The following is a 72,089-nucleotide window of genomic DNA, read 5'->3' as shown; positions in this document are numbered from 1 at the left end:
TAAACTTCTTCCTCTAATATGCCATTTAGAAATGCAGATTTAACATCCATTTGATAAACTTTGAAACCTTTGTATGCAAAATAAGCAAGTAGAGTTCTTGCTCCTTCCAATCTTGCAACAGGGGCAAATGTCTCTCTATAGTCAATTCCTTCTTCTTGTGCATATCCCTTGCAAACTAATATTACTTTGTTCCTTGTCACATCACCATCTTCATCTAGCTTGTTTATAAATACCCACTTGGTGCCAATCACATTTTTGTCTTCTGGTCTAGGAACTAGACTCCATGTTTTGTTCTTCTCAATTTGTTCAATCTCTCCTTCCATGGCTTTACTCTAGTCAACATCTTCTAATGCATCTCTTACTGATTTGGGTGCCTTTATGCTTAGCAAACATGTATAACTTCTCAATCTATTTCTTGTCATTGGCCTAGAATCTTTATCCCCAATTATTTGAGTAGCAGGATGATGTCTTTTGACATATTTTGACAATCTTGGCTCTGCTCTTATTTCTTCATTTTGTCTTTCAACTTCAAAATCACTATGTGCATCTCTTTTAGGTATCTCAACATCTCTTTCATGTCCACCTACTTTAGAATCAGAATGTGCACCTACTTCATTCTGTAACTCGACATCTAAATATGGCCCAATTCCTGAATGCAACTCGACATTCATAGGATGTGACTCAGCAGTCACTAAAACTTTTTGTTAGTTTGTAGCTTGATTTGTAGCATCTTATTTAGTAGGCATACCTTCATAAAAGTATAAAAATGATTTTTATTCTTCTATTCTTTCATAGGTTCAGCCTCATATACTTCTGTATATTCATCAAAGTTCACATTTGCACTTTCCACAACTTTTTTAGTGTTAGAATTCAAACACTTATAAGCTTTACTTATGGAATATCCAAGGAATATACCTTCTTCACTTTTTGCATCAATTTTACCGTTCCTAAAATCTTTAAGAATGTAACATTTGCTTCCAAATACCTTAAAATATTTTACATTGGGTGAGTGTCCATACCAAAGTTCAAAAGGTGTAGAATGTGTACCTTTCTTGACTTGCACATGATTCAAAGTATAGATAGTTGTACTTACAACTTCTCTCCAATATTTCAAAGAAAAATTCTTCTCCATCATGAGAGTTCTAGCACAGTCCATTATAGACATGTTTCTTCTTTTAGCAATCCCATTTTGTGGAGGGGTTCTAGGGGTAGATGTCTATCTTTTGATTCCTCTATCATTATAGAACATCTCAAATTCATTTGATGTGAATTCTCCTCCTCTATTTGATCTCAAAAATTTTAGACTCTTACCTTTTTTCTTCTCAACTCTTGCTAAGTACCACTTAAATATTTGAAAAGTATCAGATTTCTATTTTAGAAACATGACTGTCATCATTCTAGAATAATCATCAACAAATAGCATAATGTAGTTATCTCCATTGTAGCTTTGCACATCAGTTGGTCCACACAAATCATTATGAACAATCTCTAGTATTTCTTTAGAGGTATAAGCTTTACTCTTAAAGCTTGGCTTTGACATTTTTCCTAACTGACATTGTTTGCACATTGTGTTGTTAGGTTTCTTCAATTTAGGCAAATCTCTAACTTTCTTCATGTTACTGATACTAACCAAGTTATCAAAATTAACATGACATAACCTCTTGTGCCATAGCCACACATCATCAAATCTTACAACAAGACAAGTTGCATCCTCTATATCGAGATAGAATAGATTACTTCTAGTTTGATTACCCTTTCCTATCAATTTTCCATCAATATCATATATCTTAGCAATCTTGTTTTCAAACTCAACCTTACATCCCAAATTATTTACTGTGACACACTCAACAAATTATAGTTTAGTCCTTCAACATAGTAAGCATTGTCACATAGAATCTTATTTGTGAATTTGATAGAACCTTTTCCTTTAATCAAACATGGTGCATCATTACCAAATTTTACACTATTTCCTTCATAACAATTTAAGGTAATGAACTTACTTTTGTCTCTAGTCATATTATGTGAGCATCCATTTTCAATGATCCATTCATCATTTTTGTTTACACAAGTCACAAGTACAGTTGCCTTATCTTCATTAGATTCATCCTTCATTGCAACATACACCACTTTGTCATCATGTTCATCAAATTCATCCTTTATTTCCTCTTCTGCAATGTAGCATGACTTCTTGCCTTTATCTTTATAATCTTTGCTGTCATCTTCTCTTATGTTTTTGTACTTGTCACCACCTTTGTAGGTCTTCTTCTATGTACATCTTGCAACAATATGACCAACCTCATTGCAATTGAAACAAATGATAGGTAACTTACCTTTGAACTTGCCTTTACCTCTAAGGAATCTTCTTGCTAGTAGTGCTTCCAGTTGTTCAACATCTTCCTCATCTGCATCACTATCACTGGACACATATTTTATCTTTCTCCTCTTCTCCTACTTGGGCTCTTCAGAGTCCTTTAATAAAAACCTAGCTTTGAAAGCAAATTCAATACTCTCAAGTTTGTAATTGTCAAAGTTAGATAGCTCAAAAGTAGTGAGCCTACCTACCAAACCTTCAAGGGTTAGATTATTTCCTAGAATACATCTTAGTTCTTGAATTGTAGAAACTCTAATAGCATAAATAGGCAATAGTGTTCTCAAGACTTTTCTTAACATAGTATCATCATCTATCTGACTAGTCACTCCTTTTATTGCACTAACAAATTCTTTTATCCTAGCAACATATTGAGCAATATTCTCATCTTCTTCCATTCTCATATCATCAAACCTACCTCTGAGACTCTCAGATTTGGCTCTTTGAACATTTGTGTCTCCTCCATAGATAGTGGTTAGGGCATCCCACATTTTCTTTGCAATGTTACAACCTTTGATATCATCAAATTCAACATAGCTTAGGGTAGAGGTAATCTGTAACATTGCTTGATTGTGTTCTTTCTTCTTCTTCATATCTTCAACAATTAGGGCTCCTGCTGGATCAACATGCTCCACTGAAATGGTAGTTTGTGCATGATCTCCAAGTCCTCCAAGGTGTAGCTTCATCAAAATTTTCCATGTAGGAAAGTTATCTCTATTAAGCTTAGGTACATCTCTTTTCAACATCTTGATCTTTGTGCTTCTAGTACCTTCAAACTAGTCCTCATAAGCAAATGGCTCTGATACCAATTGTTGGAATTCTTTAGAATAACTAAGAGGGCGAGGGGGGGGGGGGGGGGGGGGGGTGAATTATTTATCCAAAGTCTAGATGTATAAATAAAACTTTTCACAGCTTAGTGAACCCATAAAACATTTATACTCATGCATGCGTCCATAATATTATGCAATCACTTTAAACTTGTAGGTTACTCTCAAATCAACTTGCAGAAATGTAAAGCATGAAACATAACAGAATCATCAACACACATGACACAATGATTTATGTGGAAACCCAATTCGGGAAAAACCACCAGTAATATGCTACTTTTTTTACTCTTATGAAGTGATGCCTTGTGAAAGGCTAACCCTGTTAAAGGTTACAATACAGATTGTTAAATGTGACCTTGTTAAAGGATTTCAATCACCATGTTAGAAGTGAGCCTTATTAGAGGACTTTAGACCATTCACTTGGAATGTCACCCAATTAAAGGATTTACAAATGACTATTAAGTCAACCTTAATCCAAAGGATTTACCATAGACTAATACAATTGTTAGAGAGTAACAGTAAGGCTTGATCTGATACAACTTACAACTTCATTTGTAGATTACAGATCTCTAATCAGCCCTCAATTATGCTTGGCTTTCACTTCTTGTAGCTTGGATAGCTTTTTCACCCTTCAAGCATATATCTCCTTAAGCCTTCTTGCTTAACATGCCATTGTAGACTCTTCTCTTAGGTCACTTGATTAAGAAAAACCCTTTGACTCCTTGTCTTCCTTAGGTTCTCACACATGATAACCTTGCTTCATAAACAACCATTCCTATAAATAGAAAATTAAGATCTTTTGTCACTCATTCTCCATTGTCCACTTTAGGGTTATGATCTATTAGGTAGGATACAATGTATCTACCCCATATTCCATATCTCTTCTAGAAACTTCCTCTAGAATCCACTTTCAATTTGCCTAAAAATAGTTCACCTTGAATTCTATGCCACCAGCTCATCATCCTTATCTTCCACCTGGTTCACACAATCCAAGAAAACAAACTTGTCAGCTCAAATTCATCGAATCGATGATCTTTAAAATAATGTAGCATCTTGGTATTATCAACCTTCTGATGGTTGGCACACACTTTGTTACCTGGCATCCTCTATAAAATCACTTGGCTTCAACTAAATTTTACTCATGCTTGGCATCAACTAAACTTTACTCGACATCAACTATCTTGCTCAACATTCACTAGAATTTTACTTTTACTCGGCTCCAATTTATTTTTTGCTCGGCTTGCACTGACTTTGCTCAATGCCTACTATCCACTTGGTCAAGCTTGGTAGACAAACTTTGTATAACTTGTCCTTCTAATCTTTCTTAGTATAGCCAACATTTGTAACCTTAAGTAGATTATCAATGCATCATGTTATCACTATCTTAACTTATTCTTGTACTTCATTACATGATCATAGCTCAACCTTTCCTCTAAGTGTTACTGTTACATCTTTTGATCAAATCCTCTTCATTGATCAACTAAGTGATAGTACTTGAATCCTATAAGCAGTTATCTTACCAACAAATAGTAGGTTTGACATCAGTGACAAAACAATGATTGAAACACATAGTCTTCTTCAACAATCTCTCTTAGCAATGATCTCAACCTCCTTCTTTTATTAGCTTCTTCAATCCATTCTCAACTAGTCCGATTTGGTAGGCCAATATATAAGCCTTTAAGGTGTCATAACAACAATAATGAATTTAACAATGCTCCCAAGAAAAGTGAGTATGATGGATATGGTGATCTTACCAAAATTTCTCTAGCTTTTTTAATAAAAGATCACGTGTACAAATGTTTGATGCATGATATGAGATGGAAGTTTAATAATGACCATAATTATGAAAAAATGGGGTTACGGTAGTCATTACTCCCTAATAAGACAATATGGATTTTGGCTTTGTATTTAAAAGGGTTTTCCCTACCATTTTTGCCAACACTTATTCTCTATCATCTACTCTGTATTTTTTTGCCATGGCAGCCCAACAAAGTTTGATAAAATGTACAAGAAGAACCTTGTGGTGATGTTTGTGTGTAGTGAGGGTGTTATCTTGTCCTTCGATGAGAGCATGGCAAAAGGTTACAATGAGATAGTGTCTTGTCAATTTGTCTCTTCTTGGAATGAATGAAGGGTTATTGTGAATAGGATAACCTTTGAGGTTAATGAAGAGGTGATTGAAAAGGCTATGGGGTTTTATACCAAGGGCTATAAATGGTAAAAAAAACTAGTAGAACTTTAGACCAAGAAAGTTTAAACCATTGTTTTAGAGCCCCCAAGGAGTAGTTTGTGAAGAAGCATTGTGGTTATAGTTGTAAAGATCTTCCTAATATTTGGCCCACATCTTCCATATCATCATGAAACATTTCACCCTAGAAGGGAAGTTCACTTTTTTGAGTCCATTAAAGAGGCTAAATCCATAAGAAAAGAGTTTGTTATCCTACAATAGGGTCTTATTAATAAATTGTATAAGTTTCACTTGGCCCTTTGTCCCCTAATTAATGTGGTTGTCCAAGTTGTGTCGCATAATGAGGCCTCCCCATCAGGTTTGACATAGGACATTGCTCTCTCCTAGGTTGGTACTAATAGGAAAATGTGTGTCAAAAATAACGTCAAAAAAGAGGTCATTTCTCCTAATTTTGATTCCAATAATTCCAAAATGAAAAGAGCAGAGATCCTCCACAAAAACTCAACAATTAAATAAAAGGCAATAAAGTGGTTTTAACATTGACTTAGATGATTGTATTGAAACCCTTGAAGCCCATAGATTGAATAAACTAGCAAAAGAACATTTTATTGATGAGTCTTCCCAGTATTCTTCCAATTTGAAGAAATAACTTCCCTCCATTGTGATCAAGGACATGACTTCTATGTGCTCCATTACCCTTCCCATTTTCCCTCCCCATGGTCCCAGTAATAATCCTCCTCAAACCTTGACTCTGAGCCCCACTCGTAATGCCTCCTCCCCAACAAGTAGTTGCTAAGGAGTTAAAGCATTACACCAACACCCCCAAATTTGCTAGTATGGTGGGAAAAATCAAACACCAACTTTTAGACCTAAAGGAGGCTATGAAAGGCTAAAGAAGGATGTTGCATGACTCACCAACAAAATGCATAACACTAACAAGTTTTTCATTAAAGTGAAGCATGCTTGTTCAGTTACCCTTTGTCTAATGATGGAAAGGATTACGTGTATCAAGCCAAAAGATAATGAAGATTATATAGATCTCTTCCAATTCCTCGAGGAGGAATGGACCTCGAGCCTCCTCTCTAAGAGGTTGGGAGGGAATGCTAATGTTTAGTTGGTTCTGGCAATCTTTCTCTTTTGTCATCTTGTGTGTGGTAGCCCTAGGGGCTTTATTAGTTTTTTAAAAACTATTGTTGTTATTGGCCTTGCATGGCTCATCTGTTATCTAAACACTTTGTTTAACTATGCTACTACTATTAGTTTTAATTTTGTTTTAAGATACTTTGCTTTGTTCTATGTTTTTGATAGAGGCAAAAAGTGGATGATCTATGGTGTTGTTAATCCTCTAGTCCTAACTATACAACATACCAGGACCCTCTTACTACTTTTTTATTCAAAAACATACCAAAGACAACATAAATGTTTTACTAAATTTTTTTTATATAAATAAAATTATTATTTTTAAGATTAAAAGAACTATAAAGTTATCTAACCAATAATTAAATTAAATAGCTTGAATGGAGCTACTCATGATAATAATCTTAAAATTTGGAATATTGGAAGATAATAATATTAATAATCTTAAACTTGTGGAACATTTCAAAATCAAAAGGTCTGTTTCATAAGGATTTAGCCATATCTTCCCCCAAAAAGAGAGGAAAATTGGGTTGAAGCAATTTTGGACTACTTTGCAAAAGGACTCATATAAAAATACAAGTGAGGTGAAGAAATGGTCAAATGATTATTAGTATTATTACACTAATAATAATAGTAAAGAAGACCAGACTTCTAACAATATCAGATACAAGACATGTGAGCACGCTAATCCAGGTTTTGGTTTAGGAATGGTTAGGGGGTTGGGAACTGATTTATTAAATGATTTATTTAATAAAAGGGGATGTGGGATTAAATTGAATAAGTATAGTGAAATCATTTAATTTAATAGAGGAATAGGGATTTAATTGATAATTTGACTTTGAGTTGTCATTTGATTTCATCAGTTGGACTATAGTTAATTAAATTAATTAGTTAACTATGGAATGACGATTAATTAATTAAATATTGAACATTTAATTAATAATGTCCTAGAAGATGACTAAATAAGATTACTTAGTAATGTAATCAGATTTAGGTGTCTACAATAAGAACATCAAGGTTATGGACCAATTAACAATATCTATATTAGATGACAACTAATTGAGTGAGTCTTGGTAAAAACATAGTAGAATGATGATTTGTAAAACATGGAGATTGATGAAAAAAATTGTGTAGGCAATAGAGTATCAAAATTCCCCACCAAAATTATTAGCCATTGATAAAATTATGAATTAGAACCAAATGTGAATGTCAACTAATTCCATCTTCTCCATAATGTACACAAAGTTATATATTCTACTAGTATTGGGAGAAATATATTTAAAACCAAAGAGCTCAAAATTGAGGCTTGTGTGTTGCATATAAAAGAAGCGGTTTATTTACATCAATCATGGAAATAACCACGTTGATACAAAATTAAAATTAGCATAGCTTGACAAATAATAAAACTTAATTAAACTAATGAAAGGTTTTGATCCTTCATGCAAGGAAAGATACATCTTTAGATTTCCAATGAATATAACCATTGGTTTTAAGATATAAAGTGACTTTGACATCAAACAAGAACATGGGTGAAATATATATGTTTATGAAGTACCTAGGAAGGGAATATTTACATGGAAGAGAATATTCATAAGAGAATGTAGGATAATTTGGTACTCCTCGTAACAGAGAAATAAGAAAGGAGTGAGATCATAGATAGTAGTAATGTGTGTTCTATTGATAAAACAAGAAAACATATCTATAGACATCTAAAGCATATCACCTGTATGTATATTGATTGAATCAAAACTAGGAAGATAATATCATGCATAATGTCGACCTAACTCAATTGTGAATATCATATTGTGAATACTGGCACATAGATGTTTTTCATGGCATAGCCAACTCTTTTGGGCAGTTGATATCTATTGATCCAATTACAGTAGCCAAGAAAAGACCCACATATGCTAGAATATGTGTTGGAGTGGTTGAGGGTTAGGATATGCCTCAAGTGATTGAGTTTCAATCAATATTGGGAAGGTTAGTGCAGTAGATAGATTATGAAAATGTACCTATCACCTACTTCCATTGCAAAAAGGCAAGACACAAAGCCAAATGGTGCCCTATTTTCATAGAAAAGGAAAAAGCCCTCAAGGATCAAAGAAAAGAATGGAAAAGACAAGAAACCCAATATCAACAAAAACCTCTAATTCATGTTTAGGTTTCCAAGAAGGTGTGGAAAGAGAAAGCCCCCAATGGAAAGACCCCTGAGGGGGAAGTTCTAGGAGAGAGAGACAAAATGGTGATCCTGCAGGATCACCATAGCTCGAAAGGAATACTAGATAATAAGGAGTTGGAGCAACAAAAGGCCCAGATGGCAACATGCAATAGTGGAATGGAAGTTTTTGAGACTAACCCAAAAACCATAACACTGATTGGGGAGGGGTGGGTGGCGGGGGAGGATGATGTTGTTTGCAGGGAGAATATAGAGGAAGACAAGATCATAGTCGAGGAAATCAATGAGGAGACCATAGTGGAGGAAATCAATGAAGCATCCTTCATCCCTAACACCTAGGATTTTGGGGGCACTATGGAGGCGCGGGGACCTTCTCTAACACATGAATCAAACTTTAGTAGAATCAATGGGGTTTCGCCAATGAAAGTAAACTGATTTCTTGAGATGGTTTCTGCCTCTACTCCTGGCCATTTTTCTAGGATGGAGGCTCTATTTGATAGTTGTAAAGATGCCAATGTAGGACCATAAATAACAATTAAGAATAAGAAAAAGAAAACCAATAGGGACCCATCGTTGGTCTCTCTTGTAGCCATGAGGAGTGGAGTAAAATCTAACATAAGAAATAAATCCAACACTCCAGGCAGGAAGAACAAGCACCAAATTAGAAAGGAAGAAACAAGAAGAAATATTGCGGATGGGACCCAGAGAACCATCCAGGAAATGTGCTCCCAAAATAAACTATGAAAGTCATTTCCTAGAACATTTGTGGACTCAATGGAATCCACAAATAGGAAATCCTTAGGAATATGCTAAGGGATCATAGGCCATATTTGTTCTTGATTAAGGAAACTAAAATGAAGAAGGAGAAAGTTGAAAGGATTATTTTCAATAAAGGTATGGAGAATGCGGCTACAAATTATGAGGGGGCTTCTAGAGGTCCGTTAGCGATATGGAAGGATACTTTTAAAGTAGAAATAATTTTTGATGAAGGTAATATTTTGCTCATGCATTTCAAAAATCCCAAGGAAAGGGTCAGCTAGACTATTATGAATATTTATGCCCCTAATTCTAAGAATGGTAGAAGTCTTTATTGGAATAAAATATTTGACTTAATGGCCATGGTGGAAGATCCTAAGGGAATTATTATGGGAGACTTCAATACTCCTCTTTTGGCCATGGAGAATTTAGGTGGGCTCCCACTAGACCTGTAAAGCAAGCAACATTTGGCTAATATGATCAGAGACCTGGCCCTTCTAGATGTAGAGCTTGGGGGTGGGAAATACACTTGGTCTAATAGGAGAGTCAGTATGGACTGCATTTAGGTTAGGCCAGATAAGGCCCTAATCACTTTGGATTGGATGAACCAGTTTCATTGCAAGCTTTCCTCTATGGCAAGACTTGGTTTGGATCACTCTCCTTTTTCTCTTACCTTAGAAACTATCAATAGGAAAAGGGCTTTCCCTTTCAGATTTGAGAAGACATGGTTTGCTCACCCTAGTCTTTTTGACAAAATTAAGGAGTGGTGGAGTATAGAGGTGGAAGGCCCCACTATATTGATGCAGGAGCATCTTGCATTGGAAAATTATTGGAAAAAAAAAAAATTGAAAAAGAAAAAAAGGCAAAAAAAAAAAAAAAAAGTTGAAAAAAAAAAATTGTGGAGGAGAGAGAAAGTGACGAAAATAGAAGGAAAAATAATTTAAAAATAAAATAAAGGAAAAAGGAGAAAAGAGGAATTTCTATTTTCAAGGTGCATGGGTGGCGTAAATAGAAAATAATAAAAATAGTTGTCATTCCATTAATCGAGGTGTGTAGGTGGAAATTCTAGAAGGTTTTGGATAAATCATGTATTTAATATTTGTTGGGTGCTTAGTTGTATTTGGGTGGGAATTTAATATTTATTTAAAGGTAGTTGTATTTACCTTTTATCCCACATTGGTTGTGTTTGTAATGTCTTGAGTTAGAAGTGCCTATTTAAGGAAGGCTTATTATCATTTGTAATCAAGTTCGAAAAATAGAAGCTTTTCAAGTGTAAGCTCTTGTAGTGAATTTTCAAGTATTAATGGATGCTTTGTGAAGCATTTTTGTCATCTCTATATCCATCTTGTTGTGATTTTGATTGTGAGTTGGTAGGGGTGGTGCGTACCTTCATTAGTGGTATCAGAGTCATACCTTCATCATATGTGTAAGGTGGCTAAAAAACTTAGGAACACTAAAATGGAGATCAAAAAGTGGAACAAAATGGACTTTGGTAATATTTTTCAATTAAAAGATAGGATTTTGGAGAATCTTATAGAGGTGTAGGAAGAGATACAGAATATGGGATATGATGAAAGTAGGCTAAACTCTAAAAAGGATATTTTGGCTAACCTTCACAACATCATGGGAAAAGAGGAAATGTTTTGGAGGTAGTGGTCTAGATCAGTGTGGCTCAAGGAAGGGGATAAAAATTCTAGATTCTTTCATCTATCTACTATGAAACACAAGGCTTCCAATAGAATTAGTAGTATTAAAAAGGGGACCAATACTATAGGGGAGGATAAAGAGATAGTGGAGGAAGAAATTAGATATTTCTCTACCATCCTATCCAAAGATTTAAACTTGGGTGAAGAGGACCAGAATGTAATTCTCAATACCATTCCTAGCATGTTAAATGTTACACAAAATAAGGCCCTAGTTGCTATCCTAAATGTTGAAGAAGTTAAGGAAGTTGTTCTCGCTTTTCCAGCTAAGAAAGCCCCAAGCCCTAGTGGTTTTGCTACTTTTTCTTCTAGATGTATTGGGAAGTTATTAAAGATGACCTTGTTAAAGCAGTCTAGGAATTCTTTGGAGCCAAGAACTTGCTTAAATAGATCAATGCTACTTTTTTGGTTTTGATTCCTAAAGTTACAAGTGCAGACTCTTTTGATAATTTCATAGCTATTAGTCTCTAAAACTCTTTTTACAATATTTTTGCAAAAGTTTTAACTAATAGAATTATCAAATTACTACGAGAGATTATTGCACCTCAACAATTGGGATTTGTCCCTGGTAGACAAATCGTTGATTCCACCATTGTTGTGCATGAGGTGGTCCACTCCTTAGAGGGAGGAAAAAAGGAAGCTTTTTTGCTCAAACTTGATCTTTCAAAGGCTTATGACATGGTGGATTGGGGGATCATGGATAAAATTCTAGAAGCTTTTGGTTTCAAAGAAAAAACTAGAAAGATAACATCTCAATTGATTTCCACCCCCTCCTTTATGGTTATGGTTAATGGGACCCCCTCTAATTTCTTTAAATCTTCTAGGGGTCTTAGGCAAGGTGACCCTCTTTATCATTTTGGCAGAAGCCCTAGGAAGACTTATTCATGACAAAAGAAGAAGAGGGGAAATTGTTGGATTAAAACCTTCCTCTGATCCCCTGATCTTCTCCCATCAACAATTCATGGATGACACCATTTTAGAGCAAGAGGCTTCAGTGAAAGAAGCTAGAAATGTGAAGAGCATCCTCAATACTTATTCCAATGCCACTGGTCAACTCATTAACTAGAGCAAGAGTTTGGTCTTCTTTATAAACACCCCAACGGATAGATAGAGGAAAATTGCAAGCATTTTGGGTTGTAATATTTGTTCTCTTCCTTCCACCTATTTGGGGCTTCCTTTGGGGAACAAACCTCTTGACCTCTTTTGGAATAATCTCATCGATAGATTCAATAAAAAGCTAGCGAGATGGAAAGGCGTCACCATGAGTCAGGCAGACAAAGTGCTTCTAATCAAATCTACATTACAAAACTTGCCAACTAATGCTTTAAGCCTCTTCTCTATTCCTTCAAAGGTGGTTGATACTTTGGAATCCATTTAGAGGAATTTCATGCGGGCTGGTACTAATGAAAATAAGAAGTATCTGTTGGTGGCTTGGGAGACCATCTATAGACCCAAAAAGCAAGGGATCCTGGGAATTAGGAATTTTAAATAGTTCAACAGAGCCCTCCAAGCTAAACAGATATGGATGATTTTCAACAACACAGGGGAATGGAGGGATATTTTGAAGGACAAGTATGCCGCCAATATCAATTTTAGACAGTTCATTAGTAGGGACCTTGACCCAAGGCGATCTAACATTTGGAATGACATTATGAGGACAAAGAGTACAACATTTGAGAAAGCAAAATGGAAACTAGGTAATGGTGAAAATATTAATTTTTGGCATGATGATTGGCTAAGACAAGGACCATTATGGAACATAGAGCCATTTAATAGATGGGCAAACTCTTGTATGGAAAGCTTTGGGTGCAAAGTAAGTGACTACAAGGAAAATAATGAGTGGATTAATCTAACTGAGATATCCCAGGAACTAAAGCTACTGATGGACATGGTTAGGCATATACGTTTGTCCCACAACAAGGATGCCATTATATGGGGGGAGACAAAGGATGGAAACTACACCATAGCCTCTAGCTATGAGACCATGCAAAACAAAGGAATTACCCTTGTTTGGACTAATGCTTGGTATCTAGGTCTTATCCCCAAAATTAACATTTTTTCTGGATTATGCTCCAAAACTATATTTTGACGGTGGACAACCTCACCAAGAGGGGAAATATGATGCCCAACAGATACATTATGTGTAAAAATCGTAGCGAGAGTGTGGATCATATCTTTATCCATTGCCACTTCACTAGAGATATCTGGTCTTTTTTCCCGTCTTTTTTCAATATGACTTGGTGTTTTCCTAACAACACTACTAATCTCTTTGAGAAATGGCACCATGGTTTGTATGGGGATGGGAACAAGGGCTTGTGGAAATGGACTTTTCCTCATGTTTGTTGGGGAGTATGGAAAGAGCGGATTAACAAAATTTTTAGGGAGAAAGAAACAAATGCTAAAATTGTCTTCCACAAAAGCCTCAAAGCTTTATTAGAAAACTACTCTATCAATAAAGGTCTTAACCCTCTTCTTAGCACAAAGGATATGGATACTAATAAGAGGAAAGGCTGCAGAAGGACTCTCCCGTTGAGGGTTGGCACAAATAAAATTTTGATGGGGTGGCCAAAGGCAACCCAAGAAAGGCTAGGGTGGAAGGTATCATCAGAAACACACATGGAAAAGGGATTGTTATTGTGTCAGCACCTCTAGGTATGCAAACTAACCATTATGCAGAGGCGACTATGACTCATCAAACTATCAAACTAGCTTGGGACATGGGAGTCAAAAATATTTGGCTAGAAGGAGACCCAAAGAATATTATAGATTGTCTTAATGAGAAGAATGAGCCTACGTGGACTATCATGAATATCATTGAAGACTGCATTCAACACCTTAAGAATTTTGATAATACTTATGTGGCTCATGAGTATAGAGAAGCCAATCAAGTGGCTGAGAGGTTGGCCAACTAGGTAGTTAAGAATAATGAAGTGGCAAAGTGGATGAATGGGCATACCTTTTTACAGGAAATCCTTGAGATGATAGAAAGGGAAAGGATCCTGGGTAGATTGGGAATCATAAAAGGTACATTATGAAAGTTTATGAGTTATGAGAAATGTCTAGAAATATGATAGGTAAGTACGACATCAATTTTACGATTCACATCAATAATATCCATCATCTCACTTTGAGGATCGATTTTGGGCATAAAGTACATAAGGTGAAAAGGAGTTGTGCAAAAACTATTAATGTTTATGATAATTTGGCTTTGAAGTTTATCAATACTAGAAGAAAATTTTGCAGAGAGGAAGATATCATGGTGGGGGAAAGACATAGGAGGGAACCTAAGGATGAAGCTCAAAAGTGGCATAGATGCTCTAAGGTGTGGAGCATTTTGAAAAAGGCAAAGTTACCACTTTCATTGAACAACTTCATGGATGGAAACCCTTTGTTACGTGATGCAAGGTTAAGAGCTAGAATGAGGGGATTATAAAGATTGATGGCATGGATTTCACAATGACGGAGGATGTTATCTCTGTGGTGACTTGCATACCCATCATGGGGAAGAAATTCTATAGAGATAGAAATATTTCTGGGCAGGTTGTGGTTGAATTCACCAAAGATTTGGAGGAAAAGAAGGACTTAGTGAAGAAAGGTACCTACTACCTACCGAGCTCTATTAAGCCACTATGGAGGTTTGTGCTGAGGGTTATAATCAAGTACATTTCCCTTGACACAAGATTGAACCGCCTCTACACCCACCATTTTGTGCTTCTTAACCATTTCAGGTATGGGGCAAAGATATCTATTCCTTTTTTCCTTTACTCGTCTATTAATGAGAATATTAATAACTATAAGGAGAAGCACTTAAGTAATCCAACCTTCCATGATGGGCTCCTACTGTTAATCTATAATTTTTTTTAAAGCTAGGTCTATGGGGAAACAAATTAAGAATAGGAAGGTGGGGAAGAAGGGTAGAGATGATTCAAGTGAGTCAAAGGAGGACTATACACCTTTTGAAACTAAGGATAGCCAAGAGATGCACTTGGACACAGAGGAGGATGCTACCCCATAGTACAAAACTAGAAAAAAGAACATCAAAATAGAAAGAAAGGAGAAAAAAGTAAATACCAAACCTAAATAGGGCTTTGAGATTTTGTCTGATAGGGACTATAATGAAAGGGCAGAGGGCGTGGACACAGAGGGCAACAACATTTTTGGAGAAGAGGAGACCAATCTCAGAGAGGGGGAGGACAATAAGAGGATGGGTGGTAAGAGAAACATTACCATAAAAATGCCTGCCAACAAAGAGGATGATTAAGAGGACAAGACTTTCAGGGGAGTGAAAAGAGGGAGAGATTTTGAATCCAATGAGGAAAATTAGGAGACAGGGAAGGATAGTGATGAGCATGATAAGAAACAGGGGTGTGGGGAAGAGCACAAGCATGATTATGAGGAATTTGGACCCAACCATTACAAATGCATGATTTCGGGTAAAAACATGAATGTGGTGAATGGTCAAGGAGAACAAAGAGGGAAAAATTCAAATGAAGGAGCTGATTGACTCGACCTTTGTGATTTTAAGTGATATCACAAAGGAAAACCCTCAAATGGATGTGCTTAACAATGCAAAAAATAGTGTATGGATAGCTATCAAACCACTAAATGGACTTTCCATGAAATTCAGGAGCTCAAATATAGAGTAAGCAGATTGGAAAGGGATAATTATAGTTTCCAGAACAAGAAAATAGAGGAGGATAAGGAAATGGATAACAGAGTGGATGAAGTGAAGAGTAGGTTTCAAACCATCAAGGGCTTTATGTAAAATATTGTTGAGCAAAGATACAACATCCTTTAAGAGGCTAATGAGAACATAAAAGTGCTCATCAAAAAAATTGAAGAACACAGGGTCAGCAAGGAGGATGACCATTCTCCTAACAACGCCAAAGATAGGTCTCTTGAGGATGGCTCGAGGAAGAGAACCAGATCCAAAAAAAAGAAGAAGGACATCTAGGAACCTGATAAAGATATGTCTAACATGAAAGAGGCAACTGGAAGAATGTCTAAGCTGGAAATTTGAGCTGCGAAATACGTATAGAAATTGCTTAAGCAACGTTCTTGACTTTTGGGCCTCTCCTGGTTTTTTTGTTCTGCTCCCTTGTCTTTGTCTGGTTTATATTTTGTTTCCCTATGGGGGGTTGTTTCATAATTTTGCTTTTTAATTTTTATTGATTCTAATGTACACTATTCAATTCAAGTGCAAGATTTAGATATATTAAGTGTGAGAAGTTATAGTTATTTCCCTAATATTCCAAGGACATTACAATGTATATATCTATATCTATATCCATATCACAAAGAAGAAGGATATGAAGATAAAGTAGGGAGAGATGGGGATATAAAGAGTGAGGGGTGCAAAGGGGGGGGGGGGGGGGAGAGAGAGAGAGAGAGAGAGAGAGAGAGAGAGAGAGAGAGAGAGAGAGAGAGAGAGAGAGAGAGAGAGAGAGAGAGAGAGAGAGAGAGAGATGAATATAGAGTGAGAGGACAAACAAAAAATAGATAGAGAGATAGATCGAGAGGTAAAGATATAAATATATCAAGGGAGATAGAGAGGAAAATATAAAGAGTAAGAGATAGAGATATAAATGGTGAGATAGATTAATAAAGAGATGAGGAGATATAAAGAGGATGACATGGACAAAAAAAAAATACAAATAATTAATTAACCTTTCATACTAAGGTGTGATTGTTAATTAATAGTTCAACTAATAATATTACAACTTAAATATCACAACATACCAAAGATATCGAGCAGGGGCTTCAGCCTTGCCAATAGGTGCATAATGTGCAAGAAGAAGGAGGAGAGCATTAACCACCTCTTCATCTACTATGAGTTTGCACCTAGACACAAGCTTTGCCCTTAGCATCACTTTCTAGATCACCGCAATGACACATTGGAATGACAACCATTGTCGAACAACACTCCCGAATTTGTGCCAATGGAATGAGAAAGAAAAACAACTTTAGGGAGCCGTGCATAGCAAACTGGTTGCTGCTTCATTCCACTCTTATAGATCTGATGTCATTGATTTCATTTGGAATTTGGGACTGCATTCATCCTTTGTTCACATAAGAAATGGCTTCGTTCGATGGCCACAAGGAGCTTTTGATAACAAAAGCTCCCTCATCACTCGTGATAAGCAGCCAACCACCCTCTACTCAAAATCCTCTCAAAATTGACACCCTTTCATATATGTTGGTGTATATGAAAAAGAAAGGAACATCCAAATTTTTGAAGACACTGAAACTAGCCAACATGCCACTCTTCACACTGGGCTTCTCTATGTGCAATTGGAAATGCCCTGACTCTTCCTCAACTCTTATGGAGCAATGATTTTCCCAAGGTCAGAACCTAAATCCTGGGTTTGACAAACTTGATAACTTTAAAAATTAGCTAGAGCCATGGCTAAGTGGACACCACCCTTCTCTGGTTGGGTAAAGCTAAATTTCGGTGGTGTTGTCACAGTTAATGTGCAGGATGGTGGGAGAATTTTGAGAAATCACTATGGCCAACTAAAAGTTTCTTATTTTGGGTCCCTTAGGGATCACATGGTCAACCAAGTGGAAGGTATGGCTCTGCTTTGGGGTCTTAAAGTTGTTGCTCTATGGGTATAATTGGAGATTGAAGGTGATTCCAAAATTGTAGTTGAACTTGTCCAAAGCAAGGCTAAGGTTGGTTGGAGAGTATGCCCTATTGTCCTCAATGTCAATACCCTTCTCTAGCAATTTTAGGAAAAAAAATGCCCATATCTACCGTGAAGGTAATGTTGTGGTTGACTCTATTGAAGTGGTTAGTTTGCATATGGAAGGCTTAAGATGTCGATGTCCTACTGCAAAACTGCCAGATAATACTTAGAGCCTATTAAGGTAAGATGAACATGTCTTCACCATTTTTAGCTATGAGTGACACCTCTATTTTGTGCGCCATGTGACTTAGCGTTAACTTTTTTTTGTTAATCATGGGTTGTACATCCAACACACCCCATTGGTGGAAATCCTTGAGGGTTGTACTTGGAGGTATGTGTTGACTAGTTTGATTTGGTGAGCCAATGTATAAGCCTTTAAGGTGTCATAAAAATAATAACAAATTTAACAATGCTCCCAAGAAAAGTAAGTATGATGGATTTGGTGATCTTACCAAAATCATCTCCAATTTTATATATAAAAGATCACATGTGTATAGATGTCTAATGCATGATATGAGATGGACATTTAATAATAACCATAATTACAAAACAATGGGGTTACAATAGTCATTACTCCCTAATAAGACAATATAGATTTTGACTTTGTATTCAAAAGGGTTTTTCCTACCATTTCTGCCAACACTTATTCTCCATCACCTCCTCTGTATTTTTTTGCCATGGGTGGTGCCAAGCTTAGAATTGAGCCCAACAAGTTTGATGAAGTGTACAAGAAGAACCTTGCAGTGATGTTTGTGTGCAGTGAGGGTGTTATCCTGCCCTTCACTGAGAGCATGGTGGAAGGTTAGGATGAGATAATATCTTGTCAATTTGTCTCTACCTATAATAAATGAAGGGTTACTATGAATTGGATAACCTCTGAGGTTAATGAAGAGGTGATTAGAAATGCTATGGGGTTTTATACTAAGGGCTACAAATGGTTAAAAACTATCAGAACTTCAAACTAGGAAAGTCTAAACCACTATTTTAGAGCTCCCAAGGACTAGCTTGTGGAGAAGCATTGTGGTTACATTTGTAGAGACCTTCTTGATATTTGGTCCCACATCTGCCATATCATCATAAAATATTTCACCCTAGAAGGGAAGTTTGTTAGATTATGGTCATTGATCAAGAAAGTACTGTACATACTTCATAATTAGTGGGGTTCGGGGCATCACCCCGAAATTTTTTTTGGTACTATTTGCCATTCGTAGAAATTTTTTTGGTACTATTTGCCATTCATAGAAATTTTTTTGGTACTATTCGCCATTCGTAGATTCGCCACTAAAGTTATGGCCAACATATGGCCGATATGTTGTAACCCTAAAATGACATAAAATACTTGTATAAAAGGGTTTAGGGTTAGGTATTTTTCATTATGTTGTGATGCAAAATTGCTTCTTGTGGCGGTATTGAGCTGTAAGGGATTACGGATTGTAATCAGGTTGTAATCACTGGATTGTAATAAGATTGGATTTGTTGTTTGGTGGATGTAGCCTAGGGATTGGGTGAACCACGTTAAATCTTGGTGCCTTGTGTTCATTTCTGTGTGATCTATTATTTTCTGTTATTGGTTATATTTGCATGTAGTTTTATTTTTGTTCGTGGTTTATCCTAACAAAGTTCACTTTCTGGAGTCCATTAGAGAGGTTAAATCCATAAGAAAAGAGTTTTTTAATCCTACACCAGGGTCTTATTAATAAACTGTATAAGTTTCACTTGGCCCTTTGTCCCTCGATTAATGTGTCTGTCCAAGTTGTGTCGCATAATGAGGCCTCCCCATCTGGTTCGACATAGGACATTTCTCTCCCCTAGGTTGGTACTAGTAGGAAAAGGTGTGTCAAAAATCACTTTAAAAAAGAAGCCATTTCTCCTACTTTTGATTCCAAGAATTCCAAAGTAAAAAGAGCGAAGATCCCCCACAAAAACCCGACCGTTGAAAAGAGAGGCAACAAAGCAGTTTTAACATTAACTCAGATGATTATATTGAAGCCCTTAAAGCCCATAGGTCAAACAGACTAGCAAAAGAAAAATGCAAAAAAGCCCTCAAAGCTAGTGAGTCCACCAAGTCGAAAGCATCTAATGGACATTCTATTGATGAGTCTTCCCAACACTCTTCCAATTTGAAGAAATAACTCCTCCCCCTTGTGATCAAGGACATGACTTCTGGGTGCTCCATTACTCCTCCCCTTTCCCCTCCCCATGGTCCCAGTAATTATCCTTCCCAAACCTTGACTTTGAGCCCCACCCCTAATGCCTCCTCCCCAACAAGTAGTTGCTGAGGAGCTAAAGCATGACACCAACACCCTCAAATTTGGTGGTATGGTGGGCAAAATCAAACACTAACTTCCAGACCTAGAGGAGGCTATGAAAGGGTTGAAGAAGGGTGTTGCATGACTCACCAACAAAATGCATAACACTAACAAGTTTGTCATTAAAGTGAAGCACGATTGTTTAGTCACCCTTTGTCTGATGGTGGAAAGGATTGTGTGTGTCAAGCTAAAAGCTGATGAAGATTATACGGATCTCTTCCAATTCCTCGAGGAGGAATGGACCTCGACCCTCCTTTCTAAGAGACTGGGAGAGAATGCTAATGTTTAGTTGGTTATGGGAATCTCTCCCTTTTACCATCTTGTGCATGGTAGCCCTAGGGGCTTTATTAGTTTTTTAAAAACTATTGTTGTTATTGGCCTTGCATGACTCATCTTTTATCTAAACACTTAGTTTAACTGTGCTACTCCTGTTAGGTTTAATTTTGTTTTAAGATACTATGCTTTGTTCTATGTTTTTGATTGAGGCAAAAAGTGGATGCTATGTGATGTTGTTAATGTGCTAGATGTTGATAATCCTCTAGTCCCAATTGTATCACATACCGACACCCTCTTACTACTTTTTTATTCAAAAACATACCAAAGACAACATAAATGTTTTACTAAAATTTGTATATAAACAAAATTATTATTTTTAATTAAAAGAACTATAAAGTTATCTAACCAATAATTAAATTAAATAGCTTGAAAGGAGCTACTCATGATAATAATCTTAAAATTTGGAATATTGGAAGAGAGAAATATTAACAAGAGACACAATGTGTCAAAGTTTTTGCCAATAATTGGAAAAGAAGTATAATAGAGATTTGTAGATAGAAAGGAAGGATAGAAAGAGAGAGCTAAAAGAGAGAATGATATGTTGTTATAAGGACAAGTAAAGGTAGAATGATAGAGAGAGTTGAAGGGAATTTTAAAAATATTAATAATTATGATATTTTAAGAAATATATAAATAACAATAGAAATTATATTATATGAATGAACTACTCATTTCTACCAATTTAATTATAAGTTGAAATATTTAATTAAAATAAATAAATTGTTGATTACTTAATTCAAACTATCAAAATATCTAATAAGTTTGAGAGGTAGTATTAATTTAACAATTTGTAAAATGATATTAAAAAAATTAGATCAAGATTGTAAAATAGTAGCTAGTAAAACATAGTATAAACTTATAAAATAACATTTTACAATTGATAAAAATAAACATTAATGTAAAACTAATAAATATATTTAAAATAAGAAATAAAAAATATTTAACTCTATATTTGAACTTGGTAAGAAAAATAAATTGTGATAATTAATATTGATTAGACATTTAATTTTCTTCAAAGTGGTGTGAGGTGGAAGATAAAAATATTACTTTTTTGAAAATCTAATAAACATGTTACAAATGTGGAAAAAATAAAGTTGTAATTAATGCATGATAGAGTTGTTAGAAAAATATTTGTATTTTTGTTGGAATTTTCTCCCTACCTAAAATAGAATGGTCTAATAGAATAAATAGAAAATGTGATTTGTAAAATATTTGAAATTTATTTTAATCTTTTAAATCTATGAATTGATTGGTCAATTTAATTGAAAAATTGAATTGCATGATATGCCAAAGGGAGGAACTAATAATCTTAGGGCCCGTTTGGTTGCTGGAATATAAATTAAGCATTGGCATTCGAAATGCCGGCTTTGGGATTCTAGAACTTGGAATCCAGATTATGATTAGGGAATCCAATTTGGAACTGTTTGGTTGACCAAGAATTCATTGTGAAAGTACACATTTCCTCCGTTTGATTGCACATTGTGGAATTGGAATACTAGCCAAAATAACATGCAAAATATTATCATCCAGCTGTAGCATTATCATCATGCAAAAAAAATCAATACTTATTAGGTTTGTTGAAGTCCAAACATTTTTAACAAGTATAAAAAGATTAAGTCATGTTGAAAGTAAACATTATCATAACGGATGAGGACGAGATTGTACTACTGGATACTAAAACTTTTATGACTCTTGCTCTATAAAAAAAATACCATTGATTATAATTCACATAATTACTGATATGAAATATATATATTGTTCAAGTCTTGTTGAATGAATCCGAATCACAAGAATTGATGAAATAAGAGTCAGAAACATCCCATTAAAAAATATATATCTGTAGAGATCCAATAAAAAATTTGATCATCACAACATTCAAACTCACAGGTGCAAAGTCTAAATGTTTATATTAAAATTTTACGAAATCTTACCTGGAAACACTTTTACGTCAGAAAAAAATCAACAGAGTAAATTGTTTTTGTCCTGCATATAATTCATTTAACTGAGAAACAATGTATGTGAAAAGTTATTTCACCAAACTTTTTTGCAGTAACTACTGAGGCGGATCAGGCGGAAAAAGTCTGATAAATTACTCAACAGTGGCAAATATATGAGCAAGTAATAGTGGAAAATTCCCCCTCCATTTATAAAAATTAAATTTCAAAAATTAGTGCAAAAAAATGTGCCTCCAAATGAACATCCAGAAGTCAAACCCAATTAAATTTTACTTTAGTTGAAATCTTCATTTTCAAAAAATGGGAATTAAAATGGGAATTCCAAATAACAAGTATTTTGAAGGAATATGGAATCCTTGTTTTGGGGGTCAAATGGGGATACCAGATTCCACTTTTTCCCAATTCCAATTTCGATTGTGCGGACCCAAACAATGGATTAGAATTTTTTTAGAATTTTGAATGCCAATTCCATTCTAATTCCAGCTACCAAACAGGCCCTTAAAGTTTTGGAACATTTCAAAATTAAAAGATCCGTTTCATAAGGATTTAGCCACATCTTTCCAAAAAGAGAGGAAAATTGGGTTTAAACACTTTTGGACTGCTTTGCAAAAGGAATCGTATGCGAAGAAATGGTCAAATGATTATTAGTATTATTATATTAGTGGTCAAACGATTATTAGTATTATTATACTAATAATAATAATAGTAAAGAAGACCAGACTTCTTACAACATCAGACGCAAGACACGTGAGCACGCCAATCCAGGTTCTGGTTTACTCGCCTAATTAATAATAACAACGCTAATCCAGATGCACACTTTTACTTGCATTCAATTCACGCAAAGATCTTGTTGAGATTCATTGCACCGATGTAATTTGATTTCAGACGAGCAAAAGCTTACAACGGATTTGGAAATCGTCGGTTGCGATGAAATTTTGACAACCTAGCTGTTCGTTTGGTGGAATTCAAATGAGAATTCGTTTACTTTGAGGACAGTTGGTAAACCAACTGATCTTTTGGCCGAATTTTGGTGTTTTAAAAAAAATCCTTTGGGTTGCATGTATTTCTGTAGTTGAGTAATCAGATTGACTCATCGGTATCAGATTAGGAGATAAGTAACCTGTCGGGTGTTGCACAGCAGAAGCAGTAATGGGTGCTTCATTAATGGAGGTATGCACATGAATGCCTTCCTTTTCTTGCTTGAATATTTATCTAATTTGTAGCTTTTATTCATCCCAGCGTATCAAAGAAGGCATCAGTCTTGTCGGCAAAACTATTGAGGAAAATCCTATTTTCTTTTTGGGTGGGCGTGTGCTGTGATGTTCAGATTAGTTCCCTACAAAAATTCAATCATTCATTTATGATACCCTTGGCCTAATCGAAATTACAACACAGTTGTATATTTGGCTCTGTATTCAGTCAATTTCTGTAAGGAAGTTCTAAAATTCCACTTCCACTTTTTCATATATTTGTGTTTAAAGATCCTGACTATGTTGGCCCTGCATATTGGTTATCTGCAGGCATTTACAAAGTCTCTTGCAATGACAATTCTTTCAGAGATAGGGGACAAGACCTTTTTCGTGGCTGCCGTAAGTCTATAACTTAATTGCTGTTAATAGGAAAGTTCTTGTTTTAAGTGTTAGACTGTACGCATGTGGTCAATATAGTGTTATAGAGCAATTGCAATTGTTTGGTGCTGGAAACTGCGGAAGTTTCAAGAATAGATTAATTAACAGTTCTTAGCTGGATCTTGTGTTGTGCTGCCCTTTTTTGAAATTTCATTGTTATCGTGCATGCAATCTTTCCTTTATGTTAATTCTGGATTCTGCATTTATGGTTTGGATATATGTTTTTCTTTCTTTTTATTGTTTTGAATCGATTCTCTAGTAACGCAAGAAAAACACATAAAAAATAAGGAATGCAGCTTTTGGTATATGTTTTTTGTTTGTCTGGATGGATAATGGAACTTGTATTTGGAGATTGTTTCTAGTTTAATCCTGGAAGTGCATCAGTTTTGATTGAATTAGGCACTGTTTATTTGTGATGGAGTATCATTTCTCAATTTGGCAACTTTTTAAATGCTTTTTCTTTTACTGACAATTTTCTAGTTTGTGCTTGGTATTTTAATTGGATGGTTCAAGGGAAACATTTGCACTTTGATATTGTATATGGCTGTGCTTGGCTCTGCGTTTAATGTTTATACAGCAACTCAACTTATTTGGTGCCGGGAATCCTTCATCATATGGCTCTGCTGTGTGTTGTTGATTAGTGAAGAAACATTAGGGGCCAGTATTATAGTGCTTTTATGAGTTTGGGTAGCAGCTTGTATTTGAGTGCTTTAATGAGTTTCAAATTTATCACGTAATTTGAATGGATGATTCTAGGGACCTATCAACCTTGAATGCAACATGTATCACTTGTTCTAAGGTATGGACAATTGTGGGTCATGACATCATGTCCGATGATGCCATGCCTTATTGATGATTTGAAATCTGACCATTGGATTTTGACATTGCCTAATCCAAGAAACAAGCCTAGTTGTCTCATTTGTTTTTGATCCTACATAGCCGGTCAATATTGCAAAAATTGCATTATCTCTGCTCTGGAAGTATGCAGGTTAGTAGGTGAAATTGCAGTTGTATCTATGGTTCTAGTTGAACCATTAAATAATTGGTTATTTTATCTTGTTTTGGTTTGAAACTTTAGTTATTTAACTTTTAGATTATTATTGTTATTGCATAGTGCCAGATTTTGTACACTACAGGTTCCTGGGGAAGTTTTCTAAGATAACATACAAGCTTTGGAATAAAGTAGAATGTTTTATGCAGAATCTTTGCTCTATCTTTATTAGCAATGAAGTGACATTTACCATAGTCTTGAAAAGAAACCATTTCTCAAATGCATCATCTTTCATGTTCCTTTGTCACAAGGAAGCATTGTTTTTCCCTTGCTTGCTATTTAGCTGCACATTACTATCAATATAAGATAGTCTGATCTCAAACTCAGATAAGCCAAAATCCTTCTACAAGGTTAAAAATTGACGCTAATTACATGGTTATTCTTTTACCTTTCAGATCTGAATTGAGCTAATAGGGCAGACTAGGTGGTGGCAACAAATTCATTACAATAAATGTCTCCCTAGAAGCTAGCACCCCAATTGTAGAAGGATAATTGATTCTTCCAATTTCCTACATTCATATATATTAGGCTCATGGGATTCATAGGTGCCCCATATATCTTATCAAAATGTGTGTGACAATGTCATTCTACTTATGCTGACAGAGCAATTTTGTGAAGTGTACTTTGGTTTGGAAAACATAGAACTGTTGGAACATTTCCTATCACTATCAACTCATCTATTTTGTTTGTACTTATTGCATCACAAAGGATTAGATGACAAGTTATCTAAGCTGAATCTATAAATTCATGATGAAAATCTTTCTTTGATCCCAATGAGACCATAGAAAAATTTCTTAGCTCTATCTACAGACACAAATACAACTTAGAAAACTTCTGGGCATATTGTGGCAATGAATATGCAGTTAGAAAGAAGAGATACACCATATTAAGTGTTTTTTAGATTAGAGCACGTGGGATTTCATATGCCTCATGGAATAGTAGGCGACGAAAATATTTTGAGTAGTACCTATACTAAAAGAAGTGTTCTCAACTTACTTATTCCACTTGTAGATTGATCTCAGTATAGAGAATTCATTGGAAGCTTCAAGCAAAAATGTCATTTTTACAGATGCACAAGGTTCAAGAATTGCTCATCTTGCGACTCCCATAGTGGATAAAGATGAAAGAGAATTGTTGCCATGTAAGTATCAAATCTCAATGTCGACTTGGGAAAACAAATAAGGGGTGCTTAAATTCAAAACAGGCAATCAAGTGTTGCTTCTGTTGTTTCCAGGATGGGCAAGGATCATAAAACCAAACAAGTGCCAAAAGAACAAGTGAAGCATTTGAATTTTTACATTAAACATTTGGCTGGTCCTCTATGGTTCTATAATGACCCTATTGCTACTCTGGCTGCAATTCTCAGGGAGATGCTTCAGTTATAGAGGAGATGAAATACATTTCAAGTGCCACCAAACAATGGCTGAGTGTTCTTTTTTGCATTGAATTGAAGGTCATTGATGAAGCCATGGCCGAGTGTTTTTTTTTTGCATTGAATTGAAGGTCATTGATGAAGCCACGGGCTTACATGATAGAGCTTAGAAGGATTCTGATGTGATTAGGGTTTTATTGGACAAATGCAAGGAGGAACTACAAACACAACCAGATCTCCTGCTGCAATTAAAGGCCACGTGAAAGCTCGCTTTTTCTATCATTCAATGAAGTCATTTTGGACAGACCCAATACTTCTTTTTTAGAAGAATGGATAAAGCTTATAAAACTAAGAATTGACTTGCTCGAGGAAGGTATTGATAAGATGGAAGCTGGTCATAGTGATATTGTTGATGTTATAATGGAGACACAAGATCTAATTGAGAAAACAACAGGACATTAATATAATAAAGTTCAAGTTGTTAATATTGCTGATACTTTCAAGCAGTTTTTGGTTGAAGTAAGTATTAAACCTCAGTCAACCATTTAGTTTTGATTCTTTCTCCTTGGATAAATTGATGAAGATGAAATTTTCATCAAAGAACTTGAAAAGTAGATGGTCAAAAAGCAGGTGAAAACTTGTCAATGACAAATTTACATATATTTTACTTGCTTGAAGGGAAATTTAATTATAAAATGTGAATTTCCCTTTCACATAAAGCTAAGTTGCCGGTTCTGGTATGGATCCTGATTTGGGTTTGTAGATCCGGTTCACAGAATCTATAAGAAATATTTGTATAATAATATATAAATAATAAATATAGTATATTTATAATATTATTATATATAAATAAATTAATACGAGGACTGAAGCAAAACAAACGTCTTCAATGTATCGTTGCCGGGCCAAAACTGAATATGGAATCTGGTAAGAACGGGACTCTTATCTGACAGCTTAGCCAATGGATCTGGTAATATAGACAAAATAAACTTTAGGAGGTGGAAAACCTAATGAAAACATAGGCCTGTCACATCATTGTTTTCACAGCAAATGCATTTTTTACTCAATTAGTCAGGAGTTGAGAACATCTTACCAGTCTTGAAGGATGTGACCATAAATTTTTTAGGTTGAATTCAATATTTTACAGGTGGTCAGCTGGTGTATTTATCTTTTTTAAAGAATTTTGAAATCTCACCATTGCAAACTTCAGAACAAGAGTTCTAACATCTTGTAGGGTGTTAGTTTGAACATGGTTGATCCTTTCAGTATTACATCAATTATTAGCATTATATCTTCTTCCATATTTAGTGATTGTATGCTTAGGACAGCGGCTAATTTAAGATCTTCAAAGAGTTTCATAACATGTGCTTCCTTGTCAGTGTCATGGGGGATGAAGAAAGAAGCCATCCCCCATTCTGAACCTGAATTAGACTTGTTGCTTTGGCTGCTCTCAGATTTGTCTTGAAGGTACCATCTTCACTTCTGCAAATTCTAATGGTGGGATTGACATTTTGGTTTTGGTATAACCTTGAACGGTGTGTCAGACAAGTTCAATTTTTATGGCTGATAGTTAAGACCATTTAATATGACCATCAGAAATTCCTGCAATCTTACTAATTTGTTCTAGTATCTGTATCCGAATTGACTCAGTTATGATAAATCATGAATTATAATGATTTTATCTGGCATGGAAAAGTGCTATGTGCACTCTTTGCCAGTTTTCAGAAATAATAGGCTGGTGCTGATAGGGGATTAACATTTCAGATGTGTTGCTTGCTTGGCTTTGTATCAATGTCATTCATTAGCATGCTTTGAATCCATAGATTAGCCCGATGGTTTACTGCTGCTTATGAGTAATTTGTATATTTATAACTCACATGGCTTTGCTAATAATCTCTTGCACTGTTTCCAATCTTAGGATATGGTTAATGTTCAATAAATGCTTGTTCAAATCTAGATGTGTATCGATCTTTGAAATTCTTGTGACAATGGGCTTGTTCAATTCTCTCATTGCATAGAAAAATACAAATTTACTTAGAATAGGTGAGTTTTTCTATATTTGAGCTTACATTTTATTATTATTTATGTATTCAATAAAGATCATGGCAATGCGGCATTCAAGAAGATTGGTTTTAGCTGGATGCCTGGCCGCTCTCACTGTAAGTGCAGTTATTTTGTCTGTTTGAGTTTTGCAAGCTAGTTATCTCTGTTTATCAATTGATGGTAACTAATGCTATCTGAGCATAGTTTCCGATCTTTAGCACAGCAGACACTTGTTGGTGAAATTAATTTGCAGTATGAATTAATGTTTCTCTACAATGCAGGTAATGACTATTATATCTGTAGTTTTTGGCTGGGCTGCACCAAACTTGGTAAGTTTGAGTTTGCATTTCCTATTTGAGTTCAGAATCTTTGAACTATATTGTATTTTTGTTTTGGTTCTTCCATGATCTGCATCATGAATATAGGCACATAAAAACAGAATAATTTAGTATTTCTAATTACTAAGCAAGTCTAGATGGCATAGTCCGGGATATGCCACGCTTCTTTAACGTATTGAATCATTGATAATATCATGTATCTCTAATGCATGGACTTTATAATATTAAGTCCCAATGTTGCATGTTATGATCAGCATGACATTCGCCATTGATCAAGGCCCTTGGTTGCTTTAGTGTTTAATTTTTATGAATGTTAGGCTTAACATCATGGCTAATACTGGGTGCTTTGAAACTACCTCAATCTAACATCTTGAAGGTATGTGCACTAAAATTTGGGTGGTGTATTACATGGATGTTGGAGTGGCACACATTTTTTGAGCCTTTTGGTTGTAGAGCTGATCTGTATAATGTTGTGAATGAATGTCTATGGAAAATGTGTCTTAGAAAATGATCAAGTGCCCACGAGGCAAAATGGAATTTTTGGAGTTGGTATTATAATTCTATTGTAAATATAAATTAAAGTGTGCATGAAAATTTGACAAATATTTTTTGGGAGAAGAGTAGAAGCATCAGTCATGTATCACTCCAGAAATGTTTCTGAAGTACTCCATCCCATTTCTAGTTTGATTTCACGAAATCTTAGATGAGAGATTTTATGAATTATAAAAGTAAAACACATCACACAAATGACTTGCATTCTTGAAGCTTATAGGTTACAAGTATACATCGATATTGTAGTCTATCTCTTATGTCATGGAGACTGGACCACCTGGGATTTCAACTTAGGCCCTTCCGAGTGCATCTCTAGGTGCTCTGCCATTTTCGCTACTGGCCTGATCTGGTTTGAGAATTCTGGAGTGTGACCTTCCATGGTGATAGGAACTTGCCACAATAAGTCTTCTCACCTTCACTTCAACCTTAGAGAAATCCTCATGACGACCTCAATTCCTCTTAGTTCCAAGTTCAACTAAACTTCCAATTTCTTCAACTGTCTTTCCTTGGCATTTGCCTTCAACTGGTGAAATTTGTGTTCTGACTTTGGTGGACTTACAAGCATGTAAGGGGACTTATTTTTCGTCAACATTGGCATAGCTGGTAGCTTGAATCCATTCCTAAGCTTTCCCTCTTTACCAATCTCAGAAGTTGCTCTAGAAATTCTATTAGGTCTATAAGCCCCTAATTAGGTCTTGTAGAACAGGTCTTGAGCGTTTTCTCCAAACTTTCCATAACAACCCCTTAAACAAATTTGATTTATGGATACCCTTTTCAGAGACTCAAGAGATTTACTAGGCCTCTCCTCCTGGCCATATCCGTACAATCCTAAACCACATACCTAGGGTTTATAAGGGTTTTAGACCTTTACCAACCTGTCTCCATTCTCCACTCTTCTAATCTTACCAATTGGATTGGCAAGATCCTCAGCTCCTCAAGGAAGCTTCTTCCCTCTCCAACACTCCTTCTCCAACACAAGTTTGGAACCAACTCATCAAACTTTCCATGTTTGACCTCATTCTCCACTCTGATACCTAGCCGGGCTATACTCTGGCTTGCCTAGGGCTTGTCAGCATAATTAGCTATCCTAATGTATGGGTCTCCAATCTTCTTAGGACTAATGTACAATGAGTATAGCTCCATCACCCCTGATTTCAGTAGGTTTCAACTGTGGCAATGAAGGCTATGATCCATTCTTTCAGCACTGCCCAGTTATGGCCAGAAACTGGCAGTGTTTGAAAAGATTTTTATTGAACACTTCAAACTGCCAACTAGACTCCCTAATTATGTACAGAACCTCAACACGGTATATCTAACAGATTAAAACAAAAGCTAAGCTTATTCAATCCAAATACATACAATGTAATGAAAACACCATAACTCTGTGATGGATTATCCGCACAATGCTGTACACTATGAACAATCTGGACCAACCAACCTTGGCAATGGCTTGGAATGGTGTTAAGTGGTCTTCCTCTAACTGATCCAACTGATTCTTGGTTTGTAGCAACTCCCAAAACCCGAGTTGCATCATTGTGCAAAAAGTTGTCACAAAGTTGCAATGTTGCAAAGTTGTCAAGTTGACAACGTTTGCAACTTTTAACATTTTCAAGCAATTTTTGGCTTCCTTGCCTATATATGACATAAAATCATGCCAAATGTTACCTTAAGACTATTTAGACCTATTTGAGGCAAATTCACACCTTTGACCCAAGGTTTGACTTGTTGACCAAGTTTTGCTAGCTGAGCAACTTTTTGCCTTTAATTGGCAACTTTGGCTTCCATGATCACTGAGATTAAGACCATGAAGAAAAGACATACAAGAAAAACATACAAAACACACAAACTAGGCTCTCAGTAGCACTTATTGCAACCTTGACTCACTCTTGAGTCTTCAAACCAAAATGTGTTCTAGGATTTGAGTAGATCTCATGGCTAACTTTGAGAGACAAATGGCTCAGTAATCTCAGACTGTCTTTGATGCCATGTTGAAAGCACAAAACATTAAGGATTCTATCCTAGAATCTCTCATTTGCAGCTTTAGTGGCTCTGCCATTTGAATTGCTGGTTCTGTACAATTTGGGATATTTTTAGTTTGACAGCCCAACTCCTAGCCCACTTTTAAGCTACACACACCTCAACCTCACTTGGATTTGCTTTGATATGGTTGTGAATGCATTGTAAGACAGGACTCCGATCTAAGATATCTGAAGTGCACATTTGGGTTCTTTGCCACTTAGGTGTTTGACTCTATACAATATACGGAGTGTGGATTAATGATCGATTCCACCATGGCTAACTAGTAGGACAAATATCAATCAATTCCAAGCCAACTTAGCACCTAGTTTGTTTTAATTTACTAAATAAAGAATATGCACAAAAACATTTTGCGGTTTACTTATATGGAAATCTGTACTAAGCACAAACATATTTCTGAAAATGAGGACAAAACAACAGGTCATCCTGGTAATGCAGCATGGCTCATTGTTTTTTGTGCCATTTGTTCTATTTCAGACTTGAGAAACACCCAGTTTTTATTCTGTATCCCTACCATCTGTGTTTTTTCAGAAAAAAACCCTTGGTAGTCCAAATGAAAGAAACAAGTTGACCAAACAGTGAAAACAAAATTCAGCCTGCACTGATAATAATCTGCAGCTATAGCAAGGCACTGGTTGCTCATCCTCTGTGTTCTTCAAGCAATTTTTATGTAGGTCTTTTCAACTTCCCTTGGGCTTGTTCTTGGCCATACAAGTGACCTAACTTTTTGAATCAGGTTTCATGTTTACAATGCAATGCTGTTTGTAGTTTATGGTCATATTGCCTAAAAGGCTAAGTAGTAAAACACCTAATAGGATGTGATCAGAATTAGAATTCATTTTATACTATATTAATCTTTGTTAAAACCATGCAGAAATTAACCTCAAGCATTGGAACTAATGGATGGTAGCAATATTAATATACTATCTGATAATTCCACACCATAAAACTAGGCCTCTTTCCTCAAGGATATACCTCTCTGGTCAAAGTGCTTGGGTGTTTTGGTTTTTGTAGCTTTAGCCTATGCTCAACAACTAAAAATCAACCTTCTTGGAGATACCATTAAGACATAGCCATCACTATTACATTAACAAACCGTGAAAATTTGAAGGGAATAATTCCAAGTCTAGAAAATGGTGGAAAACATTCAAAACTAAGTTGGGTACATGTCATGCTCATCTGATATTAAAAATATCAATTTTGAAAATAGGCCTGTACCAGAAAAGGTTAAGAGTCATTCTGGGAAATCAATTCTCTGTTTAGGGAACTGAAATCATGAACTATGGACTTCAATCAAAGTTTTGGTCGGTTGAATGTGCTTTCAGAAAACTGGTGCTCAGGGAAAGGAGGATTTCGATGTTTTACTTCATCCCATCTCTCAGAACTCCTCTAAAGTAAGAGAAATCTTAGGGGTTTGGCTGAAAATTTCACATTCCTTATTCATACTTGTCATTAGGCTCATTACTAAAAGGAAGGATGACGTATGCACTACAATTTTATGTCACATCTGTGGGGCTAAGTGAAGATGGACATGGTTGCTTCATGATATCACTTAGAATATCTCTGTTGGACAATCCTTGATAAATCTTTATTAAGAACTTGAGGTTGTAGTAGGCAACTTGTAATGTAATTCTAATTTTGTCATTGTCCCGTTGAAAATTATACCCATCCATCCTCAAAGAGAAATTTATTCCTTTGATGAAGAATATGCAAGGACCTGTAGTTTATATGTAATCAAGTCTTCAATTTTTGCTTTTTGAGTTCCATTTGGCAAGCTCTCACTCAAATCTTTGACATGGGCATAGAAATAAAGGTCATTAGTTGATCTTACTTTATCTGTTGGCTTCCAATGTTTGGTCATAAACTGTAAAGATTTTTCCCATTTGACCCATAATGAATTTTTGATCATCATCCTACTCACTATAGATTTGATAGCTGAAGTTATATAAAATTTCAGGAATGATCCTGGTTAGAGCCTTTGCAAAGAGCTAATGGAAGTTGAAACAATTTTATAAAGTTTTTACAGGAATTTTCAATCAACAAATGTCAACAAAAGATCAATTATGTTTCAATGATGTTTGGTTCTTGTATGGTTTGATTGAGAAGATAGTATGTTTATCTTGATTATGCGTGCAAATATTAAATTACTCTTGTGCTTGCAACTCCTTGAATTAATTAATACGCTTACTCTGTTTTGATCCAAATTCTTGATTCATTAGAATGATGTGAAGAAGTTAAATCAAGTTTCAACTAATATTAAATGTTAATCTGTCAAGTTTCAAACAACTAACATCATAAAGATAGACTGCATAGATAGTTGAGGGCACATGGAAAATTATTTGATGTGATTCGACCACTGTAGTGGATACTAACAACCAAGTATAACAATGATGTTTGGTGCAATAGACAGAAATTGGGTACCAGAAAGAGATGTTAATGATGGTTCATATGTTGGAAGAAGAATCTAGACACATTACAACACCTACTACAAGATGTCCAATCTAGAAAGAATTCATATATGAGAAATAACATGTTATATGATGGTTGGATCAAAACAAATGGCATTACTGTTTGCATCACTCACCAAATATACTGACATGGCAACAAATGGAGCAGGATTAAAAAAATTCTATAACAAACTTTTGTAACATGTAAAGACCTTTTTAAGAACTTGTTCGGAATATATGCAGTGTGTTAAGTAGCACTCTTGGTTGGTGAATGTATTCCAGCAAGAATGAAATTCATTATAGGGCAGGGCATCTCTTAGACAAGTGCCATATGTAATGTAACCAAAGACGAGTCTTCAAACTAGGTACAAATGACAACCCTCACGCAAGTATCAGTCTTTGAAATGCCTTACAGCATCCAATGCAATTTTTTCCAACCAATATAAAATTTGTGACTATTGGATGAAACAAATGTTTGTGTATGGGTTGTCCATTTAGAAGAGCAAGTACAAGTTAATGGACAAATGAATTCTGACCCATGTCCTTTCATTCATTACCATATGACATGACTGATAGCAGTCATCATGCATCTGGCACATACAGTAAATGGTCATGGTTGCATTCATCCTCCTCTTAGGCTTGGAATTGGGAAGTTTGGCAAGGACCTCATTTACAATCCCAAAATGGCGGCAAAATCTGGGAGGCTGGTACATCTTCCCTTGTAGGTGTTGTTACCCTAAGGTATGCCCCACCCAGAAGTTTAGTGATGGGGGATGCCCTAGCCTCCGTCAAGAATATTGGGGACCTTATGTTTATCCATTTGCACATGCTTTTATTAAATTAGTAGCTTGCAGTGCTCCTTTTGTTTTTGTGCTAGAATGTGGATGTTTTATTCTTATATTCTTTGAGACAGTGACCATCAGAGATATTTAGCCACCAAGCATCCTCCACTATGATCACCAACAGTAGACATGCATTAAAATTGCCAGTCCTAAATTATAGAGTAGCAATCACTAGTTTTCAAATTTGTTTTGAGGATTGTTTTGCAGCTTTGGGTACATTTACTGTTTTGTTGCAAAAATGAATTCAACAATAATTATCTTGGATAAATGATATATCACTAGAGGACAAAATCATGCTTGGGAAGAGCCTTTGGTGCATCCCATACTACATTTGGGGTTTGTTCTCAATCCAACAAGGTCATGTATACCATGAAACAATTGGGAAGAGAATAGGTGCATCCTATACTACAGTATGGGTCTATCTTTAATCCCAAGGGTTTTCAGAAGTACTGAGACAAGCTAGCCCAGTGGATTCCGATTTGTAGTCCACTGTTATCAAGTATGTCCAACCAGGGAGAAGTAGCTTCCGACATGTACCACATGATAACCTTATTGATATTGTCATCTATCTTCTTCACAATCCCAATAACAGTTCACATTGATAATGTCCGTGTTACACGCGACTCCAAGTGAACCCTCTTGATGCAATGGTTAACTTCAATTAACACTACTAAACGATGATGTAATTACCTGTGCAACCATTACCATATTATATCTTGGATAGCCTATAGAAATCCTTCACCTCCTTGAACCAAGTGAATGTTGGCTAATCCAAAAGAGACAACAATAGCTCTAAGGTATACCCTATTGGCACAGTCCAATAAAACCTACTAAATGTTACCAAAAAATAGCTAGGGTGGCCATCGACAACTTCACCTTTGTGAACTAGGCAAGCATTTGCTAATCCCTTGTAGTAGCCCATACATCGATCATTGGTATGGTCAGTTATTGCCTATAGCTACATAAATATCCTGATGGTTCACACTTATAAGAGTCATACATAATAAGATTGAGTACTGAACAAGTGGATAAGTATAACATAATCAACTGATCTAGGAGTCTTTAGACGAGTTCCTATGGGTTTGGGGTTGAGTTTCACAAACGCATAACAATCAGATAAAACGAACACAAGATGGTCTCAACTCAACATGCACTCTTGTGCAAATATTGACTATAAGGTAGTCAACCTATTCACTACTTTAGTTTGCTGATGAGAAGCACATAATGTCTTAAATACAAGTTATAAGATTTTCTTAACTCTTTTCCACTGTTTAACACCCAATTTACCTTCACCTAAAGCTTATAGAACAAGAAAGGTCAAGAAAGTTAGGAATAACCCCAATCCCTAGAGTTATCTCCGATCTAGACCCTTTACTAGAGACTTGAGGTCACAGGGGCATCTTAAACCCAAGGACTGCCTGTGTAGCCGCTTCCATATGGATCAAAGTCACTTGTAATTCTCTTGACAATATCTCTCAAAGAACCTACACATAAGCTCTCACAGCCATGGTTTTGTTAATGTTTTCCCTTAATAACACAAAGTTTGCAATCTATCAACACATTCTATAATACTTCCATCCACGCATGTCAAGATTTTAAAACTAACTTCACCACCTTTTTTATTCACTATGCAACGACTATGCAAAGTCCCAAAAGTCTAAAAGTGTTACAACACAATGGTCCTGAATGGTAAATTACCTTTACATAAACCTTGTTAGATACAACTTGCTAGCTCCTTCAGTTAGATGTGAAATTACAATGCACAAGGGATTTAGTATCAGGTTGTTTTATTGCTGATTAGATATCTTTGTCACGATTTATCCTTGTTAATCTCTGTGGTTGATGATGAAATTGAGGATCATTGCATCCTATGGAGTGTTGATATAAAAGAAATGGATTGCCACCTCTTTGACTAGTTTAATTGTATAGTGATTCTAGATTTGTTTTCAATTTTACCCTAGTCTAAAATCTCATGATTTACAGCCTGTAACAACAACACTAGTTGCTACTATTTTTTTTCACTTGACTTCAATTATTAACTTAATCACCCAATCATACATATTTCATTTAATCGAGAAATACTTGGCAATTTAAAAATTCCTCCGTTCACCATGGTGGTGACAACTCGTTAGCACACTATGTGATTACTCTTGATAGTGTCTAGGCTCAATAATTAGGACCATCCCTAGACCTAGAACTAAGCCTTGAGGGTTCACTCCTAATGACTCTACTTATGTATCCTCTTGTCGGAAGTTTAAGGATTTGTATATTTCAAACTTAGAGGGGTTTACTATCTCCTCTTGATGAGATATCTGATCTCTTTTTAATCTTGACTAATAGTTAAGGGTTTCTATGAACTTGGTCCCATTTAAATAAAAGATTTTGATTGCTACAAGGTATTGGTTCCATATCCATCATTATCAATAATTGGTTTACAAGCTTACATGTATACATATGAGGGTCATATCACAATCCCACATAGTGATTATCTTTAACATATGTCACATATACAAAGGATTAGCTCATTCACATCATAGGTACACATGCTAACTAGCTTTTCAATGCATCACATACATAATGAGTAGCTTCAACATGTATCAAAATAGCGGCTAAATAATAAATAAATCACAAAGACAATAGTTACTAACTCATAAGCTTCAGAAATAAAATACTAACTGGCTCATATACAATGACTTATCATCTCCTATCCATAGCACATCGTAAAGAGAATGAATGTTGGTGCACTACTCTCTACATTGTGGGTACAATTCCTTTCCTTGGTCATTTGCACTAATGGATAATTGGGAAGATGATTCAATACATCCCATACTACAATGAGTGTTTGTCTTCATTCTAACAGGATGAAGTATAGCATTTCCACATTAAGCCGTGCCCATAATCATACTACGAGGTTGGTCAAGTTATCACCTACTTATCCTTCATTATAAATTCTCTTCCTTGTAGTCCATTGGACAACTAAGCAATGAGGACATCCATTGCAGGCATGTGGTTGGCCCTAGGCCCACATGCTTCTGGCAAAATCAGTCCAATTCCTCAAGATCAACACTAGAATCCTTGGCCTTAGTGGTAACCATCCGCTAGCTAGGTGGTAGAGTTGACGGTCTATCAATATAATACACTTCTTGACTACAATCAATCTTGAGCAGATAAGCTTATCTTAAGCAGTTCATAGGATGTATCCTTACGTGATCACCTCAGATAGAGGGGACTAGTCTACATGCTAGAGGAATACAAACCTTTACTTATGCCCTTGTAGGGTCCTAAGTCCATCTGTTTCCATATAAGTTAGCACATGTTCTTGGCTTAGCTTTACAACTAGAAGAGATGTTCCTAATTTTGAACAAGTAGATCACAATTGATTGATCTAGGATTACATACATAAATTCTTACAAGTTTGAGATTAAATCTCTCTAACATAGAAAATTCTTAGAACCAATGCATTATGGCCTTGACTCAATATGTAATGTTCCCGTTATAAAATAAATCATCAATCAAACTATTGTTAATGGGCCGATTGATTTAATATATCTTGGACACATTTTTGTTTTGTTTTTGTAGTTTGTGTAGCTGTTGGCTATCTTTGTACACCCTTAGAAAGTTTTCCCCGACGGGTGTTTAAGCACGGCTTGTAGGTAGTCATTATCTATGCGATTTGATTATAGTTCTTTGTATTGTGAATTCCTATTGGGATTCTCTGTTTTTCGCCATTTCGGAAGTGAAAGATCTTCCTTATTTAGCCTTTCTAATTTCGGTGGGATTCAACCCTCACCTTATCAGAGGGGTTGTGTTGTCAAATCAAATCCATTACTGAGTCCTTGGTTTTAGTGATCCTAAATCTTGTGTGTACATTGTATGCTAGTTGTCAATGCTTCCAAGTTGCTCAAACCATAATAAAAAATGGAAATACGCTTTGTTTATTAAAACTATTAATGATATAATCAAATGTATGGACTCTTATTGTTGATAAAATAAACATAGGTCTAACTAATAAGTTAGATATGTCATTCACCTTCCTCTCATTTCCTTCAAACATTAGAGTAACCATTTGACAATGATAATTTATTGTAAGATTCATGAACTTACACAGACACAAAACTAGAATAAAAGACTTAAATGCTAAATACACTCTTTAAAAATCATCTAAGCTTTTTCTATAGTCCATAAAAAAGCTAATGGAATTCCAAGAAAAGATCATCATAACAATGAACTATCGACTCCTTTAAATAACAAGTCTTACTAGCAAGAGTATTTTAGGGTAATCAGTCATGCATCCGATACATAAGAACCCCCAAATTATAATTGGCATCACTTATAATGGTATCAGCTAGAAATCATCGACCTAAATTTATTACCAATGTTGCATGGGTACTTGTACCCACACCCCTGGTACACGTACCCACGTACCCAAGTACTGGGTACATGTACCCACGTACTTGGTGGAGAGCATCATAGCTAAGGACCTTGATTAAAAATTCTGATTATTTTTTTCCAGTTTTTGCTTGCGTATCAGGTTGTTTATCAAGCTTAATTCAATACCTAATCAATTTGAAACTTTGATACATATTGATTAACAATAAACTTTATCACTGTTCAAGTCTGAAGTTTATCATTTGCAATATGTCATTGCCATATGATTTATGATCTTCTTGTTCATGTGTAAAGTCTGCCTTCACTGTTATGCATCTAAACATTTATCACATATTATTATTACAAACATATAGCAAATCTGAAACTGAAAACAACACATTACATTTGCAAACTTTATCACTGTTCTTGTTTTGAAAAACCATTGTCATGACTCATTATTTCGGATTTTCTATAAATATAAAAGTATAATTAAAAATGAAGTTTGACATACCCAAGTACCCCTGTCCCATATTTTGAAAAGCAGCCATACCATACCCATACCCATACTCTAAGTACCCCAAGTACCCTCGTTCCCATGCAACCTTGGTTATTACCTTTAACTAAGTAGTTAATTCAAAAGTCAATATATTTTGGAAAATAAGATATGGAGAAATATACTTTAAGGACAAAATTGAAAACGTTGATGACTGAGGCATATGTTTCCACCTCACTTATGTGCAATTTCCTGATGACCTGTATGCAAGAGACACCATGCCCTTTCCTGTCCCCGTGTATCTTTCTTCCCCTTTGAAATATGCTCTCCTTGTCTTTTAACACACATCCTCCTTGCCTGTGCCAAAATAAGAGCATGGGGATGTTGCTGTTGCAACAGTCCTGATAGACGTGTACACAAAATGTAGAGCACAGACAAGGCACATGAAATATTTGACAAAATGTTGCAAAGAGATGCAATCTCAGGGAACACAGTGATTGCAAGATTTGTAGGAAAAGGGTTTGATGAAATGGCCTTAGAATCATTCAAACAAATGTTATTGGCTGTGTACAGCTAGTTTCTTTGACATTGTCTTCCCATCCTGATCCAAAATGATCCTTACTACTTGTGATAGAATGGATGCTTCTAGACAGGGTATGACATCTATCCACTCAAAGATCATTCAACCTCTAGTGTAGGTTCTATTGTATGCAATCTTTATCTGATTTATTGCTTTCACCTCTAAAACTCATGCATGCAGCCTGACACTCCACCCCTATTAGTTGGAATCATTTGCCGTTGCATCAAAGGCTTGAACTGTCAATGCCTGATACAAATGCCAGATTTAACCAAGTCAACAATCTCCTCCTTAGCACTGACAGAGCCTTCAACACCCATTGAAGGGAGACTCGAACCCATGACCCAAGGCTCTGATACTAATTGTTGGAATCATTTGCTGTTGCACCAAAAGCTCAAATTTGCTGTTGCACCAAAAGCTCGAACTGTCAATGCCTGATACAAATGCCAGATTTAACTTGATCCATGAAGCTATGTCACGAATCTTCAAGGAGATGCTGACCACCAAGTCAATATATTCTCTTCATGTGATTACAAAAAGGTGCGTGTAGCTGGACTAACTAGTCAACTTATAGATAGCTACAATTTTCAAATCAGTGGTGTCTCATGAAATGCAATGTTGCATGATTAGCAGAAAATATAAAAAGACTCTTGAAACTGTCAAACTAATGTGACTGGCGGGTTTAGTCCTAATTCTTTGCCAATGACCTCCCCGCTAATGCCAAAATGGTAAGCCTTGGAACAAGGTATGAACATCCCAGAAAACATAATTGAATGGGTATATGTTTGATTAGTCCCTCCTCGCAATCCACCCCTGGCATCTGATGTTAAACTTGTCTTTTCCTCAGTCTGAGCAAAGTATTATTGCCGTACTTTGGATTCTCATCCCAAAATAGAGCCTTCCCCCAAATTATGCAGTCATAGGTGATTTAGAGCCTACCTTGATTGCTCTATTCTTTTTCTGATGTACGAAGAGATACCCATGCCTTCGTGAGTATTGTAGAGAAATGGAAAGGCTGTCATGCCCTACTAACTGTGTCATCTTTTCCTGCTCTAACTTGTTCCGTTCCTTATAATTAAAGATTGTCTCCTTGTTGGGTTGTTCATGTAAAATGACAACCTTTCTTTTCTTCCACAGTCATCATCGATGGAATTGGTGATTATGGGTATGTGACACAACCTAGGTATATCTTTGCCTTAGTCATGATGCCTACACAAACATACCATCAGACAACAAATTATAGTACCCTTTCCATAGTTCCTATGATAGTTCCCCTATCAGGGTTATTGCACTTAAGAGGTCAATAAACATCATGTAGTTAGGTAAAGCTCTTATTCTTTAGTTTGAGTCGAACTACATTAAGAGCATCAATTTGTAACACTAAGATATGGCTTATAATAGGTTGTTTTAGTGCCGCATACTGAAGTCATTATTTCTAATGTTCTTATGCATTTGTAAGCCGAATCTTGTATAAAATCATATTTCTAGTCCACAATATAAGAAGGTTAAAGCATTCCAATTTTTAGCCATTTGAGATTGCAAGACATTAAAATTTGAGATAGTAGAGCTTCCACAAACTTCTTCGGAATCATCTGAACATCGCTGAAGACAATACAAGCTTATTCCACTACCAGAGTTACAAACTCTCTTTTTGGATCTCCACAGTTTTAAGCTCTCTAAAGTTGATGAAGACAAAAGTCCTCTTCACACAGTCATCTATCCTCAACGTTACCATAGTTTCTGAGAGGATGCCTCAACTTAACAGAAACCCAAATCAGTGGACAAATAAGGCCTTGGCGATTCTTAATTGCTTCAGCTTCATATAATAGGCCTAGTGTACAGTGACATACACCAAGAAACAAGACTTTGGGCAGCCATCAACTACTACCAAGACCATTTTCCAAGGCACTGATCACTGGATTAATGCAGCTAAGCCTTTATCTTCCTTTCACTGTAAATTTTATGGAGAGGCCATTGTTCCTTTCAGAACTTGTTTGTAATCTGCTAAATGTGATGGAAACCCCCAATTTGTTGTATATTCTTACATCTATTGTGCAAACTATCCCCTGATTTTCCCCTTTTTTCCTCATTTTCTAATTTCTACCCTTCTCTCCTGTAGTTTTTCTCTGCCTCCTTTCCTTGGAGGCCATCTTTCCGCCATACTTTTATCCTCACATGAATGTTTCTGTCATTTCTCTTCATTTTTTTCTTCCCAGTCTCTTGGCACACTCTTCCCAAAATATGGATAAAGACCACTGGCCCAAGTTGGTTGTCGGGGAGAGGTTAGTCGATAGAAAGAAGACATGGATGAAACAAAACAGGGAGTGGTTGAGTATATTGGACATTGACTTGCAAAAATGTTGCAATACTAATGAAGAGACAAAAAGACTTGTGTTAGAAAAATTCAGGGCTGCCATGTGGCGAAAGCAAATGGGGTGAAAAAAAGCCCACTTTGTGAAAGACTTCTATCCCACTTGGGATCACGACGAAAAAGACTGCTTGTGGAAATTAAGGGCAAGGCTAGATTATTAGGGGCACAACTAAGAACCGGGTTCTCATCATTTAAGATATGAGATAGGTAGATGGACGGTTCCCAAAGAGGTTTGGGACGAAAGAACATGTACTTCTGCATCAAAGGAGTTGTTGAACTTGAATCTGAATGACACTTTATTTTTGAATGCACTACTTACCAAGATATCTGTGATCACTTTCAGAGCAATTTGAAGGAGTGCTGTCTAAAACATCTTTTCAAAAAAGCAAGGCTTCATAAAACTGCTGGTTTCCTGATAAAGATCCACAACCAAAGAGCTGACATTGAGAACATGAAGATGACCTAGGATTTGATTCTTGGTCCCTTAGACTGTTTGTGTTTTGGACGTCATTAACATTTCTTCATTTCAGTTCACTTCTCTTCCGCACCATTAAACTATTTTTCTTCTTCTCCTCCATGTCTATATAAATAATAAATGAGACAGGCCCATGTTGTTCTCTGTCACCAATCTCATCCAATTGATGGGTTCCCATGCCTTCATGTGGTACCAGTATTGATACCAAGTCTGATCTGCCTTTTTGAATATATTAATTTTAATTCCTTTCAGCACATTCACTACTCAGAAGGGGTATCATTGATGTTCCTTGAGTGGCCTTATGCAGCAAGGACTAGCCTGAAATTTCCCTTCAATTTCAGGAATACACAGGGACATGGGTACTTGTCTCTCAGAGCTAGGGATTCTCTAGTATGACAAGTAAATGAAAATTGTTTTCCTGTGGAGATGAATTCTTAGATCAGTGATCTTGAGACCTTTATACAATGTATGGATTGTTATTGCTTGATTTGGAATTTATCATCCGGGTTGTAACTGTTCTGTGCAAATCACAATTGAATGTTGAAATGTTCCAGCCTCCAGGTTCTTGTTTCTGTCTCTTTCTTTTCATTTTCCACATTTTTGGGGAAAAGTGCTCTTTCTGTGTTGGATTGTTGTAATCCTGGATCTCTATTTATATTATGTATGAAGAAGCATTTTTTTTGAGATTTCGTATTGTATTTTCTAATATTTTAACATTGTATAAACCAAATTTGTCATTTTGTAAAAATGATGCAGTTATCTCGGAAATGGACTCACATTATCACAACAATCTTATTCTTTGCATTTGGATTTTGGTCATTATGGGAAGGCATCACAGAGGGAGGGTGTGTTTATCTACAACTCCCCAAGTTACGTAGCTTTTACTATGTTTTTATCCTTTTGATATTCTACGATAAGGGAATAAAGGCACTTCTCCTTCCGCAGAGACTCTGAAGAATTGGCTGAGGTGGAAGCTAAGCTGGTTAGTTATGAATTAATTACTGTGGTTTGACCAATCCTTTTAACTTTTATATAATGAGTTGCTATTAAAGTACCAGGTTGCTTTCAATTAAAATGATGCAACTGAGGCTAATTTTATAAATTTGACTAGAATTATCTGTGGGTTCATTTTTCAGTCCACTGATTGGAAGGATAATGCCTCTTCTAATAAAGCAACAATAAAAGGGAGTAAGGTATGCAAGCAACTAAATTATCTGAAATATGAAATTTATAATTTTCTCCTCGCAAGTCGATGCCTTTGCCATATGACGGTTTCAGGAATTTTTATTCTAGCTCCTCTTTGCATTGCATTGAAAATATGAAACAGTGGTGTTTTGGGGGTTGGTTGCATGGTTCTGGCAATGAATTGGGTGTGTTAATACTTCTGCCTTCAAAAAAAACATGGTAGCTTGTTTTGTCAGTAACAATTCTGGTTATGTTAGTAGGTTGAAGATGATACGAAAAAACAGCAGAGACCATTCTTCACTCAGTTCTTTTCACCAATACTTCTCGAGGCAAGTAATCTGGTTTTGAACAAACATTATTAAATTACCAAATATGTCATACTTCTAAATTTAGGTGCCCATAAAGAATTACTGTTTTTAGTGTTGAAGGTTTCTATATCACTTTGCAGGCATTTTCCTTAACATTTTTTGGAGAGTGGGGCGATAAGAGCCAGGTATGCAATGCCTCTCACTGGATTGACCTTGGAAAGATAATTTTCTATTGAATGTTATTATGTTGATATGGATTCAGTTGGAACTGATAATCTATTCCATTCATATCAATTTGCAGATTGCTACTATAGGACTGGCTGCAGATATAAATCCATTTGGTGTAGTTCTCGGTGGTATTTTGTATGTATCTTCCTGGAAATAAAAGTTAAACTGTATTTTAAATTTTGATAATTTAGAGACCAGTTCTTTTTCTCCATATCTTTGTGTTTTACATATGTAATAACTGTTTGTACGTTACATAATGTGTTGAATTCTCATCCAGTCATAGATCTAATTATTCTGAGTAATATATTGTAAAAGACAAGTAGGATTTACAAAAGGTTTCTGGACCAATGACCAGTTAAAAACATTTTGCACATTAATTGGAGGGAATTAGAATGTTTAAATGCTGTCATTGCAGAGGGCAGGCTCTGTGCACTACTGCAGCTGTGTTTGGTGGCAAGAGTTTGGCATCTCGTATATCTGAAAAGATGGTAAACAATCTGCCCTGTATGATTTTCCTTCGGGCAGAATTCCAGTTCCGATTTTACTGATTATATTCTTTATCACCTTTTTGGCAAGCAGGTTGCAATTTCTGGTGGAATTCTTTTTGTTGTTTTTGGCATTCAGTGTTTACTGACAAAAGTGGAGAATGCATAAGTATCCACTAAGTTGTGGATGTTGACTGGAGATGATGTTTTCTGTCATTTCCTCTGGTTGTTGTACCCTTCAAAGTTTATTTGCTGGGACTGCAATGCTGCTTTTTCACAGCCAATTCTTTCACTGCATGCAATATTGCCAGGTGGATTGCTGCAATTACTGCAATGTAACTCTTTGGATTTTTTTTTAAACACTTTTAATTATTTTCTCTTGAGCAACTCTTCTTCCCTTCATAAATTGTCACGGCATTCATGTAATCTGACTTGCATTGGTGGGGTAGGCAGATAATTTGTTGCTTGAGATTGACAGGTTCAACATGTAACACCCCGCCAAGGGATCCAAAAGAATTAACCTAAAGTTTCACTAAGTTTGCTAAACATTTTTTTTTAAAGTAAGAATGTATAACATACACATCAAACACATAGTAGCGGAAGCAATAACATGTAATCATCGACCAATAACATACACATCAAATACATAGTAGCGGAAGCAATAACATGTAATCATCGAACAACATACATTGCAAGTTACATTTCTTAAGGATCCCAAGACGTTGAGTCACTTTTAAATTTAATTAATTCTAAGTCTAACAACTATCACATACATATGAAAGAATAATCAGAAAGTCCCATGTTCATAATATACATTTGTTCCGAATGCCTCTTGGCAAATTAATTCGGAATGCTCAATCATCCACTGTACAAGTCACAGGGTATGAAAGGCTTAAAAGAATATACATACGTAAAAATAGAAATGCATCAACCTCCACGAATCCATGTTACAAAGTACAGTAAAAATATATGAAACTATTCACCATACATGATACGTCCATACATCCATAATGATAAAACATCTATCATAAAATCTAACCATCCATCCTAAAATCCAAGAACATAGTGAAGGTAAATGCCAACCAAGAAAACTCCAGCCACGGTAACCACGGAACGGATCTCAATGGTAAGAGTAAAAAGCACTACCACCCGACCGCGTGGAACCTAAATAGTCCACTCCCACCGCGCTGAGGAGATAGTCTCAAGTCCCAAATAGGATAACAAAACCTATAATCATAAATACTCTCTAAGTTTAAGAAATCCTATAAGTATGCTAACTCAAGGGTTCCTAAAAAGATCGACATCTAAATCCAGAAGCACCACAAAGACACGTAGGAAACTTAATATGCAAGCGGGAAAGTGTCATCGCAAAAGTCACGTAGAAGTTACCCGAGCAATCCCTTAGGAATCCCGGGTCCCTACTGATCCTTGCGGCCACTAGTATCCTCTCGTACTGACGAGGCATACTACGGAATGCAAAGTCGTAATCAAGCGTTCTCTCTACCCCATCCTAGTCTGTACTAGCATTCAAGGCATGGGAGAGAACATACAATTATCTTGTTAGGTTTATTTTCTCTCATTTAGTGTAAATGTTTTCACTTATTAAAACAACTTATAATGGGTTACTCCAGGCAGCCTCTTAGGGCCCCGATCCCCATTGCAAGCCACTTCCTGACACTACACATAGATAACCTACCTTAGGCTCATGAAATCACGAATCAAATAATTATAATAAAATCACTTCAGTCCTATACAAGCAACTGAAAAATATCATAAAAGATAAGCCACAAAATTACATCAGTTCTTCATGAGCAACAAATAAGCATCAAATAATAATCATATGATCACAACAATTCTCTATTAGCAACTGAATGCATCAATGATAAATCACAAAATCCAATGGTTCTCCAATGAGCAACCAGAAAGTATTCCAATAGTAACTTACAATTTTGATCGAAGACTCCAAAATGGTCAAGTGAAAACATGACACAACATGACATCATCAAGATCTAAACGAACACTTCAGTCCTCTCAAAGCAACCAGAAGGTAATACAAGTATAACTGATAGAGACTCAAAAATGGTTATCACATATAACTGATCGAGATTCAAAAATGGTTAAGTTAGGTATCTCAAATACATACATCTCAGCTTCACACAAGGAAACTGGAAAGCAATAAAAAACAGTAAATACATCTATCATAGAGCATACTATCACATTACCTTGGTTGGTTTGAAAAGATCGAGAACAAATCATCATAACATCACATTCACAACCCCGAGCCTCTGGTAACAACCTAAACTGGTCAACGCTAAACCAACTCTATAACACTCAAAGCATAAACAATATATAGAAAACATCATAGTCTCACAATTGGTTTTGATTTGAAAACATACAGTTGAGTTAAACAATAAGGTTTCAGTTTTCAGTGTTTATTTTCAAGTAAAAGGTCTTATAGTTCAATTTGATTGATAATATACTATTGAGTTAATGTGAGGTTTCCATTTCCAGTTGAACGTATGTTTTAAACAGATAGAACCCATAGTTCACCTTTACAAATTATCCCGTTCCTAACTCCAAATGAAACACCTAATTACCTCTAATTAATTTTAAGTCAAAGTCCTAAAATAATCTAAGGTAATAATTAAATTATTAATAATACTAGTTGATTATAATAATCTACGCTTCCATTAAAATCAGTGTTATAATATTAAATTTGCTTAAACAAATTTTTGATTTAATTAATCCTAATTAAGTCAAACTTAAATAAGATTAATTAATGATACATAAAGAATAATATTATATTTATTAATAATTTATTTATTTATAAAATTATTAATAGATAATAATAAAATTTCAATATAATTTAAAATTTAATAAATTTTAAATTAACTAATAATATTAAATAAAATAATTATATTTAAAACGATTTAAAAAAAAATGATTTATAAAAATTAAATCGTAATACTTTTTTTTAAAAAATGGTGTTTTTAAAGGCCCACTAGCCTGTTGTCCACCTGCGGCCGCAGGTGTTACTGCGGCAGTACCACCTGCTGTGGCAACGTGGGAAAGTGTGTGGGGCGTGGGAAGTGGTGGCCCCGCCCCACCCCAAATACATTTTATTTTTTTTTAATAATTTTATTTTTTTAAATATTTAAAATCTTTAACTTCGTTTTAATAAATGTATAAAATAAATTAAGTTTATTTTAAATTAGTTTTATTTAATTTTATTAAAACAATTTTCCTCCAAGTAATATATATATATATATATATATATATATATATATATATATATATATATATATATATTAATTTTAAAAAATTAGAACTTTCAATTTTACATTCAAAACCCTTACCCAATTAAATCTTAATTTCTTAATTTAGAAAACAAGGTTTCTAAAAACTCTTCCAGTCTCCATGAATACAAAAATTATTGACGAACAATTAATGAATTCACAATATTGAAAGGTTAAAACTTTCATCACAGAGAAATCGGATTTACAAACTCCAGACACGAAGAAGACAAGAAAGGATAATTGCGTATTTAATGGATAATCAAAAATACAAGACCCTACCTGATCCTGATGCTATTATGCAATCTCTAGGAATTGTAAGAGAATTCGCTCCCCTCAATAACCTTTTTCTGGAAAACTTTCTTGGTATCAGCCTTCTGACATTCGCTTCCAAAAGTAGTCTCCCAAAAATTTCCGTCCAAATTCGTGTGTCACAAAAATGAACCCCCAAAGTTGTGATAAGGAGTTTTCTCCTCGAATCGGGGCACTAATTGTGCGTTCACCTGAGAAGACTCTTTGCACCACTCAGTTAACTCCCAAATTAATCTTTATTATCTTTTATTTTATTTTGCATTCAACTTTCATGCACATTAAGTTGATTTATTAAATAACTTTATTTAATATTCTACTTGACTTCTATTTTAAATTAATTTATTACTTTAATCTCATGTGTACTTCATGAAATTAAAATAACATTATTAATTTCTATTATTTAATCTTTTAATTTATTTCTCATATTTAAACTCATGCTTAGATCATGCGATCTAGAATTCTTAATAATTTTATATCTTTCAACTTTTAATTTATTTTAGAACTTAATTGATAACATATTTAATTAATTTAAATAACAATAATATTTAGCATTTATTTAAAAATGAACTCTAAATATATTATTATTAAATTAAATAAATATTATCCTGTTCTAAATTTATCTTTGAATTTTAATTTCCAAATTTAATTCTTTTATTTAATTAATTTTTCAATTAATTAAATATTAAATATATCATATTAATTCTTCATTAAATTAAATCATTAATTAATCTTTTTAATTAGACTTAATTAATAGAAAATACATCAAGGACTCATATAACAACATATGAAAACCCTACATAGAAAAACACATACTAAATCAAAACAAAAAGGGTTATAATCCCAAAATTACATCATTTGATGCATTCAGAGGGTACTTAACTCAGATACTTGTCCTAATTATCAATTAGGACAATTGGCTAAATGGTTTAGGATTTGGACTTAAGAGTTTATCTCCCCTCTCTTACCATTGAGACAATGCGATAGGGTACGCTCATCTTGACAATTCAGGGAAGTCGATACCCGGTACCTGCAACCTGCATAAAATCCACGCATGTACAAACACAATATTCTAAGCTAAACAGACAATGGCAGGAAGTGGTGCATCGTGTAGATCTCGACTAGCAAGTGACTACGACTCCCTTCCTTAACTACATCAGAAACACCATACATAAATAAAACAAACACGCACACCATACACATGCAGTATGGGGTAAGTATCCATAAGAAGGCACATGTGATAATAAACCATCTAACTAATCGTCATCGATAACTGAAAACATTGAATAATCATCATACATGCATGAAATATAGAGTACCAAGTAATCTCATCATATAATAAACTGAGTGTAAAACAACATCTGAAAATCTCTAAAATAATAATACTAATCATCAAACATAAATTGGCCTAAAAGAGTTTGGCAATGATAACAGAAATGCGACTTAGGGGCGGGCACTACACAACATTTGCCTTGTAATCATTGATTGGGAATTATCAACCTTCAAATTTTGTAGTTAGAAATTTGGCAACAAACATTGAGCTCATTAGAATCTTTCTCTGAACGCTTTCATTATTTTAAAGAAGATTGTTGATAACATTGCAGAATGGTATTTACACAACGCTAGAATTTTCACATATAGTAAGTTACTATAAAATAATGCCATGCAAAGGCATTGCAGAATGGTATTTACACAACGCTAGAATTTTCACATATAGTAAGTTACTATAAAATAATGCCATGCAAAGGCATTGCAGAATGGTATTTACACAACGCTAGAATTTTCACATATAGTAAGTTACTATAAAATAATGCCATGCAAAGGCTCTGTTCTGACTTCTGAGACGAGCATGAATATAATGAAAGCCGAAGACCATTTTCAAGGCGCCATTCATTGTTGGTTTGTTGGTAGTATAGTACTGATGTGAGTGAGTTGAGCTGCTTTGTTTTGATACTAATTTTCTTTATCCTCTGTGCAGTCCTTTTCGACAGCTATTTTGATACTGTAATTTGCTTTTCTCTCTGTGCAACCCTTTTGGATTGCTATTTTTATTTGTAATTATCTGTTGCTTTAAGCAATACAAAATATTGGAATTGATCAATTGATTCTGACTTTTTTTATGCAAGTCATATGTTGAGAAGACTTGAATATAATTTTGCTAAATCTGGAAAGATAAGTCTAGTTGTGCAATAATATTTGTTTGTATATTGTGTTTAGGTTTTTGGGAGAAAACAAAACTACACTTAACAAAAAAATTTGTAGGATTTTTTTTGTTTTTTTGAAGTTTATAATAAACTCAAACCTAATGACAACTAATCTTGAAACGATTTTAGATTTGAAAGATTTAAAAGAGTGAAAAAAGAAAAGAAAAGAAAGTTTATTAGTTTGTATTTTGTAGCCTAAAGTTGATTTTGATTTATTTTTATGATAGATATGATAGAAGACATAGAGTAGAAATGGTATTGGCACAAATGTGTTTGAGAGGAACAACTCTCTCATATGATGGGGGGTGTTTGTAATTTTTGTGTACTTTTCACTTGAAAGTACAAAAATGATATGACACAAAATTAAAGGAAATGCTAACAATTTTAACAATAGACATACTAATACCATTTGAGATTTCTAAATAATAATGATTACGAAGGGGTTTATGCACAAAACATGTTTGACTATACAATTACAAAAGAAAAAGAACAAATCTCAACATATGAAGAAACAAGTTGTCACATTCAAACCTAGGTGCCAGGGCATTTGAATCAAGAACTAATTGATTTCAAGAATACACAAAGATATTATTAACATACAAAAAGTCAATAATGATAACTTCATCTCAAGATACACAAAGTAAATGCATTATTTCTTGTCCTTTTTGAAAATATACAATTTCAAAAAGTTTTGAGTATAAAATGTCAAGCTAAAACTTCTCATACAACTCCTTTGAATATTTTCTAGAATTTCCCCTTTGCCAAAAAGCTCCCCTTTTCATTACAAATTGACTTGTATTTATGGATAAGCTCCTTGATAACTAACTTATTTTTTTGGTTAATAGCCAATTAATTTTTGTATGATTGGAACAAAATTATTAACCTTGAAAATTTTGCAAAAAAAAAGAGTCCATTATTAAAGTCAAGTCACGAGCTTTGAACTTTTTTTGCTCTACTAGGGTTTCATGCAATCTTTGAGTTTCCTTGCGTACGACTCTCTATCTGAGCTTTCCTTATGTGTTTTCCACCTGTCAAACTACATTTACTGCAGGAGTTTTTAGGCTAGTTTATAATAGCCTCGACCAGTGGTGACCTAGTTGTTGATACTGGTGTTTACATTGCTATTTTGGAAAGCCATGGCGCCTCCATTGAACAATCCTCGCAAATTTGTCCCGAAGGTCTTTCATGAGCTAATCCTAATATTATCCTTCCTTTGCAAGAATTTGATGCCGCTTGTGATTGGTTAGAACAACATACTTTAATAGGGTATTTTGTGGGTAGGACTCCTCTTGAAGCTATGCTTCGAGAATGGGTTAACAAGAGCTAGACTCCTCATGGAGTCTGCCTTGACGTTGGGCAAAACCTTACCAAAGGTTTTTTTTAAATTTTGCTTTGCCAACTCGTCGCAAGCAGACGCGGTTATTAGTAATGGTCCTTAGTCAGTGCGTTCCTCCTTATTAGTTTTTCAAAGATAGTCAAGAGATTTCACCATCTCTGATGACAAAAAGCTTCGGGTTCCTGTGTGGGTTGAGTTCCTGGGTTTACCCTTGCCGTGTTGGCCATTTATTGAGTCCATTGCCAATACCCTTGGCAAAGTTATTACAAAGGAACATGAATTTTTTTTCAATGCTCATCCTCAGAAACACATATGCGTTGAGGTTGATCTCTCCAAGGATCTTAAGAATTCCATGGAGATATAGATTGGTTCTCAAACCTTCTCCTAGAAAGTTCTTTATTTGAACTTGCCCAACACATGTTATAAGTGCTAGTCAACGGAACACAAGATTCAGGATTGCCCTTTGGTTGTGCCCATGGTTAAACCTCTGCCTAAAGAGGCCCCTGTCAAACTAGCAAAAGGGAAGCAAAAAGAAGAATGGACCATTGTTGGGTGTAAGGGTAAGGCTCCCTCGGCTCCTAAACAGTCATATGCGGCTGTCGTTTTGGTTCCTCCTATTTCAACAGGAGCGCAAACCCCGACCATTGTAGGAATGCAAGTGGTTTTTTTGGAACCAAACCTTGGTGTTTCATAGGTTTCAAACCTTGGTAGTTCCCAAGGGATCAAGGCGGCTGTAAGGGCTAACACCTTGGTTGTGGTTCACACTCCTCCTGATGCTTCTTCCACTGCGACTCAAAATGTGTGGCGTTCTCGCAGTCCTCGCGGACGTGCTAAGAAACCATAGGAGAAATGTCGAGCTATCAACCCAGAGGATTTTCCTTCTAACTTTAACCAAGTTTCAACTTTCTTGCATAATAGTTACTCCTCTCTCGAGGACGAGGAAGACATGAAAGACTTTTCATGAATTTTTTTTATCATGGAACGTGCGAGGTCTTATCGACCTTTCTAGAAAGTACTATGTCAGGGATACCCATCATAGACTTTGGTAATTTAGATTTTCTCTGTATGCAGTAAGTTAAGATCTCCGGTTTTATGCTTTCTTTTGCATGTTGCATCATTTGACCGGATGACATTATGTTTTCTTCTCAACACAAATCTAGTAGAGGTGGTGTAATTACTCTTTTGTCACCTCGTCTTCATTTTGCTATTATTTCGCATGGTTCTGAGCCCATGCACAAAATAATTTGGCTTTTGCTTTTTATCAACAATCATTCTTTTGGAGTAGTTAATGTTTATACTTCCCATGATGATGTGGAAAGATCTCAATTGTGGGGCTGGATGGCTGACAACTTGTCTCCAACTACTTGGGTTATGTGTGGTGACTTCAATATGGTTGAGCTGGCCTCTGACAAAGATGACATTTTGCCTTTTCATTGGGCAGCTAGGGAAAGGCAACCCTGGTGCTACATGCGTAATAAATTGGGCCTTTTTGATACCAATACTAACCACCGCCAACATAGTGGGGTTTGGCACATTTGGTCCAACTTTCAAGCTGGCTCTGACCGCATTTTAAAACATTTTGATCGTGCCATGATTACTGCACAATCTTTTTTCTCCTTTTCTGAGGATCGAGATTTACACGTCATTCCTTTGCCAAATGTGACATTATCATACCACTATCCTATTTATTTTTCTATTTCATGACACACAGCTGTCCAACGAGTTGTTAGGAATTAGTTTTTCCTCAACACGTCAGTGCTGATGCATGCTTCCATTATTGCTCATATCCCATGTGTTTGGAATTTGGAGCCATGTCCGCATTCTCAGACCGGGTGGATTCAGTGGTGGAATGATGCCATTACCAAAACCACTCAATTTCTACGCATCTATGGGCGTCAGTTGGTGGTTTTTAGAAGGTGGTCTTATGAGTCCACTACCACAACTCTTAAGAAAGCTTTTGAGGATTTCACTGTTAACCCTTTTGATATTGATTTGCAAATTCAACTTGCCAAACTACATCATGACAAACAGGCTGCGGATAATTATGTTGCTCAAGGGGCCCAAATCAAAGCTTGCCTCCATTGGAGGTTGGCAATAAGGCTTCGAAGGAGTTCTTCCAGGCTCTTCGAGCCTGTCATACCAATTTTAGGATTAAAAAAATTAAACAAGACACTTCTATTCTTTCCAGTGTCCCTAACCACCTGCAAGCTTTTGTTCACCATTACAAAAATGTGTTTGCTTTGCAGGGAAATTTAGCTGCTTGGGAGGAAGCCCTCAGAAAGTGTATTTTTGTTACACCAAACTACCTAGTGGTTGAGCAACGTGCTTTTTGTAAGTAGCGTCTCACCACTCGAGACCTCAAGGAGACAATTTTTTCCATGGTTGATGACAAGTCCCCCGAGTGCGATGGGTTTCCTTGTGAATTTTACAAACACCTCTAGGAGTATATTGGTCCTAACCTACACAAAGTTTATCTTGAAGCCTATCATTCTAAAAGCTTAGGAGCTATTATCAACAAAGGAAACATTAAATTCATACCTAAAGTTAGCGATCCTGAGGATATTTGTAACTGGCGGCCCATTACTCTGCTTAATGTGTCCTATAAGATCATTGCCAAGGCAATTTCTCCTAAAATTTGCCATCCTCTTCCTTTAATTGTGCGACTAGAGCAAATTGGCTTTATCAAATCCAGGTATATTCTTGACAACATCATTGTTGTTTGGGAAGGCATGGAGTGGGCTCGTAAGTCCAATCAACCATCTGTTTTTTTGAAAATTGATTTTGCCAAAGCCTATGATTAGATTGAATGGTCTTTCATTTTGACTATGCTCCAAGCTCTTGGTTTTGGTCCCCATTTTCTTCAATCTGTGGAGATGCTTTTTGGAGATGCTAATGCTTGTATTACTATCAATAGCTCCCAATCTGAAGCCTTTGGGCTCTTTTGTTCCATTAGGCAGGTTGCCCTCTGGCTCTGGCGTTATATGTTCTTATTGCTGAAGGGTTTGGTTACTTGTTAACCCACTCCATTTCTTCAAGTTTGGTTTGTGGCATTTCCTTACTAGATTCCTCTTCCTAGATGGTCAATGATCATTTTGCTGATGATTCGTTTCACTCTTTTGGAGGATGAGGAAAACATCACTAATGCCTTGAATTGCTTGGAATTTTTTTGTCAAGCCTCTGACTTTGCTATTCAATGGCATAAAATGCTCTATTATCGTTAGTCTTTTTTTGCCTGTTCCACCGTGGCTTAACCAATTTGAATGGAAATGGGTCACACACAGGGAGATTTTCCACTTTCTGGGCATTCCTTTTGCCTTTCAAGCTTCGCCAGTTGATTTGTGGAATGTTGTGCTTGTCAAGATTGGAAAGACGCTGGACTATTAGCTTACTAAACCCCTTTCTCTAGCGAGAAAATTTCAGATTTTCTTTAAAGTTTTGGCAGCTACGCATGTTGATTATTCTTCTTGTGAGCTCCTTCCAAAGCCTCTTATCTGAAACTAGAGTGATTGCTTCATGATTTTCTTTGGGCTTTTGGTTTCGACCATCATGAATTCCATAGAGTTGCTTAGGAATTTTGTTGTCTACCCAAAGAGTTTGGAGGCCTTGGCATTCCCTCCACACAAAAGCAAGGCCTCTCTCTTTGTGCAAAATGGATTATACGTGCCATCATTGGAGATGAAGCTTGGAAGATTCTGGTTCGACATTGCATTTCTTTTAGGTTCCCTATTAATAGGCCTGCATGGAAGGGGATTAGCTTTCAAATCCCTCTCATCATGCGATAACTCGTGCACATATATGGTTCTTTTATTATTAAGAGCATATGGAAAGCTTGAGAAGTTGTCAAACCTTGGCTTCGCTAGTCTGGTGATGGGTTCTGCGATGGGCTCTCTTTGAACCAACAAAACATTTGGTGGTCTCCTATGTTTGCCATCCAGAGTATTCCTCTAGCCAAGACTCAAGTTTTCAGTGCTCTACGTTTTTTCAAATGTGGAATCAAGACTCCTAAAGACCTTTTCTCAAGGGTCTCCACGAGTCTTAGATCTTGGAAGATATGCAAGTCCAGTTCAATCTTGCCTGTTCAGATCGACAAAACTTTTGATTTGTTACTTTCTATAATTCCAGATCACTTAATCCACAAGGTGGGTATTCAGTCTATTCAACCTTGGTGGATTGACTGGAAGTGGATCTTGCCACTCCCTTCACTAGCTGCAAGCCAAGTTTGGGATATCGATGACTTTCTTCCCATCTGCCCATGGTGGATACCCTAAACTAGTGTTGGCATTTGCAGTCTTCCCTTTCTCAGTGGAGAAAGCACTTTGACAATATTTGGAGTGCCATTATAGAACCCAAGATTGCACATTTTGCTTGGTGCCTAGCTTTTCAAGATCTTCCCCTTGGGCCTCAGCTTAAGCATATTGGGGTTTCAGATCCTCGGTGTCCATTTTGTGGGCAAGTAGAGTCTTTTTCGCATATTTTTTGGTTTTGTAGGTGTGCTCAAAACTATTGGCACTAGATTCATGATTTCTTTAAGCCGTTTCGGCCTGAACCCTTTTCTTGGCATATGGTTATTTTAGGCGATTACCCCAGGTTCCCTAGAAAATTTACCTAGATTTGGCATACTTTCAAGATGAAGATTTTGTTCACTTTGTGGAAAGATAGAAATGTTGTTATTTTCACTCACAGTTTTCTTGACATAAATGTTGCTATGTACACTAAAGCGTGCATTTGTAATAATGTAATGATGCAGATTCAAGTGCAAGCCAACAAGGTGGCTTTGGAGGTGGCCCACCTTCAGGAGCTTCTCAATCATTGGGGTAATGCCCCTTGTACGGTTTCTAGAATGCCTCCTAATGCTTCGGTTGATACTACGTCACCTAGGGGCTGCTGTTGGGGGCGCAACTTTTCTAGCCGCTGCTCGCAGGCTTCCTGCCACTGCTCTTCCAATGGTGGTGATGGTGGTTAGCGTTTCCACTCGGTTTCCCCGCTCCGTGGTGGCACAAGCTAGTCCTTGGGTCTGGTGGCTCCCATGAGAGAATATTTTGTTGAGGCTTGCTGTCAAATTGTTAGAACTATAATAATGCAAGCTTCCCTATTTTACATGCCTATCAATAGAGCACATCATTAAATTTTTTTTGACAAATTTGCATTTTGCTATGTTTTGGGGAAATAACTAATTAGCATAGTTACACTGCTATGGGGATGGGGATGGCAAAATGGGGGACAAGTTTTTGGAGAGGGGGACAAAGGGGGATGGTGGCGGGGATACGTATGGTACTTCAAATGTTAGTTAAGAAAAGGTATATTGCACAAATACTTGAACATTGTTAAGAAAAGGTATATTGCACTATAAGATATAAAATGTAAAAGAGCAAATACTTGAACATTGCATTGAATTGGAATATCTACATTGAACATAAATAGTCAAATCAGCAAAAAGGCAACCCACGGATATCAAACATTGAACATAAATAGTCAAATTAGGAAATAGTCAACACTCGGACGTCCCCCCATCCTTGGTGGAATTTGGTGGCACTGCTTAGGATGGGGGAACAAAGTCCCCAAGTCCCTTGTGCATCCTCATCTCTGAGATCACTTGATTCTTAGAATAAAAGTATTAAATAGTCAAAATTGACTTACTTTTCTTAAGAATGACAATCTTGTCCTCTATAATGTCTTTGTTTTAGAAGTTTCTAAAAGAATTCCACATAAAAATGGTTCAGTTTTAATGTCTAACAATTTTTTTAAATTTTTGTCATGCCAAATTATAGGTTGATAGGCTATCTCAAAACTTTTCTTTTTAGGCTTGGTAATTAATTAATTAAGCCAATAGGCTTCACTCTTTGAGAAACTTTGGTCGGTTTGTTCAGACTTTTCGACAATCATACACTGATAAACAAGAGTGCGGTGCCGGTAAATGTCAAAATTAGTGATGTCCAAATCATCAGGCTTACGTGGTGTAATGAGCTCCTTGAGATTGACGCTTGTGAAAAAATCAACTATTGCAGTCACTGATTATTAATCTCCTATCGTAAACGATTATTAAACTGCTGAAAATAAATTCTCAGCTAATATCGAAAAATAACACAACTGCAACTTCACTTATAAAATATGGAAAGAAATAAACAACACAATTAACACAATATTTTCGGACAAATTGTCCCTGGAAAAACCCCTAAGGGAAAACCAGTTCTATAGATGAGGAATTATATTAAACTTAAGCAAATCAAGAGATACAAAATTCTTTGCCTCTCACTGGCAAAACTCTGACAACCTCCTAATTTCTCCCGCTGATATTCCCCATTGCTATCCCCACGCTAACACTGTGCCCTTGCTAACACTGCAAGACAATTTGCTATCACTGCAAATTGCTTCTCCAAAACTTATTCTCCAAATGACCCAATGACCCCTTTTTATACTACTCCTGTTGGTAAACCAACGACCGAGATTAAATCAAACCAATGGCTGAGATTAAGACAACTCGACAACCAATAATAGAATTGGTTGCAAGGTGTCCAAAAGGGAATCACTAAAATTAGTAAATAATTATCCTTGCAATAATCATTTACTAATTCTCGGCAAGTGGACAAACAACTGTCCAAACTACCCATAACTAATGTTGCTATACATAGATAAAGACGAATAGCTGTCCAAGCTACCCATAAATACAACTGCTATTTCTGGGTCAGAAATAATAGCAGTCCAACTAACAATAATTAACACTCCCTCTTAGCGAGGAAGCTATTCTTCATGACACCCATCTTATCTCTGAAAAAGATAAATTTGGCCTTTCCCAAAGCCTTCGTCAGAATGTCTGCTGCCTGCTCATCTGTAGGTATGTATTGTAGTCGAACACTACCTCGTTGTACACAATCCCTGATGAAGTGATATCTGATATCTATATGTTTAGACCTATCATGAAACACTATATTCTCAGACAACTTGATGCAACTCTGATTGTCACAATGTATCATAGTAGTCTCAACCTTCTGACCAAACAAGGCTACTAACAACTTCCAAAGCCATATAGCTTCACATGTCGCCATGCTAGCTGCTATGTATTATGCTTCTGCTGAACTTAGAGCCACAAACTTCTACTTCCTGTTGAACCAAGATACAACTCCTAATCCCTAGATGAAACAACACCCTGAAGTGCTCCTTTTGTCTATTGTACTTCCTACCTAATCTGCGTCAGTATAGCCTATCAACCTGATACCTTCACCTCGAACATATCTGATCCCATACTCAACTGTACCACGCAAGTAACGTAGCACATGCTTAGCCGCTATCCAATGCATTCTCTTTGGTTCAACCATGAACTGACTAAGAGAGTTTATTGCAAATGCTATATTTGGTCTAGTGTTGACCAAATACATAAGCGAACCAATCAACTGTCTATATAAAGTGGGATCTACATCTTTCTCCTTAGTTGTATCTACCTTCCTCCAATTCGTGATCATGGGTGTAGACATGGCTTTGCAATCCTCCATCCCAAATTTCTTCAAGATTTCAATGCAATATTTCCCTTGACCAAGGAAAATCTCCCCATCTGTCTACCACACTTCCATGCCTAGAAAGTAGTGCATAAGTCCTAAATCCTTCATCTCGAACTCTTCTGCAAGGTTCCTCTTGCAATCCACTATGAGCCCTAGTGAACGTGTAAGAAATAGGTCGTCCACATAAAGAACAAGAATGAGAATCTCACCCCCAACCATCAAGTAGTAGAGGTTAGCATCTGCTTCACTCTTCACAAAGCCCATTTTTTGCAAGTATGTATCAATGCATTCATACCACGCTCTAGGAGCCTGCTTGAGTCCATACAATGCTTTCTTCAATCTGCACACGTGGGTCTCTTTGCTGTGTGCTACAAAGCCTTCAAGTTGTTCTATGTATACTTCCTCCTTCAACTCACCATTAAGGAATGTTGTCTTGACATCCATCTGATGGATTTGCCATCCCATCTGTGCTGCAAGTGAGATTACAGCTCGCATAGAAGTATACCTGGCAACAGGAGCAAATGTCTCCTCATAGTCTATTCCCTCCTTCTGAGAGAACCCCTTTTCCACGAACCTTGCCTTGTATTTTTCGATGCTACCATCTGCACCGTGCTTTATCTTATAGATCTAGCGTGATCCAACTATAGCCCTATTTGTTGGTCTAGGTACTACCTCCCACACATCATTCTACATTATTGAAGAATATTCCTCAACCATAGCATCACGCCATACCTGATGTTCTGCAGCTTCCTGATAGCTAGAAGGCTCACTATCTACCAACTGACTAACTAATGCCATATAATCATTGAACTTGGCTGGTTGTCTTCGCTGTCTAGTACTCTTCCTAGGAGCTCCCACAAACTCCTGAGTATCCCTTTGTGTATTTGGAACCACATGGTTCCTACTGCCAACTGTAGAGGATGAAATGTCAACCTCTAAGTCTTCTAGATGCATTTCTTGTTGCACCTGTTGCTCCATACTCTGTGAATCTTCACTAACTGAGTCTACACTCGTACTGGTAACTGTACTTGAGCTTTGCTGCCCTTGACTTGGTCTTGGAGCTTCTGTTGGCTGCTTACTCTGATCATCTGCTAGCAAATCTCTGGATCTCCTAAATCCCTTGTCCTCCATGAACTTGACATCCTGTTTGACAATAATTCTTTTAGTCCCCAGAATGAAAATCCTGTATGCCTTTGAGGTCTCACTGTACCCAACAAAGTACCCCCTCTTTGCAGTCAGATCTAACTTTGTACGTGTATCTCCAGGAATATGGAAATATGCCAAACTCTCAAATATCCTGAAGTGACTAACATCTGGCTTCTTCCCTGTGAAAGCCTCCTCTGGTGTCATCTTCCCTAGCACCTTGTGTGGAACTCTATTTTGAATGTAGACTGCTGTATTACACGCCTCTGCCCATAAGTAACGGAGCATGTCCTGATCATGTAGCATAGCTCTTGCTGCCTCCGATATAGAATGGTTCTTCCTCTTAGCAACTCCATTCTGCTGTGGATTGTAAGGAACAATCCATTCTCTCTTGATTCCTTCTCTGGTGTAGAACTCCTGGAAGACATTTTCTTTGTACTCACCTCCATTGTCTAACCGAAGAACCTTTATCTTCTTTCCTGTCGAGTTCTCCACAAGAGCCTTGAACTCTTGGAATTGACTAAAAACCTCATCCTTAGTCTTCAAGAAGTATATCCAGGTCTTTCTAGAGAAGTCATCAATAAAAGTAACATAGTACTCATATCCTCTGAGAGATTTCGTCGACATCGGTCCACAAACATCTGAATGTACTAGATCAAGAACACCCTTAGATCTAGTGTCACTCCTTGGAAAAGATGCTTTCGCAAACTTCCCCAACACACATCCCTTACATACATCGTCATGCTCTATGCTCACCTCTGGAACACCTGTCACCGTGTCACGAAGCAATCTAAGTGCTCCATGATGAATATGGCCCATCCTCCTATGCCATAGCTCTCCAAGATCTCTAAGATTATTGTTTCTCATAAGTGCCTTAGGAGTATCAAACTGCAATCTATAAAGGCGACCACTCCTAACTCTAATAGTTATGGGTGATTTCCAATCCTTGTGCTTTATCGACACATTTGTCCCTCTAAAGAGTACATTATACCCCCTATCCTGAAGAACAGATACAGAAATCAAATTCATACCTAAGCCTGGCACATATAACACATCATGAAGTGGAATTATCTTTCCATTCTCCCTCTGAAATTGAACAGTCCCTTTCCCAACAAGGTTGAGTTTGGACAAGTTTCCCATAGAAATCTGGATATTGGTGTCCTCCTCCTTGTAACTGGAGAAGTACTCTCTAACTCCTGTCATATGAAATGACGTCCCACTATCTATATATCAAACACACTGTGAGGTTGAGCTAATCATACAAGCTATGAGTGCAAACTCATCTTCCATTCTACTGGAGAGTTCTTCCGCACTTGCTGAAGCAGCTGCCACTTGTTTCTTACCCTTCTTCCTCTCTGGGCAATCACTGACATAGTGGCCAAACTCGTGACATCCAAAGCACTTGACTTTAGAAAGGTCCTTCTTCTTCTCACTTTGTGAATTTGATGCTTTGCTAGATCCCTTCTTTGCTTTCCCTTTACCTGCTAGGGCAACATTCTCTTATTCCACCTCATTTTTCTGACTCTTGTTGGCCCCATTGACAAGACTTAGTCTAAACTCCTCCTGAGTGAAATCAGTCCATAGTCGATCCCAACTCGGTAAAGTATCTCGTCCACTGACAACTTGAACAAAGACACTCCATTGTTTAGTAAACCCATTTAGGGATATTCTCACTAGCTCATCATCACTAGGGTTATCTCCAACAACTGCTAACTCATCCTTGACAAGTCTAAGCCTGGTGAGGTAACTTGTGACGTCTTCTCGCTGATTCATCCGGGTATTCTTTAGCTTCTCTCTGAGAATCAACTTCTTGTTGGTGGTAGCATTTTGGTACAGATTCAGAATGGCGTCCCACATCTTCTTCGCTATATCTAGCTCTACGATATGTGGAACAATATGATCCTTGACACCATCAAGGATAATCCTCCTCGCTTTGGCATCGTCCTTCCTATATGCTGCAAGCTGTGTTGCATCCGTTGGTATAGGTACAACACTGGCAGCATAATCCTTGATACCATTCTCTTCCAACAATAAAGAAATTTTGGCCTTCCAGACATCAAAATTTGAGGCTCCATCCAATCTATCCTGATCTCTCAAACCAGCTGAAGCCATCTCAAAGGTTTAAAGCAATAATAAATCTAAAGAGATCAACATTTCTTTCCTAGGGCAAAACTCTTCTACCCTTAACAATGCTCTGATACCATGTGAAAAAATCAACTATTGCAGTCACTGATTATTAATCTCCTATCGTAAACGATTATTAAACTGCTGAAAATAAATTCTCAGCTAATATCGAAAAATAGCACAACAACAACTTCACTTATAAAATATGGAAAGAAATAAACAATACAATGAACACAATATTTTCGAACAAATTGTCCCTAGAAAAACCCCTAAGGGAAAACCAATTCTACAGATGAGGAATTATATTAAACTTCAGCAAATCAAGAGATACAAAATTCCTTACCTCTCACTGACAGAACTCCGACAACCTCCTAATTTCTCCCGCTAATATTCCCCACTGCTATCCCCACGCTAACACTGCGCCCTTGCTAACACTGCAAGACAATTTGCTATCACTACAAATTGCTTCTCCAAAATTTATTCTCCAAATGACCCAATGACCCCTTTTTATACTACTCCTGTTGGTAAACCAACGACCAAGATTAAATCAAACCAATGGCTGAGATTAAGACAACTCGACAGCCAATAATAGAATTGGTTGCAAAGTGACCATAAGGGAATCACTAAAATTAGTAAATAATTATCTTTGCAATAATCATTTACTAATTCTCAGCAAGTGGGCAAACAGCTGTCCAAACTACCCATAACTAATGCTGCTATACATAGATAAGAACGAACAGCTGTCCAAGCTACCCATAAATACAACTGCTATTTCCAAGTCAGAAATAACAGCTGTCCAACTAACAATAATTAACAACGCTGGCAATGGGTAGAGGAAACGGATGACTTGGTAGACAACTAGTTCAATGGTTGTACATGCCATTCCACAAGCGGGTCTTCCAGTAGATTCAAATGGACCGAGCTCAAGTCTTATTCATGGCGATCATTCCCTCTCCTAGCCTGAGTAAACCACAGGATCTTTGCTTATATGAAGCTTCGATGTTTTAGTCCGGTGAATCTTCAGCACTTTGAAATGCCTATTATACTTATCACTCCCTATCTGAATATACCTCTCAGAACAAAACAAACAGAGAAAAATCAAATTCAGCTACAACCACATCAAAAGATTTTAAAAAAGAAAAATCAACATAAAAAGATGAAAGCCATTATGGCTAAAGATGATGTATCCAATTTCTGGTACCGAATGTGTTTCATAGAGTTCAGATTTCTCTGGGGAACAAGTGTTCGGATACGCTTAGGCCTCCACTGCATCTGTGCAGTTAGCAACGACATATGCCATTGTATTAATTAACGTAAAACCTAATTAATAGAAAATTGTCCTCGGTAGACATTATTAGGAAATTTGGTGTTTAAATAGCATTGCGTGAATTTTCCATCTTGTCTACAGGAATGACATGGATTATGTTTGTAGTGATTTGGGAACAGTGATACATTACACGTTACGAAATAGCTATACAGCCGACAGGATGGCTAAATACGGGAATTAATTAATTATTTAAAAATTGTAAAACAATAGGATTTTAATTTTAAATTATATAATAAAGGCTGTTTGTGATGATCATTCGGCTGAGAAACTCGTACGACCAATGTGGGCCGTTCAATATATACATTATAAAATGAAAGTGAACTCCATGTTTTATTACTGGATTTGACATTTGTCAAAGAAAGCGTTATTGATTCACCACATGTTATTGTCAAAGAGGCTAGCTACCAGTTTATACAATTCAAAGAGAATTAAATTTGGATAAATGTAACTATTGGCTCATTATTCTAATATACATGGTTGCTGTTAAATTCATTGTTAAAACTTATATTGGTAGATAAGTGGAAGAGATTTCTAAACTCTTATCAAATCCATTATTGATTTTCTATTTATTAAGGTAATAGGAAAAAAATGTTGGAATCTTCATATTTTATCTATCCCCAATGTTACAGGCATAGATATCTTATATAACTTGGTTTATAAAATCTGTACAATAAAATGAGTTGTATAGTGTAAATACATTGTGCAATAAAAATGAGTCGTGTGGTGTAAATACATTGGACATTTAAAAGATCTGATTTTTTAAAATTTTAAAACAATTATTCTTTCTCGTTTCTCTATTTAGTTTGGATATCTCGTGCAATGAACTCATTCTTATGCTACTCTATGATGAATTTGCAATGAATTCTTTCCCATATTTTTTTTTTTGTGTTTCTTTCTCAAATCAATTATTCTCTCATGTGTAACAAAGCATTTGAATATATTCTTATAAGCTTCACAAAGCATAAGTAGTTTGTTCTTCCAGTCATAGAATTTGCCTCCTCTTATACCCAAATTCTTTGTTAAAGAATTAGTTATCACCTTATGCTCACGAAACAAGGGTTGTTAGTGATGGGGGAGATGCATCCATTCCTAGGGATCCTGGTAATTATTAAAGTTTCTTTACTTTATTTGAAGCTACTTCTTTTCTAAAAGAATTACCAACATTTTTAATATCATGAAATGTTTAGACAGGTTACACACGTTAAATGTGGGTAATAAAGATTATTGGTCATGGCATTTGCCACCCACACTAGTCAATGGAATATGTTTTGGCGTTTCTATAGAATTAAAGTAGTATTGAATCCAAATGCATGCCTTGGTGAATTTCAATTTGAATCAGGGATTTAGTCATCCTCTTTGATGTTGGAATATAAAGCCAATGAACTTTATGAGTAAGTACGGTAACTACCTTTGTTTTGTATAATGTTCTAACGAGGAACAATTTCGCTTTATCCTTTGACCATTTAGCCTTTTATAATCTTAGTGCCTGACATATTTGTATGGTATAGTAAGCTGGATAACTATTTAAGGATATTCTCTTTCCAATAGAGTTTTTGTTATGGTCACATGTTACCATTTAGCAAAATGGATGAAGTATATATAATATATGAGGTAAGGCATATGGACTAATGGTTATGAAATACATAAAGGAATATTATATATATAGTGTTCTAATAGCGTGTGTATAGCCACACTTGCTTAGAGGATCGTATTCTCCAAGGCTGTGTGGTGGACGGAGAACGGAGGGGGGCATGACTTTAAAATGCCAGCTTTCAATGGTATTAAGGAAGTGGAAACTCTCAACCAACAATGTTGTAGAAGATGTGAATGGGAGAAGAGTAGGGGGCAATTTTCTGTAGAGAGGAAGAATGGATATAAACAAGAGTGAGAAAGGAAAAGATGCATGAGATTGAAAAAATATATAATAGGAGGTGTTGATACTATCAAAAGAGAAGTGAGTGTAGTTCATAGAAGGATAAGAAGTGTTTGGTAGGTAGAATAGGTAGAGGACTATTTTGGTTGTCCAGACTGTTATATATAGAAAATCAAAGATTTTTAATTATTAATGTTGGTCAGGACATCATAGAGGATGAATTTTGTGACCAAAATTTATACATCAACAACACAATAGCATTATATATATAACTATTGGTATAACTCTTGCACCCTTCAAAGATGCAAGTACTAGTAAACTTACATTATATGATTTGGTCGTACAAGTTCACGTGCTTTGACTTATCTTCATATTTGTTCTTGCATTTTGGCAAATAGGTGATGCAAATTGTTTGTGCTTCCATTCTTTCTTCAAGGCCTCTAAATTCATTTTAATGAAGTATCTGACTGAAATCCATAAGATGACATAGCATTGAGTATTTTATTTTTAATTTGTTCATGTGCTTTGTTGATATTTCTAATCTCCTTGAAGCATTTTACTAAACCAATTAAATGCTAACTTTATGAGCCACATTTAAATAAAATATGCCAAACAAAATATTCTTCTTGCGGCAATCAGATTGCAGGTTTTCTAACTTTGAACAGTTATGCTTTATGCACACCTTCCAATCATTGCATTTGACGAGAATATACATTTTTTTGAGGCATTCTATTGAACAAGAGATTTTCCTTGTCTAGGATTTCAACATTCGGTACACATATCTGGCATGGTCTTCTTTGGCTACAACACTATGACTTGGTTGAATATTGATATTCTTCAAATGGTTACCAAAGTGCGAGCCTGTCATTTCTGCCCACATTATGAATTTGTGAAAGATTTCTTGTTAGCTCTAGGCGAGTGTTTCTAGTGGAATTTGTGACATGGTTTAACAATTTCTTATATCTTTTATAAATCTATTGGTTTATCAGAGTTTGGTTACAGTTTTGAATCTATATAGGTCATGACGAAAAGTGACATTGGAAGAGAGATTTTTGGCAGTGAGCCAATGTCTCTTGTGAGTTCGCGACATCTCATTTTATATAAGACCAATGATTATATTAGACATTAACTAATCAATCTTTTTAATTTAACATGAGAGAGGTTGGTAAGTAGGAGATATTTTCCACAACAAGTTAAATTGTGATATTGCCATCGTGATTTAACTGTGTGATTTTTGAGTCAAACTCATTGACCAATATTTCATTAGTAGTGATTCACCAAACCCATCTCTCATGATAATGAATGAAACACTTAGCATGCATTGGATCTAGGTGATGCTCATAGAGGTGAAGCATTGAGACTTTCGGGAGGTTACCCATCCCAATACTACTCCAGCTTGAGCGCGCTTAACTACAAAGTTTCTTCCATGGTTAAACCCACACTGCTTGCAACCCCATTTACAAAATCTTCACCAAATATTGTGCCTTATGAACCATTCATGAGGGAGATTCCTATCATAGATTGTTTGTTTCCACCAACCAAATGCTTTTTCTCGGAGAGTTCCTATAGTTTCTCAATACACTCCCTAACCATTGCATTAATCAAGATCACATTTCAAAGCATATGACATATAAATCTCTACCAATGTGTTGACATTCAACTCAGATGCATTGGTTATTAAGTACATGTATTGTGGAAACTTTCTCAAGTTATAGCAGTGCCACATTTGATCCCCATTTTATATGTGCTTATGGACATATTGTGAAATGATTCATGTGTATTGCCAATCCTTTTTATTTTTGGCATTTTGGCACATTGACATTACGATGACCCTTCTTACTTCATAAATGTGCCAAACATGATTCAAATAAATTAAAAACATTAAACATCATTTCCATTCTCATATACTATATTTGACTATAGCATCAACGTTGACCTTACAACCTTACAAAATGGCCTTATAACCAAGAATTGGTCCTAGTATGTCTTCAACTATTGCATTTGATTAAAAGTCTGCGAATAAAGCTTATGCTCTACAACACTTCATTAATTTGAAGGTATTGAGAGCCTGCTGCAAAATCCATGATTTTGTATACACTTTGCAATCATTTCATTTTATTGGTGAAGATGACAATTATTTATGACATTTGTCAAACATCTTAGCTGTGTTTTTCATGACTCCCCATTTTGTAGACATTTGGCTTATTTGTCAAATTTTTTTTAAAGTTCTTGAAGATATTTGATAAATCCTTCTACTGGAAATCATATTGAAAATCATTGTATTCCCTGTCAACCGCATACCCTATATGCTATACCAAATCTCGAGTCTTTTATATTGTGGTGGACAGAGAGGTTGTATGCAGAGATGGTAGAATTCGACTTCATGCCCAACAATTTATCTGTTGGAAAGATTCCAAAGCACAAATTTTCAAAAAATTGATTTTTCTTTGCCCATCCCTCAAAGCTCCTATGCTTCTAGATCTACTCCTACCAAGGCAAATGCTTGAAATTTGAGAAGCCTTTCAATAAATTTACTCCGTGAACTGTTATGGAATCGGCAACATTAACCAGAAACAATATACTTTACAACACAAGTTAGATGCAAAGAAACAATAAGAGAAATAGATAACAATAACAAGAGAAATGACAATGCACAGATACATGTGGTAAAACCTTGACAATATGTCAAAGAAAAATCCACTAGGAAATTATTGGTATTATTATTGCTTAGAAGAAACTCATTACATCTTCAACTTCACAGTTGCTACTACAATATTTCTTCTGAGCAATAAGAATACCAATACTTGACCGGTGAATGTTTCCTTAACATATTGTCAGGGTTTTACCACGTATATCTATGTATTGTTGTTTCTCTTGTCATTGTTATTTATTTTTCTTATTGTTTCTTTGCATCTAACTTGTGTTGTAAAGTATATTGTTTCTGGTTAATGCTTCCACTTCCATAACAAGTGGTATCAGAGCAATTTCATTTTTACAGTAGCTATGTTAGAATTTGGTGTTGAGTTTTTTGTAGTATCAAGTGGTAAAGGTTTCAAATGAAAGATTTGAGGTGGAGAACTTTTAATGGCAAAAAAATATTTTGAGCTATGGAAGCTCAAGGCACGTGACTTGTTAGTGCAATAGGGATTGCGTAAGGCATTAGCTAGAAAGTCAAAGAAACCAATAAATATGATAGAGGATGATTGGGAGGATTTAGATATGAGAGCCCTAAGCATGATCCAATTGTGTTTGGCATATGAGGTTCTTTTTAATATTGTTGAAGAAGATACAGCTGTAGGTTCATGGGGTAGAATGGAGAGTCTTTATATGAAAAAATCAAATCTACTTGAAGAGGCAACTGTATAGCCTGTGAATGAAGGAAGGTATAAAAATTGCTGATCATTTAAATGTTTTCAATACTCTAATTTGTCAATTGGGTAGTATGGATGTAAAAATTAATGATGAAGACAAAGCAGTTACATTGTTATGTTTTTTGCCCGAATCTTGGAATCACTTAGTTACTTCTATTAGTTTTAGTACAACTGACTCCCTTGAATTTGATTTTTTTGTCTGAAGAGGTGCAAAGGAAGTCTAATATAGAAACCTCCACACTGGAAGCAATGGTAGCTAGAGGTCGTTCCACAGAAAAAGGGGAAGGTTCGAGAGATAAATCTAGATCCAAGTCAAGAGGCAAAAAGAGTAAGGGAAAATGTTGGTATTGCAATAAAGCAGGGCATCTCAAGAAAAAATTTTGGAAAAGAAAAGAAGAGAATGATGAATCCAAAAAGGAAATGAGTCCAACTAAGGCAAATTCAGGTACGGTTGGTGAAGTGTTATTTGTTTGTAATATCTTACAAAGTCAAGATGAATGGATTTTAGATTCTAGATTTTCTGATCACATGTGTCCACATAGGAATTGGTTTTCTTCTTACCAACCTATTGATGGAGGTGTTGTTTTTATGGGAAATAATGCTTCTTGTAAGACTGTTGGGATTGGGAGTATTAGAATCAAGATGTTTGATGGTATTGTAAAGACACTAATATGGGTAAGACATGTACCAGAACTAAAAAAGAATTTAATTTCCTTGGGTTTTTTGGATTTTGGTGGTTATAAATTCTCTTGTCAAGGTGGAGTTCTTAAAGTGTCTAAGGAAATTTTAGTGGTGATGAAGGCTACAAAAGTTGGAAACCTTTATAGGCTGGAAGGAAGCACAGATGTAAATCATGCGATAGTGGTATCTAAGGAAAGTGATGAATCTACTCATTTATGGCATCAACGATTGGGTCATATGAGCAAGAAAGGGCTAAAGGTACTGGTTAATCGTAAGTTGCTTCCAAACTTAAAATCTTTGAATTTGAATTTTTGTAAGCATTGTATGTTTGGAAAGCAATGTAGAAAGAAGTTTCACTCTGGTAGCCATATAAGAAAAGGTATTCTAGACTATATTCATTCAAATGTTTGGGGTCCATCCCCTGTAGTTTCTTTTGGAGGGGTGTCATATTTTGTGATATTTATAGATGACTACTCAAGAAAAGTATGGGTCTTTTTTATTAAAAGTAAAGCTGTTGTGTTTGGTGTATTCAAACAATTTAGAGTTTTTGTTGAAAAGAGTACAAGCAGATCAATCAAGTATTTGAGAAAAGATAATGGAGGTGAGTTCACATCTTTAGAGTTTGAGAACTATTGCAAGGAAATTGGGATCGTTAGGCATAAAACCATAGTTTACACTCCTTAACAAAATGGTGTTGTTGAACACATGAATAGGACTCTTCTAGAGAGAGCAAGAAGTATGCTCAATAATTCCAAATTGCAGCAAGAGTTGTGGACAAAGGTAGTTAATACAACATGCTATCTGGTAAATCGGTCGCCATCAATTGCAATAGATTGCAAGATTCCTGAAGAGGTTTGGATAGGTCAATCATGTGATTTTTCAAATCTAAAAATATTTGGTTGTGATGCTTATGCTCTTGTTTCTAAAAATCAGTGTTCTAAGTTAGATCAAAAATCCAAGAAATACTCCTTTGTTGGCTATGGTGATAGAGTTAAGGGATATAGATTGTGGGGTCCTACTACCCATGAAATCATCACCCATGAAATCATCACCCATGAAATCATCACCCAAGAAATCATCATTAGTAGAGATGTAGTATTTGATGAATCCTCTCTAACAAAATCAGATTTTGTAGAAAATAATTTGGAATAGAAAGAAGTACCACAATATCAACAAGTTCAGTTGGAAACTCATCCTTCTACAAAAGAAAAAGAGCAAGAAGATCTCTCTGAAGAAGAAGGTGCAGATTTAAAAAACATACAAGAAATTGTGGAAATGCCACAACCATCTCTTAGAAGATCTACATGAGTTAAGAATCCTCCTAAAAGGTATGATGATTTCATTTCATTAGTTGCTTTGATTTCTAACGATGGGGAACCAAGTTGTTATCGAGAAGCAATGTGTAATGCTAAATGGAAAATAGCAATGAAAGAAGAAATGGATGCCTTAGAGAAGAATAAGACATGGGACTTGGTAGAACTTCCAAAGGGTAGAAAGGTTGTTGGTTGCAAGTGGGTCTACAAACTAAAGAAGGGTGTTGATGATAAAATTGAAAGGTACAATGCAAGGCTGGTAGCAAAAGGATATTCTAAAAAAGAAGGCATTGATTTTCATGAGGTTTTTTCACCAGTTGTTAAGCTTGTTTCTATTCGGATTGTATTAGCATTAGTTGCATTACTTAATCTTGAGTTAGA

At 35.9% G+C, this 72,089-nt stretch overlaps 1 protein-coding gene across 2 annotated transcripts; it reads left to right on the top strand.

The window, feature by feature from the left end:
- Positions 1–23,110: 23,110 nt before the first annotated feature.
- On the top strand, positions 23,111–45,628 carry LOC149550246 (GDT1-like protein 5). 2 transcript variants are annotated; one of them, XM_089793339.1, is made up of 14 exons: positions 23,111–23,206; positions 23,327–23,440; positions 23,545–23,611; positions 23,962–24,030; positions 28,592–28,651; positions 28,817–28,864; positions 43,792–43,880; positions 43,981–44,017; positions 44,172–44,228; positions 44,481–44,549; positions 44,669–44,713; positions 44,830–44,891; positions 45,172–45,244; positions 45,336–45,628. In XM_089793339.1, the coding sequence occupies exons 3-14, from the start codon at positions 23,591–23,593 to the stop codon at positions 45,408–45,410; spliced, it is 705 nt and encodes a 234-aa protein (XP_089649465.1). In that variant the 5' UTR covers positions 23,111–23,206; positions 23,327–23,440; positions 23,545–23,590; the 3' UTR covers positions 45,411–45,628. The 2 variants fall into 2 exon arrangements, with proteins under 2 accessions (XP_089649465.1, XP_089649464.1); XM_089793338.1 differs by lacking the exon at positions 23,111–23,206 and having other exon boundaries at positions 23,255–23,440.
- The last annotated feature ends 26,461 nt before the right edge of the window (positions 45,629–72,089 follow it).

The sequence above is a fragment of the Cupressus sempervirens genome, chromosome 7 (genome assembly GCF_028749045.1).
Source record: "Cupressus sempervirens isolate cs-2001-9-10 chromosome 7, ASM2874904v1, whole genome shotgun sequence".
In the NCBI taxonomy this organism is placed as follows: domain Eukaryota; kingdom Viridiplantae; phylum Streptophyta; class Pinopsida; order Cupressales; family Cupressaceae; genus Cupressus; species Cupressus sempervirens.
This window is presented reverse-complemented; position numbering and strand designations above follow the sequence as displayed.

Coding starts and splice junctions, on each gene's coding strand:
- LOC149550246 (XM_089793339.1), top strand. CDS start 23,591: ATGGGTGCTTCATTAATGGAG. Junction 23,612..23,961: donor TGGGTGCTTCATTAATGGAG/GTATGCACATGA, acceptor GGTTATCTGCAG/GCATTTACAAAGTCTCTTGC. Junction 43,881..43,980: donor GAAGGCATCACAGAGGGAGG/GTGTGTTTATCT, acceptor CTCCTTCCGCAG/AGACTCTGAAGAATTGGCTG.